The sequence below is a fragment of the Humulus lupulus genome, chromosome 1 (genome assembly GCF_963169125.1).
Source record: "Humulus lupulus chromosome 1, drHumLupu1.1, whole genome shotgun sequence".
Taxonomy (NCBI): domain Eukaryota; kingdom Viridiplantae; phylum Streptophyta; class Magnoliopsida; order Rosales; family Cannabaceae; genus Humulus; species Humulus lupulus.
The window spans coordinates 143,854,624-143,926,712 of record NC_084793.1 but is presented as its reverse complement, the minus strand read 5'-3'; the positions used below and the strand labels follow the sequence as shown (position 1 = coordinate 143,926,712).

At 42.2% G+C, this 72,089-nt stretch overlaps 2 protein-coding genes across 3 annotated transcripts; one reads left to right on the top strand and one right to left on the bottom strand.

The window, feature by feature from the left end:
• Window positions 1-29,497: 29,497 nt before the first annotated feature.
• LOC133798607 (arabinosyltransferase RRA3-like) lies at window positions 29,498-32,125 on the top strand. Its single transcript, XM_062237005.1, has 2 exons — window positions 29,498-29,978; window positions 30,756-32,125. The coding sequence occupies exons 1-2, from the start codon at window positions 29,784-29,786 to the stop codon at window positions 31,872-31,874; spliced, it is 1,314 nt and encodes a 437-aa protein (XP_062092989.1). The 5' UTR covers window positions 29,498-29,783; the 3' UTR covers window positions 31,875-32,125.
• Window positions 32,126-32,382: 257 nt separating this feature from the next.
• Window positions 32,383-35,923, bottom strand: LOC133798617 (G-box-binding factor 1-like). 2 transcript variants are annotated; one of them, XM_062237018.1, is made up of 9 exons: window positions 35,814-35,923; window positions 35,220-35,301; window positions 34,840-34,991; window positions 34,691-34,742; window positions 34,348-34,381; window positions 34,120-34,262; window positions 33,960-34,037; window positions 32,810-32,935; window positions 32,383-32,707 (listed from the first exon to the last, which is right to left on the bottom strand). In XM_062237018.1, exons 2-9 carry the CDS (start codon window positions 35,283-35,285, stop codon window positions 32,552-32,554), a joined length of 807 nt encoding a protein of 268 aa, XP_062093002.1. In that variant the 5' UTR covers window positions 35,286-35,301; window positions 35,814-35,923; the 3' UTR covers window positions 32,383-32,551. The 2 variants fall into 2 exon arrangements, with proteins under 2 accessions (XP_062093002.1, XP_062093009.1); XM_062237025.1 differs by lacking the exon at window positions 35,814-35,923 and adding an exon at window positions 35,391-35,787.
• Between the last annotated feature and the right edge of the window lie 36,166 nt (window positions 35,924-72,089).

Sequence of the window (72,089 nt, the reverse complement as noted above, 5' to 3'; positions counted from 1 at the left end):
TCTTGTGGCTTCTTGGTTCTTTAGAATTAGCCACTGCTCCATTGTTGTCACAGTAAAGAACAAGTGGTTTCTCCACTTCTGGAACCACTTCCAGATTCGTGTAGAACTTTTGCAGCCAAACTGCTTCTTTAGGTACTTCACAAGTTGCTATGTATTCAACTTCCATGGTTGAATAAGCTATATTGGATTGCTTAATGTTTCTCCAGATAACTGCTCCACCACCAAGAGTGAATACTGACCAAGAAGTAGATTTTCTACTATCTTTGTCTGATTGAAAATCTGCGTCAGTGTATCCAGTAGGTTCAAGGTCACTACCCGAATATACTAGCATATATTTTCTCGTTCTCCTGAGATACTTGAGAATATGTTTCACCACAATCCAGTGTTCCAAACCTGGATTTGACTGATAACGACTAACAATCCCTGCTGCAGAACATATGTCAGGTCTAGTACATAACATTGCATACATTAGGCTCCCAACAGCTAATGCATAGGGTTACTTTCTCATGTCCTCTTGCTCTTATGGTGTCTTTGGACACTGAGCTTTGCAAAGAGCAATTCCATGTCTGGTCGGGAATTGGCTTTTTGGAATTTTCCATAGAGAATCTTTCAAGCACTTTATCAATATAATTTGCTTGTGAAAGTGCAAAGAGCTTATTCTTTCTATCTCTTAGAATTTGAATGCCTAGAACATAGCTCGCTTCTCCCAAATCTTTCACTTGGAATTTGTCAGCCAACCATTTCTTTACATTTGATAATGTCTCTACATCATTCCTAATGAGTAGGATAACATCAACGTAAAGAACTAAGAAAACCACAACTTTCCCTTTGATGTATTTATAAACACATGCTTCGTCAACATTTTGTTCGAAGCCATATGTTTTGATAGTTTCATCAAAAGTTAAGTTCCAAGATCTTGATACTTGTTTCAATCCATATATGGATTTCAACAACTTGCATACCTTTTGATCTTGATCCTTCTTAATAAACCCTTCTGGTTGTTCCATATATATGGTTTCATCAAGTTGGTCATTTAGAAAGGTTGTCTTGACATCCATTTTCCAGATCTCGTAATCATAGATGGAAACTATGGATAAAAGTATGCGAATGGACTTAAGCATGGCTACAGGAGAAAATGTTTCTTCATAATCTACACCCTCTCCCTGTGTGTAGCCCTTGGCCACAAGCCTTGCTTTATAAGTCTCTACCTTTCCATCTGCACCCTTTTTCTTCTTGTAGATCCATTTACATCCAATGGCTTTAACATTGTCAGGCAGATCTACAAGTTCCCAGACAGAATTGGAATACATTGATTCCATTTCTTGATTCATGGAAGCTTGCCACTTATCAACATCAGGGTCTTCCATTGCTTCTTTAAAAGTCAATGGATAGTCCTTTTCAGTATCTGATACAAGAACGTGTGCCTCATGTTCGTAGTGAATAAGTTGTCTCACAATCCTCCCACTACAACGTTGCACTGGTTTTTCCTTTTCAGGAATTGTAGTTTCTTTGGTTGTTTTATCATTAACTGATGAAGAAGGTGGAGATGAAATTTTATCTGTCATTAGTTCCTGTAAAACTACTTTGCTCTGGGGTTAAAATCATTCATATAGTCGTGTTCTAAAAAGGTTGCATTCGTCGAAATAAATACCTTTTGATCACTTGGACTATAGAAATATCCGCCTCTTGTTTCTGGAGCATAGCCCACAAATATACACACTTCAGACCTTGAATCCAGTCTTCTAGATTTAGGTCTTAGCACATGATCAGGACAACCCCAAATATAGAAATATCGTAAACTAGGTTTATTTCCATTCCATAATTCTAGTGGTGTCTTTGTCGCAGCTTTGGATGGAACTACATTCAAAATTTAATTAGTTGTTTGAAGTGCATATCCCCAAAACGATAAGAGAAGTGAAGAGTAGCTTAACATAGACCTAACCATGTCCAACAAGGTTTGGTTTCTTCTATCTAAAACTCTGTTTTGTTGTGGTGTTCCAGGTGCTGTGAGTTGGGATAGAATACCATGCTCCAGCAAGAAATCTTTGAATTTAGAATCCAAATATTCACCACCACGGTCAGATCGGAGTGTCTTTAAAGATTATGTGGATAGGATGGGACTAAGTGTTCCCTATATTTGGAATGTATTGTTATGTGATTGCGAAACACCATGTGAATATGTTGGGACTAAGGGTTCCCTTATAATGGTATGAATGTCATAAGGTGGTATTATGCCACAGGGACATGTGGTAATGGCCTAAGGGTGCCGAAATCCACACTTACGCACAGGGCGCGGCTCGGACACTGGTATCCGAGGACAGCTTATTATGCACTGAGCTCGGTTTAAGTGGGCCGGAGTCAGTGGGTTAAACAGAGGGTGCGGCCTAAGTCGTCGGCCCTGAATATTATGTGATAAGAGTGTATTATGTGATTGATTGTATCTTGAATCTGAATGTACGTGCTGAATATCTGTTGTAGATTATTGTTTATGACTCAATGAGTATCTGGAGTTAGGTTATTGGTTATTGACCAGTGTGTTGGCTTGAAGGAACTGAGTAATGCTCTGTGATTATTGGATTATGCTCTGTGAACTGTTTAGCTGTTAATACTGTTATGATATGATATTATGTTTTCTTGTTGGGCTTTGGCTCACGGGTGCTACATGGTGCAGGTAAGGCAAGTTGGTCATGGGTTGGAGAGCTCTGGGGGCGAGGTGTACATTGTCAGCTGCTCGGCCACCACGATCGAGGATTTGTACAGGAACGGGAACCTAAAACGTATATTTTTCCATTAGAGTGGCTTGGTCAATTATTTGTAATTAAGAATTTTGTATTTACGTTATTTAAACCCTGATTTGGGATCCCATATAATAAACGTCTGTTTTCAATTAAGTTTAACCGTTTATAATCAAATTCTGTTTAACCTAACCTTTTGTGTCTTTAGATACACAGTTCAAACTAAATGACTTGATTAGCAAGTCTTGCACTATTTCAAACACACAGTGTAACAGTCTTGGTTATCCAGGACGTTACAACTTGGTATCAGAGCGTCCTAGGTTTAAGGGTTCCTGGAGATAGGCTGGACATGTACACCTGCCGCCGAAGACAAGCTCGACTCAGGGTTCTTTGATTGAATATTTGAGACTATATGCTTAAGCTGTTGATTAAAAGATGAATGTATTATGTTGTTTGACTATAGAGAGCATGAGAACTGATAGGGCCTGGCCCTTGATTATTGCATGATGTGGTGGAGGCGTGCTGATTAGCATTGCTGTTGCATGTGAATGAATATTGGGACGATGGATTGCATCTTGTTTGCTTGTGGGTGACTGCCCAAGCTGAATTTATATGTTATGCTTGTCTATTGATTTGTAGGAAGCATGAAGAAGTGTGAATGAACATGGTAGCAATAAATTGGATGGCTAAATGCATAGAAATGTGAATTAATGTTTATTATGTTCTATGTGTGTATGAATATTGTGATTACTTGGACCTGGATATGGTTTGGTTCAAAGTGTGAACATCAGGGTTGAAGAGTTTAGTCAGCAGTGGCAGATGAACTCAGATTGTTTGCATACAGGATGGTTTCGTAGACTTGGTATCGTAATACAGGAGGGTTGCAGATGATAACTGGGGTTGGTAACCTCCATCTATCATGAAAGTTGCAGAGTCGTTTGTCAGCATATGGGTAAATGGTGTTGGTTCGTTATAAGGACACAGACAAATAAAACATATTGAATGGAAAGCCTAAAAGGAATTATCTCCTGGTTTGAAGAGGAAAGTTTGGGTTGGCTTAAGAATTTTTTAGTGGATGGGCAAAGCCGATTCCATTTTTGGCGATATAGTGATGAGAGGTCATAACCAAGGGATTGTGTTGAGTACATAAAAGAAGTTACAAGGACACAGTTTGAGCTGCGGAGATTAATGAATTTATGAGCTTGATTTGGAATGATAGGACAGCGACAACATGTGTTAATGAGTGTTAGGAGTTGGATACTTCACTTTGCGAAAGAAATATACAAGTGGTGGTAATTGGGAATGATGACCCATGTAAAGGTTAAGTTTTTGGAATGGTCCAGGGTGACAGGGTTGCTCCAGTGTATTGGATCTTCGGTTGTATTTGAGCGGTAGAAAGAGCCATGTGGCTTGAGATCTATGGAATGAGGTATTAAAAGTGAATGCTGTAGGGCAAGGGATGCAAAAGATAGTACTTCTATTGGTAGAACTCAGTAAGGGTAGATTCTCAATTATTGAGGTAGAAGGACCCCAGATAGTGCTTGGGCACCTAGTTTGTGATAGAAAAGGAGGTTCTGATTGTAAAGGCAGTTGTCAGACTGGAGACGAGAACCAGTGAGGTAATTTGATATGCACCCAAGGCAGAGGACGCCACCTGAGAGGATGTCAGGTGAGGGCATGACCTCTACACGAAATAATTTAATATGTTGGGATGGATTTTCCATGGTGAGGGAAACGGGAGACTGGAATGTCTGGTTACATCTGAAGCTCAAGGCTAGCTCCTCAGAATCGATTAGTTGGTTAGATATTTTGTGATTTTGGTCACATAACAAGTTGGAAGAGTTCAGTGTTGAGTATCTTTCAAGAAAGACTCAGACATGGAGAGAGTATGCCTCAAGGGTACAGTGCGAGAGGTTGAAGGAAACAGTAATTACTGGGGAGGAACTAGAAACTTCTGGCGGAGGATTTGGGTTACAAGTAATCAAGGGATTTGTAGTGAGAACAATAGAACATGTTGTATGGAAGCTTCAATATGAGTCAGGGTGAGAGAGAGTTAATTTTTTAAGAGGTAACCATGGATTGTAGGGAATATCACTTGGAAAATATTAATTTGATTGAATGGAAACTAAGCCGATCAGTAGGCATTCAGATGGGTACAAAGAAGGAATGGGAACACTTCAGGACTGGACTACGAACAAGTTTGATGTTGGAAACATTATGGAAGGTGGTAATAACTTGACCGGAAGAATTACTTAAGCAGTCAAAGAGGTTTGATCTGGAATCAGATGGAGCATTGTATTGCGAGACTTGTTGGTATCGTCGGTTAAGAATGAAAAATTTTAATGTTGGGTACAAGACGGGACAATATCTCCTGGAATTGATCTATGATCTAGTTATTACCAGCTAGTGATCAAGGAAGGAGACATTTAAGGAATTGCTACTTGTACTGAGTAGGGTGTGAGGAAATTGGTAAAAAGGGTTCTAAACCGGTTCAAGCTTCAGCAGCACAGGTAAGTTTTTCAAGCAGAGAGTACAAGAACGGTGTGGACAAGCCTCCTTTAAGTCTACGAGTGGTATGTTGGACTACCTCCAGACAGAAGAGGGAAGCGAACGACTACTATGCCGAAGACGTTAACATCAAGGAAGCAGGGTCACAGGTAGGATTCTATGACATGTCAGATTGGGTTTCGCCAGGGGTACTCAGAGTGAAGCTGGAAGAGGAAGGGATAGGTATGAAAAGAGTTGGTTTGAAGCCACGAAGAAGCTAATGAAGAACGTCTGAGGAATAGAAGGCATAACAAGACTGGCAAGCGCGTCATCTATCATATAAGTGTCTCCGTGGACAACTACACCAGAGATGGGAGGAACAGTAAGGAAACTTAAAGATAGACCGAATGGGTAGTGTCAAATCAAAGTTCAGAAGACAAGGTAAGAATTGGTTATTACTTGGTGATGCAAAGATATGTGCATTATGGTTAAGTAAAGAGGGATAGCATCAAGGACCTAACCTATGGTAAGGATATGAAACTGTGAGGATACATAACAGGTTGGGCACGCTCAGGCTCAGACTGGCGCAGGGATGGGTTGAGCCTCGCGAGAGGTAAAAGAATGAAAACATGGTTGATATGCACGGAACGTTAGGTTGACAGTTTGTGCATGGCATAGGGTACTTAAGTGTTGGTTATTAGTAAGAAAGATAATCTTGAGATTGGAATTTAATGGAATGCAGTAAATGGATGGTTGATGTTAGAAGACCTCGACTGTACGAGGAGGAGATTTAATTAGAGACGGATCTCTTACCTGAAAGGTATGTGTCAGTTAAAGAAAAGAAATGCCACAGTTTATCACGGAACGGATAAGGTAACGATTGAGATGGGTAAAGTAATATGGTGTGGTGGTGATCGTATATGTTTTCTTTGGATAGCGGAATCCAGAGTGATGGTTCTGTAGAAACGGGGAAGAACCCTATGAGTATAATACAATATAAGATTCAAGGGCCAAATGAATGGTCCACAAAGAATTTGGTGTGGAGATGGGAACTATAGGTGGATGTCATTTCATCTCCTAGGGTTTGTTGTACCGGGAGGTTTAGCTGACAGTAGAATCTGGGATGCATGAATATTGAAAAGTAAAATGATATGATGGCAGGCCATAGGAATGGACCACATTGGACTGTAAATAAGGTGATTGAATAGAGAAGAAGTTGTAACCCAGCTGAATGAGATGGCATAATTTGATTTGTTTAACTGGTGATGCGGTGGAGCATTGATAGCGTTAAATTGAGACTCCATAACTTTCTGGGTTTTGGAAAGGGACCAGAGAACGAAGGAAATAAAGTGGGAATCTGGAATCGCAGATTAATTGTAGATAAGATAGCAACCTAAGGGCTTAACAATTATGTTAAGGGATTAGGCATTGAATGTGCAACATTTGGGATATCAAGAAAAGTCTATTCATTGATGAGACAGTCATGGTATTGGGTGCTGAAATACAACTAAGGTGACATGGCATAGAACCTAGTAAGATAAAAGCAAGGAACACCATGCGAAGTAAAGGATTGAGAGATTTGTATCTCTCCAAGTTAGACAGCAAGAAAGAGTGTGATAGCTGGGGAAAGAAAAGGGAGTTTTAACTCCCGATTCGACAAGAGTTTTAAGATCATAACAAGGGTTTGGCCAAGGGATTATAAGCTGATCTCACTCTGGTAAGGGTGATGATTTATAGGTATTTCTGGCATTGAGAATAGATCAATGAAGGGATCGTTGGGAATTATCAAACTCTGGAAGTATAGCGGGTCTGGTATGCAAGTAAAGGTTAAAGAAAGTAAAGTTATTAGTTGAGACCATAAGGAATAAAATGGTTACTCATGTTTGAGTATTACCGAAGCTTAAGAATAGAGAAGTTGGTTCTTAGGAATTTTGGTCAGAGGTATGAGGTTTACTGTCTGACATGTTCAAGTAAATTTCGAGGACGAAATTATTATAAGGAGGGGATAGTTGTAACGACCCAAAATTACTAATAAGGCTTAAGAACCTTGATTAGTGTGCCAGGAAGACATAATTGGAGGTTAAGAGAATTAATGGTAAGAAAGTGTGAAATGGGTATTGAATAAGTATGCGGGCCCTGTTTGGCTGGTAAGGGTATAATGGTAATCTTGGCCCGTTAGGGCATAAATGTGAATGTGTGTGATAAATTGTTGAGACCACATTATTATGTGGGTGGATTGATATATATATATGTGTGTGTACAGGTGTGTGCATTTGTAAATATCGGCACGAGGCGATCCTAGGGAGCAGGTAGCGGGAAAAGTCACAACGGGGCTTAATAGTTGGCTTTGGATAAGTCAGGGATATTATAGGTATCGGGTAGATAATTAGACTATCGGGTTATGAAAATAAATATATGGAGATATATTTGAGGTCAGGGTGTCTAGGTGGGAATAATGGGAGATTTTACCATTTTGGTCTCGAGGACGGTTCCGGCACCCCGAGCCTTGGGCTTTACCTAAATGATAAGGTTAGACTTACTAAGAATAGAAAACAGTAGAACTACAATAAACCGACCTTTTCTTTTCTCAGCTCTCTTCTCTCTCTCAAGGGAAACACAAGGGAAATAAACAGAGAAAATCAAGTGGGATTTTGAGGGGATTGAGCTAAGGATTTCTGGGAATTGAAGAGGGGATTTTTTGGTTTAACTCAAGGGTTATCCAAGGAACTGAATCAGCACTAAGGTAAGCAGTAAACTCCTTTCTTTTGGTTAGAAAATTTTGAGTTTTAGCTAGGTGTTGAGATAATTGTAACTTTGATATTTAAGGTTGAATTTGAGCTGAAAGCTTGGGAACTAGCTGGGGTTTGGCTTAGAGAAGGTGCTCAATGGAAGAGGTAAACTCTAATTCATGATTTAAAAGTTTAAATTTAGGTTTTGACTGGTTGGTTTTGGGTGTTTGTGTTCTTGGGTTTCAGAAATTGAAGATGGGATTTCTATAAGTTTTAAGCTTAGTTTTCTGTTGAATTGAGATGTTAAAGTTGTCTTAAAAGTGTTTGGAATGATTGATATGGAAATAGGGAGCTTTGGGGTGGGTAAGGTTTGGAGGTTGAAAATGGTGGAAATTCTGGGTTCGACGGGAAGGGTCGTGGCTCTGTTCTAGAGCGCTGCGGCCCTAGCTTGCAAAGGAGCCAAGAAGGCTCGGCCAAAGGCAAGCGTCGCGGCGCCCAAAGCAAGGGCCGCGGCGCATGTCCCCTTCAGGTGTGGTGTTGGCTCTATTTTGGTGAAGGGCCGCGGCTATGCTTCAAGGGCCGCAGCCCTTGGTTGCACACATGAGTTTTTGAGGGTTTTAAGCACGGGAAGGTAGCCTAGTGTGCTCGGGATTGGTTTCACCACCGTGCTTGGTGAGATTCGTTTTCCCGGGAGTTAGTTTTATAATCAGAAACCTATATCCGAGTTTTAATGGAATTCATTATCTTGGTTGTGACTAGGTGATAAGCTAGAGCTCGGGAATGGATCGTGCTCGGGGGTCGTCCTTTCTAATTAAAGCATTTGACCTTAAGGTAAGAAAACTACACCTGATTATGTGGATAGGATGGGACTAAGTGTTCCCTATATTTGGAATGTATTGTTATGTGATTGCGAAACACCATGTGAATATGTTGGGACTAAGGGTTCCCTTATAATGGTATGAATGTCATAAGGTGGTATTATGCCACAGGGACATGTGGTAATGGCCTAAGGGTGCCGAAATCCACACTTACGCACAAGGCGCGGCTCGGACACTGGTATCCGAGGACAGCTTATTATGCACTGAGCTCGGTTTAAGCGGGCCGGTGTCAGTGGGTTAAACAGAGGGTGCGGCCTAAGTCGTCGGCCCTGAATATTATGTGATAAGAGTGTATTATGTGATTAATTGTATCTTGAATCTGAATGTACGTGCTGAATATCTGTTGTAGATTATTGTTTATGACTCAATGAGTATCTGGAGTTAGGTTATTGGTTGTTGACCAGTGTGTTGGCTTGAAGGAACTGAGTAATGCTCTGTGATTATTGGATTATGCTCTGTGAACTGTTTAGCTGTTAATACTGTTATGATATGATATTATGTTTTCTTGCTGGGATTCGGCTCACGGGTGCTACATGGTGCAGGTAAGGCAAGTTGGCCATGGGTTGGAGAGCTCTGGGGGCGAGGTGTACATTGTCAGCGGCTCGGCCACCACAATCGAGGATTTGTACAGGAACAGGAACCTAAAACGTATATTTTTCCATTAAAGTGGCTTGGTCAATTATTTGTAATTAAGAATTTTGTATTTACGTTATTTAAACCATGATTTGGGATCCCATATAATAAACGTCTGTTTTCAATTAAGTTTAACCGTTTATAATCAAATTCTGTTTAACCTAACCTTTTGTGTGTTTAGATACACAGTTCAAACTAAATGACTTAATTAGCAAGTCTTGCACTATTTCAAACACACAGTGTAACGGTCTTGGTTATCCAGGACGTTACATGAATAGTTCTAACATCCCAAATAACTCCAAAATCTCCATTTTAATTCCATAAACATCCAATTAAACATTGATAACAGCCAAGGGGGTTGGTGGAATTTGAAATTCAAAGGGTATCTTAAACTCTACAAAAAGGAAGTTAATGCTCACTTGTAAGGCACACAATTTTTCCATCCACAAAACACTTGGCTGGAAAATACACCATAGAGGCTTGATAATTCCAGATAGCTATTTCCTAGAGAGATCCCTTAGTGCTTAGAGAATAGGGGGAAATAAGCTTTTGGACAAAGGTTTTGAACCTTGTTCAAGTTGGTGATCCCCACTACTCTACACTTTGGTTGTGTGAAAGTTTGTTTTTTCATTGATCTTTTCATTCTGTTGTTCTTCTTGTATTATTATTGTATTGAGTTTGTAATCCCCTTCTTTTATTTCTATTTACATATTTATTGGTATCTTTTGTTTTAAAGTTTTAGTTCTTGTAATTCTCTTCTTTCCCTTATTTCTATTTACTTGTAATTTGAGCAATTGAGTTGTAATATTTCTTTAATCAATATTATCTTGTCTATTGTATTTTGGTTTTTCCATATTTCCATTGAGTATAAAAATATATTCTCTAACATTAATTGTATAGTGTTGACGCGATTCTTCGCCAACAGGAAATTAAGAAAAGAAGAGAAAGGGATTAGTGCTTATGTTGAACCGAAACAGATTAATGATCTTAGAAATGAGTTGGTGACACAAAATACATTTTTGAGTGGTTCAAAGGTTAAAATCCTTCTACTCCACTAGTCAGTATTATTGCTGTATACTGGATATTTGATTACAGGGTATTTCTTACAATAAAGAATCCAACCTCTATTAACTCCCAGGGTCTCCATATTTATAGGAGAAGGCACCTGGGAGTTGGTGAGAAGGTCATCCCGTGACCTTCTTACCTATCGTGTCAACTCTGTGACATTCATGATTAATTCCTAAACTTGACACATAAGTGTGGTCAATTCAATAGGTAAGGAGATAATGGGCCGCACGGCCCAACCCAGTCGTGGGTGTCTGAATACGCACGTTCACGCTGCGTGTCCGAGAAGTCAGGGATATATCAGACACGTGATGTCTGATATATGCACGTTTACCTTGCGTGGTTGACTTTATAAGGGGTCATAGCCTCCAACTCTAGCTCATACCGCGAGCTGGATACTTAACTCGACCTGTGGTCTTCAGAGTCCAGGATAAGTACTTAAGTACATCTTGTCGAACCCTTAGTTTACCTCGAGCTAAGGAGGTAGGACCTTTTATGGCAGCTTCGGTTTTTGGGATGTCCACGAGGTAGTTAGGATTAGGCGTAGCTCAGTTCGCTAATCAGCTCGTGGGAAAATCAGGGCATACATCTGCCCCCCAAGCCCCTGCTCGTGGTATACGACGTCGTATAAGGCCACAGTAGGGACTTTTTGGCTTCCCCATGAACTCTTCACATTCCACACTTTACGCAGGCGCCTAATACGTGGAACATCGTGGTTGGAGACGGTACGTCTTCTGAGAACCGCATTTAATGGCCTAGCCTATGCCCAGCTGTCGTTTTGTATTTCGAGTGGAGGGCCTTGGATCCCACATCAGGGCCATCCAACGGCCCTCTTTACGTGACCCTTCACGTATATAAAAGGGGTGGCCACCTACGCATGGGCCACCCTTTCATTTGAAATTTCTCAGAAATTCTCTCCTTCTTCTCTCTTCATCTCAGAAAGAAAAAACCCTCTTCTTGCCGACTGCCATCCTCAGTGTTCAAGAAGCTCAGGCGTAAGGATTCCTTCGAAGCTTTGGAAACAAATACTCCAACGAAGCCCCGACCTAGGCGATACCTTCATCCACTTCTCAGCCAAACATTCTGTTAGTCTCCTGACTGTGCATGTTTTGAAAATATTTTTCACTGTAGCTTAGGTAAATATTTACTGTAGCTGCATGCAAGGGTTTACTGGTTCTTGTGGGTATGAAGGGTGAAAGTCTTTTAGGTTAGGGTATTTTTGTTGTAGGAAATCGTTTAGGAGTATGGTTTACAGGATGCATTTTCTAGGGAAAATTTCTGGGTAGGAGTTTTGGTATTTTGGGCGCAAAACCGGGTAGCTTAAGGGACACGCTTCACAAGCGGTTTTGCCCTCCTTGCCTACTGAAACTTTCCTTCCAAGGAAAACTCCATCCTGACCCTCCTGACACACGAATTCTGAGTAATCTGGGATCTGTTGCGAGCACAGGCGCGTGTTCATAGAACCGCGTGGTCTCACTCTCCACGGGCTGGGCTTACCTCAGCTCATGCAAAGAACACTTCTTTTGATTCTTCCTTATCAGGTCGCCTTTTTATAAAAAAAATTCTTTCTGTTCGCCAGGCGACCAGATGGCACCGAAGAAGAATGCTTCACAAAGGACCGCTGGCAGCTCGGCCTCCCAACAAGACAAAGGGAAGGCGGTGATGGCAGAATCCTCTATCCCCAACTTCGGGCCCGCGGTGGAGCAGGAGGTCGAGGTGGCCCCTGACGCTTTCTTTGAGGCGGAGAGGATCGTCTCAAAGATTACCGACCAGGCGAAGGTCAACAAAATTTTCCTCTCCCACAACATCGGGCTGGGGAGAGCATCAGTGATTGCCCGACCTCCCGCGGAAGGCGAGCGGAGCTGCGCGCCGCTCGACGAGGAATTCGCGGCCTGGAGCGGCGAGCATTTCAAGGCGGGGGCCTTCCTTCCGTTGGATCAGTATTTCGCTGACTTCCTTAATTTCGTGAGGTTGGCCCCATTTCAGCTCCCCCCCAACTCCTACCGTTTTTTGGCAGGGTTGAGATACTTGTTTCAAAAACAGGAGTGGGAGGTCCCCACTCTTGCGGACATTCTCTATTTCTTCTGCCTCAAAGCCAGCCCGGACCAGCGGGGGTGAGGTGACGGGTTTTATTACTTAACCCGATTCCCCAACATGGCTGCGGTCATCGAGCTGCCCAGCCACCCCAATGACTTCAAAGATCAATTCTTTATGTCGATGGGGTTCAGGAACTGCGAGCTCCATTACTTCAATCGTCCGCGTAAGTGTTTTTCAACCTTAGCTCATAAGTTAAGCATCATATAGCTCCTCCTGTATCCCTTTCTGATTCAGACTAATCCTGCAGCTATCTTCGCGAGGACAGAGAAATCTGTGACCCTCGGGGCCCAGTACGAAACACTGGCGGGCTTGCCCCCCAGCGAAAAGGACTACCGCATGCTCGTGACAGACGAGACGATGGTGGCCTGCAAACTGATCTTCCCAAATCAGACTCTGAACCTGAGGAGGCCCCGGGCGCTCCCCCTAGCTCGCGACACCAGGCCCATCATCGTGGAGGAGGTCGGGGGAGATGAAGATAAGGAGGACAAGGAGCCCCTCGTGAGGAACAGGAAGCGGGCGTTGGAGGTCGCCCAGACATCGGGCAAGGAGCGGATTCTGTCCGGCGCAGCCGTGGGTCCTTCTGGCCAAGGTAACCCTTACTTGTTTAGGAGTTTAGATAGGTCCACAGCAGACCCCTGGCTAGCTATGTTCAATCCTAGGCAGCTCGTCCATCATCACCGAAGTGATCCGGACCTGAACACAACCCTGCTCCACTGTGTCGACCGACTTGTGTTGGACTACCAAGACAGCCGGCCTAGGGGTACCGTAGTAGTAGATAACACCCTAGCCTTTAGGTCGATCCTATTCGAGGAGTATGGGACCAATCTTCGGTCATGGCCATCACTCCAGAGGGGTGCCGTAGCTCCGGGGCTTAGGCAATATGTAGAAGAATCTAGCTATGAATCAGCCTCGGACCCAGAACCTGCGCCAGCTCGGGAAGTAATTGACTTAGATTCTTCTTCTAGCTCGGGGGGTAGGATTCCCTTTAGTATGCATATACTTGAATTTCTCTTTTTTTCCCCCTTTGTTTTTGTTTCTGTATGATTGCCAACTCTTGTACTAACCATGTTTTTGTTTTGACAGAAGAGATGTCTCAGCCCGAGGAGAGCCTGCGAGGTGCGTTCACCGGGGGGAACCCCTCAGCTGGGGCCGCTGGGCCAAGAATGAAGAGGCTTTAGACGTCTAGGCACACTGCTGAGACCCCCGCCAAGTCTCCTGCAAAGGAGAAAGAGCAGCCCTCAGCTGCCCAGGTCGTGGGAACGGTTCCTCCTACTGCAGGGGGGAGCAACATGCCCCCGCCTCCTCCGCGAGCTCCAGCCCTCGTCCAGGACGCCGGGGCGAAGCCCGGGGCTTTGGCGATTGTACCTTCTGAGGTACGCATCCCAGTCAATCCCCAGGACCTGAAGAAGATTCCAAAGGCCTTCCGGGAAACGGTGTATGAGTCGGCGAACTACGCTGTCAGCCACATATACAAGTTCAATGAGAAGGAGCTCAGGGCCATCGAGACAATGAGCCTGGTGGGCGTGATGGAGTCTTCAATGGGCATGACCCTAACGGTAAGCTGACTTTACCCTTTTATGGCTTTTTGTTATCATGCCTTGCCCTGTGTTTCTTTTCTCCCTTCTCTTTTTTTTTTAAGGCAATTGTCCCTCATCTCTCGCAGGGCGTCGTTGCCCTTCACCAGAGCATCGCCAGGGCCAAGGTTCAGCTCTAGGAGATGAAGAGCGAGCACCAGACTTCTCTGCAGGCGGCTAAGGATGCCTTGGCGACCTCGCAGGCCGAGTTGGAGAAAACCCACCCAAAGGTTCAAGAGCTCGAGGCCGCCCTCGCCACCCCGCGGACAGACCTAGATGCCGCGAAGGCTGAGGCCAAGGTCGCCCTGGAGGCCGAGCGGACAACTTCGGAAAAGTCCTTGGAAGACCTGTTCTACCATTGCTGGGCCTACAATCCAGACGCTGACTTCTCCTTCATGTCAGCGAGCCTCTGGGAGCGCTTGCTGGTGAAGTTCCAAGCTCGCCTTGATAAAGAAGCGCCCTCCAAGGCCGGGGAAGGCTCTGGCGCAGCTGAGCAAGGCGAGACGGCGACCTCCAAGGGGCCACCTGGCGAAGCTTAGGGCTTTCTTCGCTTGTGCCCTTTCCTTCAATGTTTTTAATATTTTTTTGTGTAACCTTTGCATGAGGTTCTTCCACCTCGAGACAATTTAACTCAATTTTATTTTTAACTGATTCTATTTCTTGCCCCTACGCATTTTGGTTACAATTTTTGAAAAACTTAGTTCGTGTTAATCTTTATCCATATCTCGAGCTCTTTAGGAAGAACAACGATCAACAGATTTAAATCAACCTCTAAGTTTTATGACCCGGTTATATCCAGGAACTTAATTTGAAAACTTAGTACGTGTTAACTTTTATCCATATCTCGAGCTCTTTAGGAAGAACAACGATCAATAGATTTAAATCAACTTCTAAGTTTTATGACCCGGTTATATCCAGGAACTTAATTTGAAAACTTAGTTCGTGTTAACTTTTATCCATATCTCGAGCTCTTTAGGAAGAACAACGATCAATAGATTTAAATCAACTTCTAAGTTTTATGACGCGGTTATATCCAAGAACTTAATTTGAAAACTTAGTTCGCGTTAATCTTTATCCATATCTCGAGCTCTTTAGGAAGAACAACGATCAATAGATTTAAATCAACTTCTAAGTTTTATGACCCGGTTATATCCAGGAACTTAATTTGAAAACTTAGTTCGCGTTAATCTTTATCCATATCTCGAGCTCTTTAGGAAGAACAACGATCAATAGATTTAAATCAACTTCTAAGTTTTTTGACCTGGTTATATCCAGGATAGGACTTAGTTAGCGTTAATCCTTATCAATTTCTCACGTTTTTTAAGAAAAACAACGGTCAATCGATATGAATCAACTTCTAAGTCATTAAGGAGACCTGGTTATATCCAGGTACCATATGCCCCCCAAGTAACTGGGAAAGGGTCTTTCGTGGTTACTTTAGATTACACTTGAAAACATGTACAAATATAAACAACAAGCTAATTCTTATTGCTTAATACATAAAAATGGCCTTCCAGGCCTTACAAGTGAATCATTGATAATATTTCTTTAAATGGATGGCGTTCTAAGTCTGCGGGACTGCCCCTCCATCAAGCCGAGCTAACTTATAAGTTCCCTCCTTAATGACGTCGATGACTTGATATGGTCCTTCCCAGTTCGGTCCCAAGACTCCATCTTTGGGGTCTTTACCGGCTAAGAAGACTCTCCTTAGGACCAGGTCGCCAATGCTAAAGGCGCGCTTTTTGACTTTGGAGTTGAAATAAAGAGTGATTTTCTACTAATAACGGGCGAGCTGGAGTTGCGAATCTTCTCGCCTTTCATCAACTAGGTCAAGGGAATTGCACAGTAGCTCGTGGTTGTGGTCCTGGTCGTAAGACTGAACCCTATGCGAAAGCACCTTAATTTCCACGGGGAGGACTGCCTCACTTCCAAAGGTCAAGGAAAAAGGAGTATGACCCGTAGGAGTCCGATGCGAGGTCCGGTATGCCCATAGGACCTGGGGGAGCTGTTCTGGCCAGACCCCCTTCGCTTCATCTAATCTCTTCTTGAGGCTTGCCTTTAGAGTCTTGTTGACAGCTTTGACCTGGCCATTCGCCTGAGGATAGGCCACGGAGGAGAAACTTTTCACAATTCCGTACCTTTCACAAAACTCGGTGAACAGGTCGCTGTCGAACTGAGTGCCATTATCAGAAACGATCTTCTTGGGCAGGCCGAATCGACAGATAATGCTTTTAACCACGAAGTCAAGCATTTTTTTGGATGTTATCGTCGCCAAAGGTTCTGCCTCAGCCCACTTCGTAAAGTAGTCGATGGCTACCACGGCGTAACGGACCCCGCCCTTTCCAGTAGGGAGGGCACCCACCAAGTCGATCCCCCAAACTGCGAACGGCCATGGGAACGAAATCATCTTCAACTCGATTGGAGGAGCTTGGGCAACTGCGGCGAATCGCTGGCACTTGTCGCATTTCTTTACGTATGAAATCGAGTCTTTGGACAGAGTTGGCCAGTAATATCCTTGCCTCAGGACCTTTAAGGCCAGGCTCTGCCCCCCAGTGTGGTCTCCGCAAAAACCCTCATGCACCTCCTGCAGGATGGCCTTTGCTTCGCCTGGAAGAACGCATCGCAGGAGAGGTAGGGAATGCCCACATCGGTATAACACTCCATCTACCATCGTATACCTGGGAACTTGATAGAGCATTCGCCGTGCATCATTACGTCCTTCGGGCAGCTTTCCGTCGACGAGATACTCAAGGATGGGGGTCATCCAGGTCGGCCTGGCGTCGACCATCTCGACCTCCGTCCTGACTTCTTCTATACTTGGTTTCTCCAAGAATTCTATTGGCACTAACCCCAAGGTCTCCGTCTCCCCAGAGGTGGCGAGCTTGGCAAGAGCATCTGCGTTAACGTTCTGCTCCCGAGGTATCTGTTCGATCGAGCCTCGCTCAAACGCGAATAGCTCAACTCTTACCTTCGCTAGGTAAGCAGCCATTTTGGGTCCCCGTGCTTGATATTCGCCCAGAACCTGGTTTACCACGAGCTCGGAGTCATTGAAGCATTGTACAGAGCTCGCCTTCAACTCCTGGGCTATCCTCAGTCCAGCCAGCAAAGCTTCGTATTCGACCTCGTTGTTGGAGGCTTTGAATCCAAATCTCAACGCCGAGTGGAATCTATGTCCTTCGAGGGATATCAAAATGATTCCAGCTCCGGAGCCATTCTCGTTGGATGAACCATCAACAAAGATCCTCCACGACGCCCGGGGCGAGGTGACTTGGGGTGAGTCTTCTGCGGGATCCTCCTAGAATCCCGTGCATTCTGCTACGAAATCGGCCAGGGCCTGACTTTTTATAGTAGTTCGCGGAGTGTACAATATCTCGAACTGACTGAGTTCGATTGCCCACTTTAACAAACGTCCCGATGCTTCAGGTTTTTGCAAAACCTGCCTTAAAGGCTGATCGGTCATGACGTGTATCGAGTGGGACTGGAAGTACGGCCTGAGCTTTCGCGAGGCCATGATGAGGCAAAATGCCAATTTCTCCATCAACGGGTACCGGGATTCAGCTCTGAGAAGTCTCTTGCTAATGTAGTAGACTGGTCTCTGGACTCAATCTTCTTCCCATACTAATACGGCGCTAGCTGCATCCTCCGTGACAGCTAGGTAGAGAAAAAGAGGCTCTCTTGCCTTTGGTTTGGATAATACGGGTGGCTCGGCCAGATGTGCCTTCAGGTCGAGGAAGCGCTTTCGCACTCTTCTGTCCATTCGAACTTCTTGTTTCCTCGGAGCAGGTTGTAGAATGGCAAGCATTTATCGATGGATTTCGAAATAAACCGATTGAGGGCTGCCACTCTCCCTGTCAGGCCTTGGACATCCTTGCGCGACCTGGGCGAGGGAAGCTCGAGCAACGATCTGATCTTGTCGGGGTTTGCCTCGATTCCTCGGGTATTGACTATGAAGCCCAGGAACTTCCCTGATGCAACTCCAAAAGTGCACTTCTGTGGATTAAGCCTCATGCCATACTCCCGTAGTATCCTAAAACATTCTTCCAGGTTGGAAACATGGTCATTGGCAGTCTTTGACTTGACTAGCATGTCATCAACGTACACTTCCATGTTTTTTCTGATCTAGTCTGCGAACATTCTATTTACTAACCTTTGGTAGGTAGCTCCGGCGTTCTTCAGCCCGAACGACATGACCTTGTAACAATAAACGTTAGTCGGGGTCATGAAGCTGGTGTGTTCCTGGTCCGTCGGATTCATGGCGATCTGATTGTAGCCTGAGTACGCGTCCATAAAGGACATGAGCTCGTGCCCCGCTGTGGCGTCCACCAACTGGTCAATTCTTGGCAATGGAAAGCAATCCTTGGGGCAGGCTTTATTCAGGTCGGAGAAGTCGATGCAGGTCCGCCACTTCCCGTTGGGCTTTGGAACTAGCACGGGGTTGGCGACCCAGATCGGAAACTTGGCTTCACGGATAAAGCCGCATTTCTTGAGCCGGGCTACTTCTTCTTCTAGGGATTCAGCCTGGGTTGTTCTTAAACGTCTCTGCTTCTGGGACTTGGCGGGAATGCTTTTATCCAGATGAAGTGTGTGCATGATGACACTCGGGCTAATCCCCACCATATCCTCGTGTGACCATGCAAATACGCCCAGGTTGTCCTGCAGAAACCTAGTCAGCTCCGCCTTCCTCTTGCTACAGAGGTTTTTCCTGAGATTGACCTTCCGAGAAGGGTTCTGCGGATCGATGCTCACTTCCTCGAGCTCCTCAATAGCCTGGAGCTCGGATCTGTCTTCGCCTATTCGGGGGTCAATATCCTCACTTAAGACGATATTTTCCCCTTCGGGGCTTTGAGGTTTTTCAATCTCAGGACCAGGCAAGGGTTCCTAGGATTCCTCTTCACCACCTTGAATGGCCATTGCCAGCTGCCCGGGTTTAGACTTTCCCTTCGTGGAAATGTTGTAGCATTCCCTGGCAGCGATCTGATCGCCATGGATAGTGCATATTCCCGTGGAAGTAGGGAATTTCATTTCGAGGTGGCGGATGGAAGTGACGGCCTCGAAAGCTATGAGCGTGGGTCGTCCCAAAATTGCGTTGTACGTAGTGGTGCAGTCAATGACCACGAGCTCGAGGAGTTTGGAGACTGTCCGAGATCCTTCTCCTAGGGTGATCACCAGCTCGATCGTCCCTATTGCTGCTAATCCTTCTCCCGAAAAACCATACAACATCATGGAGGTCGCCTTCAGCTCGGCGACGGTCAAACCCATCTTCTCTAACATGGATCGGAATCGGAGGTTCACAGAGCTTCCATTGTCGATCAGCACCCTCCTCACTCTCCGATTGGCGAGCTGAACTGCCACGACCAAAGGGTCATTGTGAGGGAGCTGGACATGGCCCGCATCTTCCTCTGTAAAAATGATTGGTTGCCTCTCCAATCGCTGCTGCTTTGGCAGGCGCTGCTCCGGGACGAACTCTACTCCGTTATGAGCCTTTAGTTCGTTCACGTATCTCTTCTGGGCACCCCTGCTCGTGCTGGCCATATGCGGACCTCCAGAGATGGTGGATATCTCTCCTCCTACCACGGGAGGAGGTACATCCTGATCTATCCGAGACTCGGGCTGACTGGCTGGGACCTCTGGAGCAGGTCGACTTGCTGGAACCCTGTTCCGTGCGTATTGAGCCAAGGGGCCGGCTCGGATGAGAGTCTCGATCTCATCTTTTAAATGCCTACAATCGTCGGTATTGTGGCCAACATCGTTATGAAAACGACAAAACTTGGAGGTGTCTCTCTTCCCCTTGTGGTGCTTTAATGGCTCCGGCCTCTTCCAGGGGACTCGAGTAGAGTTGGCTAGGAAGATATTCTCCCTGGACTGGGTGAGCTCTGCATAAGTCGCGAAGACGGGCTTGAACTTGTCCACGGACTTATTCTTCTTTTGGCTGTGCTGGCTGCCTTCACCATTCCCCTTTCTTTTGCCTCCACCGAGCTGGTTGTTCTGTGTGACATTTTGGGTCGCTGCCACGACCTCCGTCCCCACTCCAGCGGGCTGATCAGGGACCTGGCTGGTTCCTGCGGCTTCGGCTTCGGCTTCTTCCAAGTTGATCCATTCCTGGGCCCTGTTAAGGAATTCGTTAACCGAGCTGACTCCTTTTCTTTGTATGTCTTTCCAGAGATCCCCTCCGACGAGGATTCCAGTTTTCATGGCCATGAGTTTGGAGCTGTCATCCGCGTCTCTGGCCCGAGCAGCGACGTTCGCAAATCTGCTCAAGTAGGCCTTCAGAGTTTCGCCGGGCTGCTGCCTCACGTTAGCCAGGGAGTCGGCCTGAACGCGCGCAGCCTGGGAGGCTCGGAATGCCCTTTTGAAATCTACCGAGAAAGTCTTCCAGGAGCTGATTGACTATTTTTTACCTTGCTTGAACCACTGCCTGGCAGGTCCAGTCAGGGTGGAAGGAAAGATTAGACACCTCAGCTCGGGGCCGATGTTGTGGGCCATCATCAGGGTGTTGAACATCCCCAGATGGTCTGACGGATCTCCGTCTCCATTGAACTTGGATAGGTGCGACATACGGAAACCTGGTGGGTACGCCGTTGCTGCTATGCTGGGGGCGAAGAGCTCCATCTCGTCCCCAAAATCATATTCATCTTTTTCTTTCTCCGATAGGAGCTTCCTCATCAGCTCCTCCATCTGAGCCAGGCGCTCGAGGGTTTGGTCCTGATGTCCTTGGTTATTCCAGGGCTGTTCAACAACTCCGGATCCATTGTACATATTTGGTGGGTTATTGCCCCTCCTATCTTGAGATAGGTTATCTGGGGCATTCCCTCCGTTACGTACTTCGGACAGGGCCCCCCCTGAGCGAGCATGGTTGTCTCCTCCTACCTGCTCCCCTCTGTGAGAGTTAAGGCGGTCTCTCAGGTCGCCCCCCTGAGTGGCATGTGGGCTTTGCGTCGAACTTAGGCGCTGACGCAGGTCCTTGCCAGAAAGGTCGCTCCGACGACTACCGGTCCAATAGGTCCTGCTAGAGAGGCTTGGAGCTTGCCTTTGGTGCGGAGGATCTGGACTTTCCCTTGGCTCCTTGCTACGCTGGGAAGGTCCAGCTGATGGCGGGTTTCTCCTGCTACTCCCATAGGTTGGGATATCTCGGACGGGCCGAGGAGGAGATGGATATCTGATTGGAGACAGAGGATGCCTGACTGGAGAGGCGATCCTAGTTCCATCAGGACGGATCAAGTTCGGTGGTGGCCTTTCGGTCCTGCCAACCTGCTGGTTCCGCGCCTGGCGGTCTGGACGAGGCGCAAGACGGTTGTTAGGGTCGGGCTGATGCTGCGAGCCCTCCCCGGATCTTCTTCGGGAATTTCCTCGAGCTCCCCTGGGCGCTCTCGAGGATGGTTGGGAGCTAGGAGTCGACGTCCTGACCGACCGGCTGTACTGCTGTTGTCCGGCTCTAGGCACTTCTTCGAAGTTTGCCTCTCGATGGTGTGATGAAGGGGTAGAGTTGGCTGTCGGAACTCTGCCCGAGCGGCTATGCCTGGACCGGTTACCCCGGCGAGACTTAGGAGCCTCGCCTTGCCTCTCTCCGACGTTAGTGTCGGTTGTGAGAGGGGGTAGTCGGGCCAGCACATCCTTGATCTGTTGGTTAGCTATTGCTAGCTGGCTCCTCAGCTGAGCGTTCTCCATCTCCACCGCAGCGTAATAACACGGGTTTGGATTAGGTGGCCGGGGTGCCGAACTTCCGGTGTCATCTTGGCCCGCCGGCTGCTTTCCTGGCTGCTGCTGGGCTTTAGGAACTTGTTCACCAAGGGTGGCAGTATGATGAGCCTCCTGCCCATCATGTTGTTCTGCCTCGTTACCGTGCCTGGATCGAGTAGTCACCATAGTTGGATGTTTGCCACAGCACTAATCGAACTTTCTCTCAATGAAAGCACCAAACTGTTGATGCGGTTCTTCGCCAACAGGAAATTAAGAAAAAAAGAGAAAGGGATTAGTGCTTATCTTGAACCGAAACAGATTAATGATCTTAGAAATGAGTTGGTGACACAAAATACGTTTTTGAGTGGTTCAAAGGTTAAAATCCTTCTACTCCACTAGTCAGTATTATTGCTGTATACTGGATATTTGATTACAGGGTATTTCTTACAATAAAGAATCTAACCTCTATTAACTCCCAGGGTCTCCATATTTATAGGAGAAGGCACCTGGGAGTTGGTGAGAAGGTCATCCTGTGACCTTCTTACCTATCGTGTCAACTCTGTGACATTCATGATTAATTCCTAAACCTGACACATAAGTGTGGTCAAATCAATAGGTAAGGGGATAATGGGCCGCACGGCCCAACCCAGTCGTGGGTGTCTGAATACGCACATTCATGCTGCGTGTTCGAGAAGTCAGGGATATATCAGACACGTGATGTCTGATATATGCACGTTTACCTTGCGTGGTTGACTTTATAAGGGGTCATAGCCTCCAACTCTAGCTCGTACCGCGAGCTGGATACTTAACTCGACCTGTGGTCTTCAGAGTCCAAGAAAAGTACTTAAGTACATCTTGGCGAACCCTTAGGTTACCTCGAGCTAAGGAGGTAGGACCTTTTATGGCAGCTCCGGTTTTGGGGATGTCCACGAGGTAGTCAGGATTAGGCGTAGCTCAATTCGCTAATCAGCCTTAGGCTCCACATTCTCCTTGGTTATTACCATGGCTTGTTTCCCGGGTTATGATTTTCCCTTCATGGCAATGCTATAGCTTTCCCTGGCAGCGAGTTATTCTACCTCACGGTGCATATCCATGAGGACAAGTGGAATTTCAATGCCAAATGGTGAACTGAAGTTATATCTTCAAACGTCATCAGCACATGTATCCCCAATATTGCATTGTAGGCGGTCAGACAATCAATTACTACAAACTCGAGCATCTTGGATATAACTCGTATATCCTCACCCAATGTTACTACAAGCTAGATTGTTCCTATGGCTGCCATCCTCTCTCCTGAAAATTCATAGTGGGTCATAGAGGTCGCCTTGAGATCGGCTACAGATAGCCCCATCTTTTCAAGGGTGGACCTGAATAGCACATTCATGGAGCTTCCATTGTCAATTAGTATTGGATGCACCCTCTGATTAGCAAGTTGAATAGTTATCACCAGCGGATCATTATGAGAGAATTGGACATGGCTAACGTCTTCTTCTGTAAAAATGATTGGTTGTTTATCCAATTGTTGTTGTTTAGATAACCTTTGCTCTTGGATGAACTTGGTGTCATCATGTGTTTTTAACTCCTGAGTATATCTCTTCTGGGCCCTATTGCTCGTTCCTGCCAGATGAGGTCTGCTTGCAATGGTGGCTATGTCCTTTCCTTCAACAGGGGGATGGATGATCTGATTTCTCTGAGGTAATTGTGATGGATTGACCTTGTTATCCGAAGCAGGTTAAGGGTTCTGCCCCGTTTGTTGATTAGGAGATTCCCTATTCCGAGCATATTAGGCTAACGGTCCAACCCGAATGAGAGTCTCGATCTCATCTTTCAATTGACAGCAATCGTCAATGTTATGGTCGATGTCATTGTGATACCGGCAGAACTTAGCTGGATCTTTCTTCACCCATTGATGTTTCCTGGGCTCGGGCTTCTTCCATGGAAAGTGAGTAGAATTAGCTAAATAAATACGTTCTTGCGTATCTGTTAAATCAGAATAAGCGGTGTAGATGGAAGTATATTTATCCCTATGCTTATCTTCCTTGGACCCGTTCTAGTCGCCCTCACCATTCCCTTTTTCTTTATTACTCCCCGCCTGGTTATTTTGGGTAGTGGGATGAGTCGTAGCTGCAGCATCCGCTGCCAGTCCAGCAGGCTAAATGAGGGTTCGGCTGGTTTCTGCGATAGCAGATTCTGCCTCTTCTAGGTTTACCACTCTTGAGCTAGAGACAAGAATTCATCTATACTTTTCACTCCTTTCCTTTGGAGCTCCTTCCATAAATCTCCTCCTACAGTGATTCTTATTCTCATGGCCATGAGCTTGGCACTATCATCAGCATCTCTAGCTCAGGCTGCTACATTAATAAACCGGTTGAGGTATGCCTTTAGGGACTCACCGGGTTGTTGCTTAATGTTGGCCAGTGAGTCAGCCTCCACTTGAACCTCTTTGGTTGCTCGGAACTGTCTCTTGAACTCAGAGGACAGCTTTTTCCAGGAGGTGATTGAGTGTTTTTTATACTTTTGAACCACAGCTTGGCTGGTCCGATTAATGTAGCTAGGAATAGAACACATCGCAGGTCGAGGCTCACGCTGTGGGCCATCAACAGAGTGTTGAAGGTCTCAATGTGGTTGGACGGATCAGCGGCTCTGTTATATGCGGGCATAGTTGGTATCCTGAAACCAATGGGATACAAAGTTGCTGCAATATGAGGAGCAAAAGGCTCGAGCTCCTCATCGAAATCGAAATCATCTATGTTTTTTCCAAACAAGAGCCTCTTCATTTGCTCCTCCATTAGATCCAGTCATTCAAGGGTTGGATCCTTTGTCTCTAGGTTATTTGGGAGCTAATTACCAGCTCCCATCCTATTGTGCGTGTTCGATGGGTTATTGTCCCTCCAAGCTTGAGCTTGGTTAGGCGGGACGTTCCCATTTTCACGCACGATAGACGAATCTCCCTCGTTCTGGGTATAGCTCAGATCGCCATAATGAGTTGACTATGCTCTCTACATCTTTAGATGATCACGCAGGTCGAACGGTGGATTTGAGCATAAGCTTTGAGCTGAGCTCAACTGATTTCTCAGATCACTTTCATGCCTGTGGGAATTCGGGCTACAGGCATTCCTGGTCCTGCCCCCATGATGGCTCTCCGCCCAATAACTACCATCCACAAAGCTTATTACTCGTGGTTGAGATCGAGGATTGGATTATTAGCCCAAGATCGCAGGGCATATGTGTCTTCTGCAGGTATAGAATGTCTCCTTTCAATTCCGCACCCTAGAGCATCCCTTAGTGGGTGTGGTGGTGTTTGATGACGAATAGGAGAGAGAGGATGCCTTATTGGTGAGGCAATCTGTGTCCAATCTGGACGGACCAGATTGGCACACCAATTGTCTACTCCAATTTCCCAACTTGGCGGCAACACGGAGTTATTACGTGATACCTGAGCAGCTAGCTGATGCGCTGGTGGATTCACAGGGACCTCCACCCTTCTCAATGTGGTCTCAGCTCACCCTGCATGACTAGTTTGATTTCTGTGAGTATGAGTTGTTTGTCCATTCCTATGGTTATTAGTAGGAGGGTTGTTCTTAGGAGTCTGTTCTGAAGGCACATATATTGGTGTTGCTGTTCTAAAGGAATGATTTATATTAGGTCGATTATTTCGGTGGGACCGAGATCTGTGGGACCCACATTGTCTCCTTCCGACATTCTCGTCGGTTGTAGGAGGAGGTAGTCGAGCCATGATCTCATCTATTCGCTTGTTAGCCTAGGAAAAGTGGCTCCTCACTTGAGCATTCTCCTTTTCAATGGCGGTCAGGTACCCAGGATTGGGATTCGGTTGGCGTGAGGTCGACCTTCCAGCATCTTCCTGGTCCACATGTTGTTTTCCATGGCGATGTTGCGTGGATGTATCTTCTCCAGTGGGGATGGCTATACGGTGACCTCCCTTGTCATCAAGTTGCTCTGTTTCATTGTCACACAAGGAACGAGTGACCACCATGATGATTTTTGGGTTAGATATCTTGCAAAATTTCAAGCTTAATCTTCTCTCAATGAAAGCACCAATCTGTTGGCGTAGTTTTTTGTCAACAAAGGATTTAGAAATCTGAGGCAGAGAGATTAAGCTTTTTGTAAATCAAATGTATAAGAAATAACAAAAAACAAGAACACAAAGCACCCACGCAATTTTACAAGGTTAAAATCTACCTAGTCCACGAGTCACTCTTATTGATCTGATTTGGACTCTTGATGAAATTTTTTATGACAATTTCAGCTGAGTTTTTGCATAAAAAAAGTTGATCCTTTTTATAGTTCATTCCCTTTATATTTATAGGGAAAAAATGGTGGACAGTATTGGGTAACCGTACATTAATATGGAAACTGACAAATTTGGGTAACTTCCCATATACATAAATACATGATTTCCTATTAGTTTTGTATCTGTTATACCGAGTAATAAATACATAATAAAATCTGGGCATTTATTAGGCATATAAGGAATCTCCGAGTCTTTTGGGATCCTTCATTGTGCGTCATAGTCAGGCTTCCGCGAGCTGAACACACTCCTCGAGCTGGATGTTGTAAGACCAATGTGAATTGATACGAGTCATGTTCGAAGTTTCATGAGGGTGATCCAGACGTTATGTACCTCAAACTAAGTTGTTGGCGTAAGAGGAGATCTAGAAATTCGAGTTGTCACAGGATGTCAAGTAAGCTCGAGCTACTTACTCTAGAGTTAACAAAATACTTTATGTGTATATTTTCTTCATGCGCTTGTCTGCCAGTTGTACCTCATGCTGAGTAATTTAGCTTGTATTTTTTGGGGTACAACATTTATCATTTATTATTATCATATACTTGATTCAGTGTCGTTCACCAAATCGGTGGTCAACAAGCATAAAAATAATGATGCATTAAGCCTTATGTTTATAGGCTTAGGGAACTTACAAAATAGGCTATGGGCCTTACAAAGCTTGATAGTCACGCAATAATTAAATAATTAATAAATAATACATTTCAAAATAGTAAATATCTATTTAAGCTAATCATTATAAGCATTTTTGTTGAGACATTTGACCAGTTTGTTTGAGCATACCACCAAGCCGACTAAGGTCATCTTTTGGACATGTAGCTTTGACTTCGTTTCATCTAAACAATGTTTGGTATATTCATGTGTGACTTAATTACTCTACATGGCTTGATCATGACTTGACCAACATCTATGATGTCATTTAATATTCCTTCATTGCTACCTGTTGATATTCTGTGCCATGTCATCACACTTGTTTTTTTTAGGAAAAATAGGTTTTTCTCCCCTTGAATTATGGAAACTGTAGAGTCTTGTCCCCCAATATTTTTTGCATGAGAGAAACCCCCTTTGAACTATAGCAACCATTGAAAGCGTGCCCCTTCTGCTTCCGTTCATTTTTTAAACGATCTGCTGATGTGGCTTGGCCACAAACATAGTTGTAGTATGAAGATCTATTTAACAACTAAAGCTAGTTGAAATCGAGTTTATTAGTGCTAAAATACAATCATTAACTCTAAGAATGAATATACATATTCTTTAAATTTCTCATTAGACCACTATCTATGCATGCATTTTTCACCTAGTGTTGACGGTGAAAACTCGTCAACGAATTAAGGTCGGAAAACTCATAGACTTAACAAGGAACTTATAAATTTAGAAGAACTTGTAGAAACTTAGTGAAAAATTGCAGAGGAACAATGGAAGAAAACTTGTATACTGCTCTTAGAATAGTGTGGTGTTACAAGAATTTTCCAATCCCTTTCATAGGTGAAGGAATGTCTTACTTATAGGTGAGTACATGGTGGTCCCAAAAGGACAGTAGGATGTATCAGCAGGCTGCAGGCACTCATGAAGCAAGTGGTAGTGGTGCTAGAGGAGTGGTGGTCGGTCTTAGTACGTGTCAGGGGTTTGCAAAAGTGCTTCTGCCATGGTACCATGTCATACCTCCACTACTGGTTGGGTACATACCTCATAGGCATGATGGGGGAGTCTTTACCACGTAACATTCTTGTACAACCACTAATTGTCTGGCGTGGATGTTGTCTTTGTACTCAGACTCCCCTTGATTGGGACGTACATTTTCGTACCTACACGTGTATCACCTACTTGATAGACGTTCTTACCTTCCCTAGCCATGCTTATGCCTCAAGCATCTTTGCCAACTTCTGGCCTTGAGTGTGGCACGTAATGGGGGGGGGGGGGGGGGGGGGGGGGGAGTTGGTGACACCTACCTAAGAACATACGGCAGGGCGTCGTTAGCGAGGCGCATGTTTCAAAAAGGCTTGTGAAACAATGACCTTCCAGGTTGGATTATAGGGGCTAGATGTGAGAGGTCTTGCAGGGTGCTCAGGCGCGAGGCCATCCAAGGCGCGCCCCTCTTGGGCGCAAGGCACGAGAGCGAGACGTGTGCTTCACAAGGCGCACCCCTCTTGGGCGCGAGACGTAGGCCCGAGGCAAGCGCGCAAGACGTAGGCACAAGGCACGAGCATGAAGTGCGAGCTTCGCGAGGCGCACCCCTCTTGGGCACGAGCGCGAGGCGCGAAGTAAGAGCACGAGGCGCAAGGCACAGGCATGAAGTGTGTGCTTCGTGAGGTGCGTCCCTCCTGGGCGCAAGTTGTAGACGCAAGGCATGGGCACAAGGCGCACCCGAGGTGCTTCTGTTGGTGCGAGACACAAGCTTTGCGAGTGCGCCCCCACAAGACCCTTTGCGCGAAACCACATTTTTTTGTTTCCATGTCAATTTTATATTGTGAGAGACATGTGGTGGGGGATTTGTAAGCACGGATTTTTGCCATCTACACTAAGCGACCCTTAGCCATTTATTTTAACAAGGGACCAGACCCTTTTTTCCTTGACGGATTTTTGGCATCCACACCTAGACCTCAAATCATGCCATATTAGCCCCACACTAGTGTTACATCATCAAACTGTTTAAGAAATGAATCAAATGCAATAGAAGAGATAAATTTTCAATAGTTGCTATTATTCATAAGGGAATTTTGCAATCCAAAAAAATTGGAGAGACAACTCTAGAAAAGCCATTGTTGTTGGTGGAAAAATCCTATTTTCTAATTATTAGCTATGTTGATATTGTTAGAGGATAATTCTACAGTAGGGGCATAGAAAATGTCGCTATCGTACGATCATTTTCTATTTCTGGTATTTGGAAAAATTATAACCTACTTATTTTTTTATGACATTGTATATTGTAGTTATAGTAGACATCCCACCAATTTTCAGGAAAATTCTGAATAATTACAGTGCACAAATCAGAGTTCATCCAATCTGTTTTGCACTTATATAAAAAAAAATTAGTCACGCGCGTAATTGATTCTTTGAACTCTGATTTTTGCACCATAAATTATTTCAAATTTCCAAAAAATTGGTTAGATGTCTACTATAACTGTAATATATATTATGATCAAAAATATTTTTGCTATAATTTTTTCAAGTGCACCACCGTAGGGCCATAAGAATTATCCATTGTTATAATAATAAATATTTTTCATAAATCATTTGAAAATATTTTATTGTATTATTTTTGTCCTGTTAGTAGAAATTGGAAATGGTACGATTACACCCTTTTTCTATTACCAACTTGCTCCATTCAACTCTGAATCGGCCAACTTTCCATCTATTAGTTTGAAATATTATACCAAACTCTCCTCGCAGAAGCAAAGAATCATTGCCCCGATCATATACATATACTCATACATATTACACATCCAATACATCCCTAAATAACTTTAATAATTCTCCATTTTTACCTCCTCTGCCTAAATCCCAATGCTTTAATTGCAATATATCTACACCTATATACAGACTGCGTTTTTCTGGGTCTGCATTGAATGAGAAGCAAAGGAAAGGAGTGAAGAATAAGAACCATGGCAGGTCGTAGAGATGGACCCTTAATGAGGGACAGTTCCCATTCTCTCTGCAAATCAAAGATCACAATCGCCATAGCCATCGGAGTCCTTTTCGGCTGCCTTTTCGCATTCTTTTTCCCCAATGACCTCTTCATTACCTACTCCAATTCCAATCCCGCTTTCAATCGCCGCCTCGCCAATTCTAATACCCAGGTTCCAATCTTCTCCAACATCAGCTTTTTTTCCTTCTTTTTTTTTATTTATTTTTTGTTATTTTTTTTAATTATGTTCGGGGTACTATGATGAATTTAGGCACTTCACAATTCTTTAATATCATTTCTGGTTCTTTATTAAAATGTATACATATACACAAATTTGATGCAAAATTGAGGGTGTTAGACTTTTAGTTTTGGTGCATTGACTCCGAATCTAAAATTTAGTTTTGGATCAAACTCAGCCGATTATCTGTGACATTTGTCCATGGCTCTTGTTTGAAAACAGATATGATTTTTCTTAAATATTATTATAGGATGTCTAATAACAATGTAGCATATGGTGTCATCTTTCTTGAGTGTGCATTTATTTATTTATTTCAAATGCGTTAGAGATGAAACAAAGTTCTACATGATGCAAACATTGAAACATTAAGCACTTCAAATCCCACTTAGGCAAAGGTGAGTTTGTGTTATGAGATGAAGATCTTCTTTATTTCTTGCAAATTTGCATTATTTGCGGTTGTGGTAACTTGCCATTGCAATGGTTATGCATTCTAATGGCTTATAGAGAATATCTAAGAGGTAGCTCAAATGGTCAGTCTCCACAAGGTCTGACGTTAAGTCCCTTCTGGGCACTTACATAGCCTTGCTATAGTTTTCTGGCCCCTAAATATTGTAGGGGTAAAAAAAATCCTGTAGTAAATAATTTTTAGATTTAAGATACTGAAAAGATTTACATAAACATAATACTTATTTCTTGTGATTTGTACTATAGGTTAGTTCGACCAAATGCGAATCATCTGATAGGATCAACATGTTGAAGACAGAGTACATGTTAGCATCTGATAAAAACAATGAGTTGAAAAAGCAGGTTAGAGAATTGACTGAAAAGCTTCGTTTGGCTGACCAAGGGAAGGATCAAGTTCAGAAGCAGGTGCAAATGTCTGGTCATCAGCAGAAATCTGGGCCTTTTGGTACTGTTAAAGGATTAAGAACCAACCCAACTGTTGTTCCTGATGAATCTGTGAACCCAAGATTAGCAAAGATCTTGGAAAAGGTTGCAGTTAAAAGAGAGCTTATTGTTGCACTTGCAAACACAAATGTGAAGGAGATGTTGGCGGTTTGGTTTGCCAATATTAAGAAAGTGGGAATACCCAATTATCTGGTTGTTGCATTGGATGAAGAGATTGCTAAGTTCTGTGAATCCGAGAATGTTCCTGTTTATAAGAGAGATCCTGATGATGGCATTGATTCAGTGGCGAGGACAGGAGGAAACCATGCTGTATCCGCATTGAAATTTCGCATTTTGAGAGAGTTTTTGCAGCTAGGATATAGTGTTCTTTTGTCAGATGTTGATATTGTTTACTTGCAGAACCCATTTGAACACCTTTATCGTGATTCAGATGTAGAGTCCATGACTGATGGTCATGATAACATGACTGCTTATGGGTTTGACGATGTCTTTGACGAGCCTGCAATGGGGTGGGCTCGATATGCTCATACAATGCGGATGTGGGTTTACAACTCTGGTTTTTTCTACATTCGACCAACAATTCCTGCAATCGAACTTTTGGATCGTGTAGCTGGACGGCTTTCGAGGGAACCAAACTCTTGGGACCAGGCAGTATTCAACGAGGAGCTGTTTTTCCCTTCACATCCTGGTTATGAAGGGCTTCATGCTTCCAGGAGAACCATGGATTTCTACCTATTCATGAATAGCAAGGTGCTCTTCAAATATGTGAGAGATGATGCTAAACTGAGCAAGCTTAAGCCAGTAATCGTGCATGTGAATTATCACCCTGATAAGTTTCCAAGAATGAAAGCAGTTGTGGATTTCTATGTTAATGGGAACCAGGATGCACTGAAAGCCTTTCCGGTTGGTTCAGCTTGGTAAGCCTTCTTGTTTGTTCTGCTCACAAATTTTCTTGGCATTTTAGATGCTTTTTGGATTACTCAAAAGAAACGTAAAGTAAAAACATTTCAAGGCATACATGTAGGTTACGTGATCTGATGAACTAATTTTGTCCTTTATGAATGCTGGATTATTTTACTCCAACACAAAATGCTTGGTGATTTTGTTATTTCTACTAATCTTTTACATGTTAACGTGGGAAATGATATGATTCATTTCATCCTTTTCCTATACCTCTCACTTGTATTGGCGCAAGCTGTAAAACTTTGTTTTATGTTTTCTTTACTGTGTTTTACGGTATAATTCTCGCGCATAAGCTTAAAAATTTGGAAATTTGGCACTGTGGTTCGCACTTAAGAACCATTAAACATCGATCTTCGTATTACTTTGTCCCCCAGCTACTCTATCCCTCATAAAGTTGTTATTCAAGGTAAAGACTCGTAGTTATAAGAAATATTTGTTTAAAAGATCAGAAACAGACAGCTAAACCGGTATCAAATGATGCTAAAGCTCATTATTGTAATATCATTTCTAAAAAATCGAGAGTATGCAAAAGAGGAATCTTGCTAAAAGAATATAACCCAAAAAGATTACAAATGAATAAGTTAAAGCTATTTGAAAGTGGTGTTATCATGGATCCTCTATTGGACTTGAACATTTCAGTCAGAGTGACTTGTTGATTCCCTAATCTGATCATCATCCGTTGAGTCAGAATCACTGCTTGAACTTCTTTTTCTGTGATTTACTAAGGCATGGAACCTTGCTTTTAATTCAGAAATTGCATCATTTGGACAAGACGCCTTCTCTAAATCATCCTGTTCAAACTCGGAGATTTTAGCTTCTTCCCAAAACAAAAGCAAAAACATGAAGCAGAGATCACAAAACAACGAGATAAGTAACAGGAAGTGAAGTTAAACCAGTAAGGATATGTTTTCTTCGGTTAGTTGGTGACACTTCTCAGCAATCAAAACTACGCCATCCCTGAGCTCGGATACCTCGTGTTGCAGCTTCATGGCACGTTCTTGCAGCATCTTATTTTCTTGCTGGCAAGACAAGAAGACATATAATGATAAAATGTGAATAGAACCAATAATATAAAATCAAAAGTTATCAATTTATGAGCAAAAATATCAAAAGTTAACAAAATAATATTCATGTATATATAACAACTTCAAAAATGACTGAAATGACCGATATGGTAATTAATTGTCACTATATTAGGGGAATAAATTGGCGTAATCAGTGTGGCTCTACAAATGAGGAGCTGAAATTTTAAAATAACATTTATTTTAATTTTCTAAAAAAATAAAATATAAAAAGAAATATAGGTGCGAGCAATTGGAAATGAAATTGAAGATAGCACAGTAACAATCAAAACAGTAACGAACTGATAAACAAATGCTAACTAATAAAAACAACTAAATTTGGAGGTAGACCTGAGAGTAGGAAACTGTAACCATATTGGCTTTAATATTGGTGAGTATGAAATTGTAACCAGTTGACATCAGATGGAGTGATATTAATCATGTTACACTATAGCAATGTGTAATAATTTAGGTACTAAGAGGAAAAGCAGAAAAACTACTATGAAGTATACAACAGTTACATATTTGATGGTAAAAAGGAAAAAATTGTAAGGTGAAAGATTGTGAGAAGAATCTGAAAATCTTGCTAGAAATTATCGGAATTGAAATCCCCTATATTTAAATTCCTTGTTCCCAATATGCCCCTTAAAGAGAAGTGATGAGCCTATTTTCTTTCTTATGCTCTTTTAGACCATCCTATCTAATTATTTGACAAATTTGATCAATTATTTAAACTATTTGAATAATGTCCATCTATCAAGTAGATTGACAAAAAAGTACAAGAGTGAGTCTACTTAGATTTATGAAATAACAAATCTCCTCATTTATATTTATATACAAATAATAAATCTCATATTTGCCTCTCTCGCATCATTTTTTTTAAATAAATACAACATTGGAATAAAATTATGAAACAAAATGAATATAAGATATTTCAAGAAATAGAAACAAAAGTTGAACCTTAAAAGAGCTTTGAACTTACCTGTTTGCGCAATCTTGATCTTTTAGCTGATTCTCTATTCGAGAGCTTTCTTCTTTCTTTTCTCTCGTCAAGTTGCTCCTGTCAAAGAAAAATGATGTCGTCCGGTGACATTAGAAGACATTATAATTATAGAAAGCTACACAGGTGAAGTCTCAGTTACCTTTGTAAGTAAGGATTGAGTTCCATCTTGACCCGGAATCAACCCAAGATTCTTGGTTTCAACCATGTTGGCCATAGAATCTTGTAATGACAACACTGTCACACTCCGATCGTGTAAAGTATCACCGTTCTGTACCACAGCACCTGATCAAGGATCAAGCACTAAAATTTAGCTCATAAATTGGACAAGTTCAACTTCAAATAACTAGATAAGACACTCCGAACTCACCATCACAAAGTCGCTGCCTTTTAGCATAAAGGTTCTGTAAAATAGACTTGGTCAGCTAGATGGTGTATTAAACAAGCGGCACGTATAACCGAATTCTTTTTTCTGTAACTACAAAATATATGATTCCATAAATAAATTTTATTCCCTATTTGTTCTACTCCTAGTCTGGCTGCTTTGCATATGTTATGATATGAATATACTACACCAATTGATTATATACGGATGATGAGATTCCATTGATACAGAGCCAATTCCAATAGAAATATTTGAGGGTTGCATTGGCCTGCAGAGTACGAACGAAAATATGTTTTGGTCCAACATAATAATAATTGAAATTACATACATGATTTGTGTTATTAGTTTCAGTATGTGAGTCCTCAATTCCCCAGGAAGCACTGTTGAAGAAATTAACACTAATGGTTAGCAAAATAAACAAAAGAATGCACAAATATATATAAATACAGGGAAAAATAAAATATAATAAACAAATACCTTGGTGAAGCAACACCACCTTCTTTTCTCAATCCATTATCTCCATAAACAGCCAAACTCACTGCGTTTTCCTCGAATGTTTTGGCCAATACTATCTTCTCTTCTTCGAAAATTTGCTCTTCCTTTTTCGCAGCATTGTCCATAAAAGTTTGCTGCCCATTAATAAAAAAGTTAAAATAAAATATGTACGCATCAATCTACATGGAATGACATCACTCAATGAGAATAATATAAATATATATTTTTTTACTTGATTAGTTCAAAATAGTCTCAAATAATTACTTGATAACCTTTTATTATTGGAGCAATGAGATTAACACCTAGTTTCCATATGAAGATTTAAAAAGGATCAAAGATTTGTAGCCAATAAGTTGTATTACCAGACCAACATTAAAATATTCTTCAAACTCTTTGTGGTGACATCGTTCTGGATAATCAATCTTCATTGTATGCTCCAACTAACTGAAAAAAAAAATTATTCAAAATTAAATTGTCATTATTATATAATGCAACAAAATCAATGGATGTTTACCATAATAAATATAAATAACCTATCCAATTACTCGTATCCAATTTCTTTCTTTCTTTCTTTCCTTTTCTTTTTCTTTTTTTTTTGTTTATTTTTGAAGAAAAAGTAGCAGCAGAAGTAAAAGAGGGGACTTCAGTAGCCCAACAATATTTTAAATTCTATTTCATACAACCCCCAGTAAACACAATATCTAAACCCGTAGATTCCAGACTTGCGAGAAAAGAAATCCACAAATAGCACCAAACAATCGCCCATACACCGGAAGAATATCACTAAACTATTTGGGGGAATACTCATCAAAAGGAAGTGAAAAAAGAAAAATCTGTGTTAATATTGGGATTATACAATTAATGAGTACAAATATATATAATATATATTTCAAGGAACAAACTAAAAAAGAGTTTTCGCCATGACTAGGAGAAAAAAGTAGAGGAGAGAGAGAGACCTGTGTTTGTGGCGCCAAAAGAAGTCAAAGGTCGGCTGTACAGTAGCGGTAAGGAGTGGTTAGTCCAAATAGAATTAGGTTTGGTTGAACTGACGTCAAAGGCATATCACCACTACTATATATATAAGCCTAGAAGAGGTTGAATGTGATTTGTTTTATATGATTCTTCTTAACTTTTTACTTTTTTCTTTTAAAAAATGAATATCTATCTTTTTTTCTCTCTTTTTTAGTTTTATTTTATACATTTTTTTTATGTTTATTTTACATTTTTACTACGTGTGATTTTTTTTCTTCAATTTTACTGACTTAGTTATCAAAAATACAATTTTAAAATTTCATAATTGCAATAATACAGTTTTAACTAGATACCAACCCCACAACAAATAGTATTAGAAAACCAACATAAAATCAACAAATAGTATTTTTGTCATTATGAAACTTTGAAAATCGTATTTTTGAAAACTTGAGTGTGTATTTTTTGAAAAAAAAAATGTATTTAAGAAAAACTCAATGTGTTTATACATTTTTGGACCATATATTTTGTCTCATTACTTGTTTGAACTTGTGTTTTGGCAAATTATTTTTTGGACATGTGTTTTGTAAAATAGTTCAAATAAACCCCCAAATTTGATTTTGGTCAAACATTTTTGAACTAAAATCATAAATAATTACCCAACTAACATTATATAATGAAACCACACTCATTCTACCTAATAATTGTATTGTCATATTCAATTTTTTTAATCAAAATTGAGTTTAAAGGTCTATTTGAACTATATTACAAAACACAAGCTGAAAAAAATAATTTTTCAAAACACATAATCATAACAGGTTATAAGACAAAACACAAGATCATTTAATATTTATTGAAAATATAAAAACAATAATATTCTTTTTTATTTTATGATGCCAATAATAAATAAGATACCAAAAATAATAATTAATGTCAAAAAAGTAAATAAAATAATAAATTGAGATATATATTTTCTTTAGAATATATTTTTTCATTGTTAGTGACAATTTTTTACAATATAATAAAAAGTATTTACAACTAAAATTGAATACATTATCAAAAAGTTACATGTGCAAATTATCTTTATTTTCTCATCTAAGTTACTTTATCAATTTTTTTATTTTATTTCATAATTAAACTACTAAGTTGTATAATTTATTTATTATTTTAAATTTATAAATTTTATACCAATTAAATAAGATTTTACGTGTATTTAGTTTGCAATTTTCAAGTCTAAAACTAAGACACTTAAATAAAATCTAAAATAAATATTAAAAGAAGACAATTTATAGCATTAATATTTATTGTTATCCCCATTTCCTGTCGTGGGCCCGGGACCGCGATCCAGGCCCACTGGCTGCCTAATTAAGGTAGGGCCCAGTCCGAGCCCATGGCAAGGAGTATGATGGATATCGACAGCCCAATTCTGGGTTGGGCCTGGAAGGCTTCCGGGGGAGTATTGTCCGGGACGGTCATCCGGGAGACGGTACAACTGGCTGGGGGTAACAGTCGGGATCGTGCGAACGGTCCCGAAGCCTGGTAAATGATCCAGGCTCCTGGTGGATGATCCGGGCTTGCGGTAAACGGAGAGGGACATAGGTAAACGAACTCGGGTCGGGTCCCCAAGGTTGGCAGGGAAAAGCATCTGTGACCCTGACTTCGCCCCATGAAGCGTGGGAATTGTCCCCACGTTTCACCTGCGGAAAAGCCCACCTCGGGATTGTATGCCGCTAGTTCAGACCTGTGCCGCCACTGCTCTGACCGATCTTGTCCCCTGAATCTGTCTCATAACTCGAGATGCCCAGACCAAAAGCTTCAATTTGTCGGATGATAGATACGGTTTAGGCTGGCCCAATGGGCTTAAGTTAATGTTTTTCTTGTGTTTTAATTCTTCTGTATTGGGCTTCCGGTAGAGAAGCCAACAGTATTTATACCTTTATTGGGCCCGGGTCAGCCCGACCCACACCCAGTGCACCTGTGAACCTATAAATACATGTAACAGAGCACTGGAGAAGGGACTTTTGAGAGCATGTATACAGTTACTCTGCTAAAACTAAGAGAAAACTCCATTATTATAGATTCTCTAAGCTCTAATACAACGGTCTCGTGGACTAAGGCTCATTAACGCCCCAACCACATAAAAATCTTGCTTACAACTTCTAAACCCTTTCTCTTTAATCTCTCTTATCTTTTATTATTATAGTTTCCGAAAAACTCGGTAAACATTTTGGTGCTTTCATTGAGAGCCTGAGAAAGCTAGTGTTAACATCAAACCTCTACAACGATGGTGAATAAAAGACACACCACTTTCGACCCTACTAACCCAGAACAGGGCAATGGAGAGCCACTGCCCACCCAACCTCTTCCTCAAAGTCCACCTGAGGACACTCCTCATCAGACGTCCCACCCTGACGAGTCACAGGACCACGAAGGTGGAACGGAGTATGAGGAGAACTATTACGAGGAAGAGGAGGGGAATGAGGAGGAGTACCACGACGAAGCTGAGGATCCTGAGATCCCAGGAGTGGACCCCAACCAGGAGGATCTGGAGGTGACTAGACTGAGGCAGCAAGTCCTGGACCAAGAAGCCAGGATTGCTGAGCAGGCGGAGGCATCTCGGCGGATGCAAGAGTCCCTCTAAGCCTTGCAGGCTTTCATAGCCGCGCAGGGCCCGGCATCCAATCCCCCAGCTGGTCCGCCTTCGGGAGCGTAACAGCCCGCTCCACAGGCCAGAACCGGAGCCCCTGAAGGTGTGAGGCCGACCCCTCCTCCAGGGCAGGCTCCTGAGCCAGGCCCAGGAAACCCGGACCGAGAGAAAAAGAAGGTTGGGGCAAACACCCAAGGGAAAAATCCCCCCGTCCAGAGAGTCGGGCCTCGTCCCCGGCCGCTCCCTAGGAAAGAGAATGTGCGCCACGTCCCAGGACAAGACGACCCGACCAATCCACAGGGGATGCGGCCGCTGGGTACTAGGCCCCGGTATGCCTTAGGGCAAGCCGGACGGGAGAGGTCTTTGCATCCCAGCGGTTCGGTGAACAAAAATCACCAGGAACGTCCGCACAACGAGGAGCACCACGCCCTTAGTTCTGGGGACGACACGTCTCGGGTGGACCTGCGCGATGGGCTGAATGCTCGAAAAGAGCGGGCTCGTAAGGAAAAGATCCGCCCCCGAGGTGGCGACCTCAGGAACAACATCAACGACAGGTGGAACAAGAGAGTTCCCCTAGAGGATGGCGTGGCCAGGCAGCTCATGGAGCAGCTGGCCGCCTTGAAAAAAGTCACGGATCGCTTGTTCCGCAAACAGGAAGGAGCGGACATGGACTCCGATGAGGAGGAAAAAGAGCCCTGTGTGAGGCACATTCCGGATGCTGTGCTTCCCAAGGGGTTCAAGATGCCAAGTCTCACTGCCTATACCGGGAACACCGACCCCAGGGATCATATGTCCCGGTACAACCGACTTATGATTGTGGCCCACGTTAGTGATGACGGCAAGTGCCTCTGTTTTTCGATCACTCTAAACGGTCCCCCCGAGGAGTGGTGGAAGAGACTCAAGCCAGGATCCATCCAATCCTGGTCAGGCCTACAGTTGGCGTTTCGCAAGCAGTTCGTGGCCTCCATGAGAATGGACATGCAAATCAGTGCCCTCGCTAACCTTAAACAGCTCCCTGCGGAGACACTGAGGGCCTACATCCAACGTTTCACCGAAGAGGCCTCCAAGACCAAGGTGGACGATGGGCAACGCCTGGTGGCATTGCAATCCAGGATCCGGGCTGGGTCCCCCCTCTGGGATGACATGCAGCGTAGCAAGGCGGCTACCTTAGAGGAATTCATAAGGAGGGCCCAAGGGTTCATCAATTGGGAGGAGGCTCAGATCCAGGCGTTCGGGTAGCCGCTGGTGCCTCAGCCCAATGCCCAGGCGTTCCCGGGGTACGGGGTACAGTTCCCGGCACAGCCCTAAGTCACTCCCCCGATTGCCCCAGGTTCGGCGGCTCCGCCCGGGGTTACCTACACCACGCCTACAATGTACGACCCTGCCTCTTCAGTTTACATCCCGGTCCAGTCCGCCCCTTTTTCCGGATATGGAGCCGCACAAGTCAGGTACAACGCCGCCCACGTCATGGCTCAGCAGTCCCAAGCAAGGGGAACCGAGGCAAGTGCAACCCTCTCCCGGGGGAAGAGGTTCGGCAAAGGCCAAAATCGGTCTGGGCCGGCTAAGAAAGGCAAGAGGGGCTACGAGCCCCAGTATTCAGAATACACTAATTTGGTGGACACCAGGGAGAACATCTTCCTAGCCACAGAAAGGGCGGTTCACTACCGGAAGCCTACCCCCATGTTCAAAGGAGGGAGGAATCTCAGAGATACCAACAAACGGTGCACCTACCATAAGGATGTGGGCCACATGACTGAAGAGTGCCGGCAGCTCAAGTATGAGATCGAGAATCTGATAAAGCTGGGGCATCTCCACCAGTGGGTCAGGGTGCTCGTGCGAGTCCCGGGCCTGTCAGCAATTCTCGGACAACCTGCGACCCTGGGTGCGCCCGGAGCATATCTGCCTCAGGGAGGATATGCACAGGGCCCGACGGCACAGACCCCTCAGGGGGTCCCCATTGTGCAAACACCCGAACTGGGAATGCCTTATCCATCCGGGACTGCAACCCCTGCGTGGACGGACATGTGGCCACCATTGCGAGCAGGCCTCACCTGGGAGGCCCGTCCAGGAATGATAAAAAATGCTACCTTATCGAGCTCGACCATGATCAGGAGGTGTGCGCTCTGGTCCAGGCCCTGGCTCAGCGCCCGAAGTTGATGAACCTCCTTATCACCTTCACGGAGGATGATGCCCGTAATGTCCATTTCCCGCACCATGACCCTCTGGTCATAGACACCAAGATCGCCAATAAGCTGGTATCCCAGGTGCTGGTGGATGACGGAAGCTCTGTCAACATCTCGTTCAAGCCCGCCTTTTCCGCGATTGGCTTGACCGAAGCAGACCTGGGATCGTGCCCAACCCAGATCTACGGCTTCAACGGGGATGCGATACTCCCCATGGGAAAAATCCAGTTTCCCGTAACATTGGGGAACGAGTTGCAGCGGTCGTTCAAGTTCTGCACGTTTGTAGTAGTGGATTTACCCATTACTTACAATGTCATTTGCGGCCGGCCCGCACTAGTCGAGTTCGGGGCGGTCACACCATCCGTCATATTTGCATGAAATTCCCTTGCGACAACGGAGGAGTGGGAACAGTCCAGGGAGATCAGAAGAGCACCCGAAAATGTTACCACGTGTCTGCCCGACCAATCTACATGGTCCGGGAGGAACCTTTCAAGGAAGTCATCGGCTCGGTTCCTCCTCTCCCAGCTGGAAGAGTGGTTCGGGAGGAGGGCGAGCTTGACCCGAGGATAGGAGACGACCACGTCCTGGAGCCCATGGACGAGATTAAGGAGGTGTGCATTAGTGACACCGATCCAACCAGGATAATCCAAATCGGGAAAAACTTGCCGGCAGAGGTCCGAGCCGCCATAATCGCCCAAGTAAAGGAGAACCAGGATATTCTAGCCTGGTCTCATTAAGATATGACGGGGATCGACCATAACATCATCTGCCATGCATTGAATATCGACCCAGAAGCGACCTCGGTCCGGCAGAAACGAAGGCCCTTGGGAACGGAGAGGGCCGAGGCCCTCAAGCTGGAAGTAGAGAAGCTGTCGTCGATCAACTTCATCCGCGAAGTTATATACCCCGTGTGGTTGGCCAATCCCGTTCTGGTACCGAAGCCAAACGGGACATGGAGGACATGCATTGATTTCACGGATCTCAACAAGGCTTGCCCTAAGGATTGCTTCCCGCTTCCCCGGATTGATCAGATGGTGGATGCGACATCCGGGTACGAGATCTTAAGCTTCATGGATGCTTATTCCAGCTACAATCAAATTTCTATGCATGTAGTAGACCAGGAGCATACCAGTTTCCAAACCGACAAGGGGATATACTGCTACATTGTCATGCCCTTCGGGCTCAAAAATGTCGGGGCCACCTATCAGAGGCTCGTCAACCGGATGTTCCGGGCCCATCTGGGGCAAAACATGGAAGTCTACATTGACAACATGTTGGTCAAATCCAAGAACTCCGGGAAACATTCGGACGACTTGGCCGAGGCCTTCGCGGTCATTCGAAAGTATGGGATGAAGTTGAATCCTAAGAAATGCACTTTTGGTGGGGCCTCCGGGAAGTTCTTGGGGTTCATAGTGAGCTTTCGGGGGACAGAAGCCAATCCAGACAAGATCAAGGCATTGATTGATATGCCCTCTCCCTAGAACCATAAAGACGTGCAAAGTCTGACCGGGCGGATAGCCGCCCTAAGCCGTTTTATCTCTAAGGCCACAGACAAGTGCATCCCGTTCTTCAATGTTCTTCGGGGAAGCCAACGTTTCGAAGGGTCAGTCAATTGCGAAGAGGCTTTTCAAAAGCTGAAAGAGCACCTGGCCCGAGCGCCGATACTGGCGAAACCGGTGGACGGAGAGCCTCTATATCTCTATTTGGCAGTGATCGAGCACGCGACCTGCGCCGCACTAGTGCGAGAGGAGGAAAAAGCCCAGCTCCCGGTATACTACATGAGTAAAAGGTTGTTGGGGGCTGAGTCACGGTATCCGCTTATTGGAAAGTTGACATTTTGTCTGCTGATGGCGTCCTGGAAACTCCGGCCTTACTTCCAGGCCCACACCATAAAAGTTCTGACCAACAACCCCTTGTGGCAAGTGTTGTAGAAGCCCGAGTCGTTAGGGAGACTCTTAAAGTGGGCCATGGAACTAAGTCAGTTCGATATAGCCTACGTTCCTAGAGTCTCAATCAAGGGGCAAGCCCTAGCCGACTTCATCGTGGAATGTTCCAGGATCACCCCGGGGGACGATCCCGTGGACCCCGCGGCGCTTGTATGGAAGGTGTTCGTGGACGGGGCCTCGAATGAGAATGGAGCAGGGGCCAGAATCATCCTAGTGTTGCCGCAAGGACACCAGTTGCAAAATGCCCCGCGTTTCCATTTCAAGGCATCGAACAACGAGGCCGAGCACGAACCCATACTAGCCAGGTTGTGTCTGGCCCGGGAAGTAGGGGCCACGAACCTGAAGATCTACAAAGATTCCCAACTGGTTGTCAGGCAAGTCTCGGGAGAATATCAAACCAAAGGGGAGAGAATGGCGGCTTATGTCACTCAGACGAGAGAAATGCTGCAAGCATTCAAGAGGCACTCCATCCGCCAGATCCCCAGAGAGAAAAATGTATTCGCAGACACACTAGCAAAATTAGCCACTGATGCCGAGGCGGAGCTGTCTGGACTGGTCTCCATTAACCATCTCCCCATGCCAAGCATTCGAGTCTCCACGATCAACGCCATTGACCACTCCACGTCCTGGATAGGACCCCTTGTTCACTATCTGACAACCAGTGGGGTACCAGTGGACAGGGCCGCAGTCAGGAAGCTTCAGTACTAGGTCCACAGATATGTCATGATGGACGAAAAACTCTACCGCTGGGGGTTGTCCATGCCATACCTCAGATGCGTGTCCGGGACAAAACTGAGCGCGATCATGCATGAAGTGCACGAAGGCTTCTGCGGAGACCACACAGCCAGACTCAGTCTATCCAAAAAGATCCTGCGCCAAGGATATTTCTGGCCAACCATGAAGAAAGACTGTATTGACTACGTCCGCAAGTGCGAGCAGTGCCAAAGATACGCGAAGGTCCCGCGAGCCCCTCCAACAGAAATAACCCTGATGACTAGCCCCTGGCCTTTCGCGGTGTGGGGAATCGATCTGGTAGGATCGCTCCCGACCAGGAAGGGAGGGGTGAAATACGCCATCATGGTCGTCGACTACAATACCAAGTGGGTTGAGGCAGAGCCCATGAATACAATCACCTCAAAGAAGGCCCTGGATTTCATCATCAACAATATCATGTGTCGGTACGGACTCCCCAATAAGATTGTATCCGATAACGGGAAACAGTACGACAACATCCACTTCACAGATTTATGTGAAAGACATTGTATCGTCAAAAGCTTCTCCGCGGTTGCCAGGCCCCAAGCAAACGGGCAGGCAGAGGACGCCAACAAAATCTTAAAAGGGACGTTAAAGAAAAAACTCCAAGCCTGCAAAAGCAAGTGGCCCGAAGAGTTGCCCTGCGTGTTGTGGGCTTACCGGACCACCGAAAGGACATCTACCGGGCACACTCCTTACTCCATGGTCTACGGATGCGAAGCCATCATCCCTGCCTAGATGACTATCCCGTCCCACCGAGAAGACACATACGATCCCGCCCAGAACCACGCCTTACTCCAGGAGTCCTTAGATCTCATCAAGGAGATCTGGGAAGAGTCACAAGTGCAGCTAAAGATGTACCAAGGCAAGATCGCCCGACATTTTAACTCTAAAGTAAAAAGCCGAAGGTTCGAAATCGGCGATCTGGTCCTGAGAAGAGTTTTCCCCGCTATCCAAGATTCGAGAGTAGGGGTTCTGGGCCCAAATTGGGAAGGACCGTATGAAGTCCAGCATGAAGTGTGCCCTGGAACGTTCCGTTTAAAGCGGCTCGATGGCACGAAAGTCCCAAGAGCCTGGAACGCGGAACATCTCTGTAAATACTATCAGTAGTTAGGAGAACATGTTCCGTTTTTATATTTTCGTTGTGAATAATGTACGCCTCAGGGCTATCCCTTGAATAATAAAAATGGCATGTACAAAATGCCATAATGAAATGTTATCAGACAATGAAAAATCTACTCAAGTGACCCCAGACAAGTCTCCGCTCACTTGGGGGGTGTCCCCGGTATGAAAAAATACCAGGTGGGGCGCAAGGCTCAGGCCTAGACCCGACTCAGACCGACAGGGTCTGGGGGGTACAAACCCTGAAGGACCAAGCCTCAGGCTGGTCCCGCCCCGGACGAACGATGTCCGGGGGTATAATAAAAAAGACCAAGCCTCAGGCTGGTCCCGCCCCAGACGAACGATGTCCGGGGGTATAATAAAAAGGACCAAGCCTCAGGCTGGTCCCGCCCCCGGACGAATGATGTCAGGGGGTATAATGAAAAGGACCAAGCCTCAGGCTGGTCCCGCCCCGGACGAATGCTGTTCGGAGGATAGAAATATCTGGTATGCCCCAGGGCAAGAACATAGCTCGCGACTGTTAGAGTACGGGTCCCAGGTGTGTGCAAAAGTAGTGCGGCCCAGGCCGTGGGAACCTAGTTTAGGTTTCAAAATAAGCCAATCGAATAACCTCGATGGCCCAGGCCGTCAGATTTTCGAATTGAGGACTGGACGGGTAGAGTCAGTAATGACTATCAACTCCCTAATGGCCCAGGCCGTTGGGTCCTGGATAACAGGATTATAGTGAATTGATAAGTTAGTCAGGAATAGTCTAGTCCAGGCCGTTGGAACCGAGACCAAACGCTCAAATCATTCATGCACGATGGTAAAAAAGAGAGCAACAAAAAAAATAAATTGGATAAAACACTGGAAACCGTCTTGAACGCGTACGCGTCCGTAAAAATATTACAAAATAAAAGGAGCAAAAAATGATGAAGATCTGGGTCTAGGCTTCGTCGGGTCCTGATCACCCCAGGACCTCTCCGTCCGCTTCTTCGTCATTCAGGAGCTCCGCGTCAGCTTTCTCCTTGGCCTCAAACTCGGCTCTTTTTGAATCAGGGTCAGGATAAAGCAGGAGGTTCATGCTCTTGTCCTTGTACCAAGCCATGTAGATGGCCTCCTCGAAGGTGACGTGCAGCAGGTCATCCGCCTGCTCTTTTCCGCGGCGGGTCCCCTCATGCGCCTCCACCTCCTTGTGAAGCAAGCCGTCCAGCTCGTGGATCCGGGCCTCTAAACCTTCGACCCTCTCCCGGTCCCGGATGGAATGAGTCGTGACTGCCTCCTGTGTGGCCTTTACCCGGAGAAGCTCCGCCTCCAGAAGGGCTATATTCTCATCGGCCTCGGCTTTTACATGGCCTCTTCGAGCCGGAGAGTGACCCGGTCGAACTCCGCGCGGTCTGCTTCAGCCTGAGCAACTGCTTTTGCCAGGGACTCCCTTGCCTGGATTATCTCCCTGGCCAAGGCTTCCTTGGCGGCTTCTCTTTGGTTCACGGCCGCCTCCAGCTCCAGCTGGAGCGTCTCCATCTTCATGGCCGCCTCGGCCACCAAGTCGGCATTCCGATGGGATAATAGAGCATCCTGGAACAAAGCAAAGTTAGAAGAATCCTTACTGAACAAGGAAAAGTAGAATGAGAAGATGCAAAACAAACTTACAGCGGTGGCTTGGTGGCGGAGAGCTTGGGAAATGAACAGCATGTCCGGGTTGGCGATGGTGGCATATCACTTCAGTTGGAGATTGGACATGGTGTTCCCCACCTGATCTAGCAGATCCACCATGAATGGGGCCGTATCCTGCCCCAGCTTGGGGCGGAAACCCGTCTCAGCAGCTGGCAGATCCACGATCGGCTGAAGGGCACTGAAAGCTGCTGGACGATCACGGAATTCAACCTGTCGACGAATCGTCAGGGCCTTGTAGACCCCGTCCCTCCTTTCACAGCCACTCTCCCATGTCCGGGAAATAAGTTTGGACAGCTCGTCCCAAAAGATGGCTTCCCCCTCCTCAGGTAAGGCTGGATAGACGGGAAGGACTGGTGTTGTCGGAAGGTCCTTCGCGGCAAGGCGACTTTCCCCGAAAGACTCTCCAGCCGAACCAGCCCGACTCGTCCGGGCCCTCTTGTTCCCATTTTTCGCCTCCGCCACGCCTATCTCCGCGGCACTTTTCCCGAAACTCTGGCTTACCGTGGGTTCCAGCTCCAGATCGATCACTGGGGGTGAACGAGAAGGTTGGGGGCAGTGGCCGGGTCCACGGTCGTAATCGGAACTGCGGCAAGTGCAACCTGGCTGGGTCAAGGATTCGACCCTAGCGTCTCCTTGCTATGGTGAAGCTCCAGGCCCGACGCCTCAGATGTTTTCTTCGCAGCTTTCCTTGTCGCGGCCTTGGCAGCTCGGACCTCGAGGAGCTGCCTCATCTCGTCCACGGGGTCAGACATGTCGGAATCTTCCGAAACAAACACAAATAAAAAAGAGTCAGTACAATTAACAAGCAAACAGAGAAATCAAGACTAAGAGTGACCCAGGACGAACCCTTATTTAGGCCCTGGACATGACTCAATTCATCTAACGTGAAAGAGTAGACTCAGTCCCCCATGTCATCCGGGTGTAGAAAATTCCCATACTGGAGGAACCCGGACAGGTACATGAGAATTTCCGAGCCTACGGGAACGGGAGACGAAGGTCTCATTTCCCCGTCAGCCCCGAACGTGGGGCCTTGTTGTGCTAGCCTAGCCCTAGCTAAGTCCCCAACTTGGGGAGCATAAGACAAAATCATAGGTGAGTTACCTCGCCCAGACACACTAGCCCCAGGAGCCCCCATGTTCAGCAGTGCCTCGTCGAAGAGGGCTTCCAACTCCTCGGAGGTGGCCGCCTCCTTCGACTGAGATAGGTCCCTCTTTCGCTTGGTCGCGTCCGCGAGCGCCGTGGCCTCTACGGCCCTGATGTGATCCAAGGCCAGCTGATCCCTCAAAGCAGGATCTTTCTCGTACTGTATTCCCCGGAGGCTCGGGGCGTTGATCTTTTGGCGGGCCGCAAGTTGTTCGATCACTCGGAGGTTTTCGGTGGTGACGTAAGCCCCTATGTCCAGATCCTCTGCGCTCAGCTCGGAGTAGATTTTCTTCCGGTCCAAGATGAACTGGGTGAGGGGAGTCTAGGCAAAAGGTCCTGCCACCCGAAGTGATATAGTGAGAATAAAAGAAAAAGAAGACAAAGACAATGTAAAGGATTGGGAAACCACTTACCCACTCGCTGGAAGTCCAGCATCAGTGTTGGGTTCTTCTCTACGAGAAACCCAGACGTCATGAACCAGTAGTGTCAGACGTCCGAGGGATGCTTCCAGGCGCTAGTAGGAGCGGGGTAGTTCCCCCGCGGTTTGAGCCTGTAAAAGCCGTCCAGGGTCTTGTCCTTGGCGTTGACCTAGGGCTCCATCTTGTAGAAGTACAAGATCTCTGCGGGGGTCGGCTCCGTGATCTCCTTCGCGGTGTAGAAGATGCGCCATCCCATAAGCAATTGGTAAGCTTGGGGCAGAAGCTGGAAAGGCGCGATCCCCACGAACGTTAGGAACCACACGAAATAATCATGCGCTCCCGCACTGATGTGGTCTACGCTCCAGGCCCCGAACCCGTTCATGGAGGTGTGGGCCCTCTCCTCTTTCCTTGCTAGACGGTTGTGGAAGAGTCTGGGAGTTGACTCCACGCCCAAGCACTTTTCCAAGGCATACAACATCCTGTAGTTCTGGAACAAGTTTGGTACCATCTCCCATTTGTTGTCTTTGGGGGTCCCGGACTCGGGAAGAAGGACAGGGGCCTTGTTAACTTCCTCCTCCGAATGAAGGGTGACGCTCGATGTCATGGCTTGTGATCTGGGAGCAAAGCAAAAACAAACCAAGCAGTCAATACCAAAACCCAAGAAAGTTGGTTAAGGTACTGGGGGTCTCCTACGAACTGCTTGGAGTCCCCTCCGAATCAGGCTCGGGGTCACCAGGGAACCGCAAGACCCTGATCAGGAACGAAAAGTAGGCTACTCCTAAGTCAATCCATCACCACTTGTCCAGGAAGCATCCGGACCCGGAAGGGCCCAGAGCGGCCCGGACCAGGCAATCTTTCCCTAGAACTAATTCTAAGCACATACAAGTTCTAGCAGCCTAAGTAGATAAGCAAAATGACAGGTTTGTATATCTATATAGGCAAAAGGCAGAGGAACTTACTATGAGTTGCTGGTCGCGAAAAATGGTGGTTGTCTGGTGATAAGGACGACAGAATCTCAGTCTTGAACTGATGAAGACGGTTCAGCAACTCGTCGAGAGGACAGGCTAATGACGTAGGCTCGGGCAAGGGTACAGATGCCGGAACCATTGGAAAAAGGCGATGGCGTAGAATAAGCAGACGGTGGAAGATCTCGTCGACAAGCTCGGACATAAACAAATCCTTCGGGTTCTTAGACTGGCTCGAGAGTGTAAAGGTTTCAAATGAATGCCTGAGGGGTATTTATAAGGACCCAAATGCTGATAGGATCGATCCCCCATCGGACAGTCCAGGATCATGCAGAGGCATTAATGAATCCATTCGAGTGTTGGATCCACTCCCTTTCGATCCAACGTCCCAAAAAAGGAGACGTTTCAAAGTCGCCCCCACTTCACCGCAGAAGCATTAATGGAAAGCCCCCATGCAGATGGGACGCTTCGAAATCTGAGCCGACGCAATAGCCTAGGCCTAGCGACCCTTGAGGTGGTTGATGACCTTTCAAGGTCAAGTGCCATCGGTGCAGTGGTTGTTAGGTGACACGTATACCCCTCGTCCCGAACTAGGACATCGGTAAACGAACCCGGACCTTGGTAAATGGTTCTGGCCCCGCAGTCGCCTGACACGCGAGGCCCCTTGACACAGGCCAATTGTTCTAAGAAGGAACCGGGGAGATAGCCGGGAGTATCCGGGACCAAGGCAAGCCTCCACCGCGCAAGGCCAGATGAAGGTTTGGGGGGTAAATGTTATCCCCGTTTCTTGCCGTGGGCCCGAGACCGCGATCCAGGCCCACTGGCTGGCCAATTAAGGTTGGGCCCAGTCCGGGCCCATGGAAAGGAGTATGATGGATATCGAAAGCCCAATTATGGGTTAGGCCCGGAAGGCATCCGGGGGAGTATTGTCCGAGACGGTCATCCGGGAGACGGTACAACTGGCTGGGGGTAACAGTTGGGATCGTGTGAACGGTCCCGAAGCCTGGTAAACGATCCGGGCTCCTGGTGGATGATCCAGGCTTGTGGTAAACGGAGAGGGACATAGGTAAACGAACTCGGGTTGGGTCCCCAAGGTTGGCAGGGAAAAGCATCCGTGACCCTGACTTCGCCCCATGAAGCGTGGGAATTGTCCACACGTTTCACCTGTGGAAAAGGCCACCTCGGGATTGTACGCCGCTGGTTCAGACCTGTGCCGCCACTGCTCTGACCGATCTTTTCCCTTGAATCTGTCTCGTAACTCGAGATGCCTAGACCAAAAGCTCCAATTTGTCGGATGATAGATACGGTTTAGGTTGGCCCAATGGGCTCGAGTTAACGTTTTTCTTGTGTTTTAATTCTTAAGTATTGGGCTTCCGGTAGAGAAACCAGCAGTATTTATACCTTTATTGGACCCGGGTCAGCCCGGCCCACGCCCAGTGCACCTGTGAACCTATAAATACATGTAACAGAGCACTGGAGAAGGAACTTTTGAGAGCATGTATACAGTTACTCTGCTAAAACTAAGAGAAAACTCCATTATTATAGATTCTCTAAGCTCTAATACAACGGTCTCGTGGACTAAGGCTCATTAACTCCCCAACCACGTAAAAATCTTTCTTACAACTTCTACACCCTTTCTCTTTAATCTCTCTTATCTTTTATTATTATAGTTTCCGAAAAACTCGGTAAACATTTATAAAGTCATTTGTGTGTGTGTGTGTTTTGTTTTGCAAATTATGTATATTTTAGGTTATTTGTGTGTGCTTACAAAATAAATTATTATTTAATGTTGTTTATTAGTTTAAAATTTAGTGTTGTATTTTTTTTATGTTTTGATTTATATATTAGATATGGTGAATTCTAGTTTTAAAATTAAATATTTTTTTTCTAATTTTCTTTTAGAAAAAATAGCTATGAATTTCAATATAATAAAATATTAAAAAATTATAAATTAAAACTATGAATTTAAAAAGTTTATTTGATCAAATTTTAATTAATTAAAATATATTTAAAGCCAACAAAAAGTTTTTGTATAAATATATATTATTTAATTAATAACTAGAAAAATTAAATTAAGTAATTTCTCATTAAAAAAAAACTACACAAAAAAGATAAGAAAAATATATGTATTTATGTCTTATTTCACTATTACATATATGTTTGAATAAACAAAATATGTTAAATGACAAATGAAGATTTCCTCAAAAGACAGATCTAATATCTTCTTTTCAAGATGGATGCTCTACAAAGGGACTCATCCTTGAGAGAAGACATCCCAACACCTCCTCTCTCTACCACATTAGAGGTGATGCCCGAATCTGAACTTCAACAACAATTGGACGATATCAATGTAGCGTCCCAATTTTTTTTAAAATACTTGGAGGAATATTTTTCATTCTGAATATTATATGATATAATATTATTGGGAAACCAATCTAGAGTCATCTTGTCTTAGCCGTATTTATGGAAAAACTCAGTTTACGTAAAACAGAAAACACTAGTCGGTTAAGATCTATAAATGATGAAATTATAATGAATAATTAATTAAGGAAATTTATTTTGGGCATAGGATTATTGATAAATATTAAGAGTATTTAATTCAATGAAATTCTTGGAAGAAAATTCTAATTTGCATTTTTGAGAGAAAATTCTTAATAAGCTTAATTATGGAAATTATTTGGTAAATATATTCTAAAAATAATCTATGGGGTAATTAATATACATGTAATACAATTAAATAAAGTTTAGTGTTCAACCTAAGGTTCTTTTAATTATTTAGAAAAACAAAAGGAGTGGTTGGTTGTGTTAGCTTAAAACCATTTAGACTACGGTTTGTGTTTCTTTCAAGTTGTAACAAAAAAATAACCAAGGAAGATAAAACCACTTAAGGATGGTTGAATAGTACCCAATGGAGAGCAGATATAATTGAGGTTTGGATCAATGAAGGTGCATATTTACTCAAGTGTGACTTGACAAGTGTCAAAGCCACATTTCCCTCTCTCTCTCTTCTACTCTCTTGCACACCTCCTTCTCTCCCCTTTTCATTTTATTTCTAATTAAAAGAAAAAAATCATAACATCTCTCTCCTCTTGCTCTCTCCATTTCATGCTCCTCTCTTTCTCTCTCTCTCTAGAAAGAGAGCTTTAATTGAAGCTCATTTGAAGCTCTTAAGCTCAATCTCCACCATTTATGGGTAAGTGCTTGCACGTTATGGTTCTTTTTCCTTATCTTCTACTCCACACTAATCCTTGGCTCTTGATCTCTTCCATTTTCTGAGTTTGATCCTCGCCCCAATCTACTTGCATGCAAGATTCAAAGGCTACTGAATCACATGAAAGCATAGGAGATTCAAGATCTTGGTGGAAACAAGAGTTTGAAGATCAAAAGTTAAGGTGAGTTATTGTAAAGACCCGACTAACTAATAGACCTCGGACCTTTAAAAACTACTAAGATATACCACTATCTTTTGGATATAAACATAAATAATAAACTTTATTATAAAAAAATCCAAAATATGGGATCCCATTGTTATTACATAAAATCATAAAGAAAACAAAACATTTATTTTAATTGTTCAAATACTAAATGCGAAAATCATAAATACATAAATAAAAAGGCTCAAAGGTCACCATCATCCTCGATCGATTCCATTGGTCCATTTCTTTAGTCCTCTCTCAATACACATGCCAAAGCCACCTAGAATCCGTCCCGCCTTCCATGTTCATTTACCTGCACCATCTAAATAAAAAGGAATGAGCCTAATGCCTAGTAACGAAAAACTACTAAAGCATAACATAAAATATAAGATGTAAAAACATAAAACATAAGACTACAAATTAATGTCCATTAACTCATTACCGTAGTATGTGATAGAAACCATATAGGTGCTCTTGCGACTATTTAGAGGTTGGTTCAATCACAACTATAGTCTATGATAATGATAAAAATCTCAAGATTTGCTTATTTGCTATCTAAGCAATCATGTTTCCCAAGCGACTACAAACATAAAAATAACATACATACATACATACATACATACATACATACATACATACACATAGCATATAAACATAATCATAACACATAAAATCTAACTTATTTTCCTTATCAAAATTGGAGTATTGGAGACAAGTGCAGGATTGGAAATTCCTAAATCCAAACTGTAAAATCATAAGTTTCCTAAAGAAAAGAATATGAAAAGAAGATCTAAACCATCAAGATAAGAACTTAGCAAAATCCTTAAGTTTCAAGGAAAATCAAACACCTAACCAAAAGTCATTATAACAAGTTAGGATTTGAAGAAAAAGAAAAGAATGAGAGGAATATCAATGAACTAAACCTGAGGATAAAGAGTACCTTAGATAGCTTATAACTTTGATCTACATCTCAATACCGAAATCACACTCTAGCTTACTTCCCAAGTGTTTAGAAAAGCTTAGATTTGAAAGCTTTTAACCCCAAAACCCTAGTGTTTCTCTCTAGAACGAATTTAGCAGCTTGGAGGCTCTGAGAAGTGTTTTGAAAGATGATGCAGATGGCTGAGTGAAGGGTCCTATTTATAGAGTTCAATGAGTGAAACTAACTTCCATTAAAATGAATAAATAAATAAATGAAAATGGAGTTTTCTGCTCAACAAATGCCTAGAACTCGGTCAAAATCATTCAAGAGCAAGTCCAAGTTGTTAAGGGCTGTTTCTAGCTCGGATTCCACAGAGTTTCAAAAATGGCTGAGGGAGCTGATATATCTCCCCCTATAGGCGATATATCGCCTGCCCCATATTCCCAAGCCTCCTTGATTTCGTTCGTGCGAAGTTGACATGTTTTCCGTATCAATCATAAGAGATACATCGACCCTTATAGCTGCGATATATCGGCTTACGCTAATATATCAAACACGTTTTTCCACACTTTCAACACACTTGAATTTGGTTAAAACCACCTTGACTTAGTAATACGAGATCCTAACATCTGAGGGATGGTTCTAGACTTCCTAGGCTTATCGTTGATTAATTTATTCATATAAAATAATCAAATCCTTAATAAACATAAATGTGACAAATGTCACATCCTTAATTATTCTATCTAAACCTTAGATTATAATAAATAATATTTCTAGGACCAACTATATTAATCAATCCTTATGATAAAATTAATATTTCTAAACTATATGTTAAACTTATAAAATCCATAAATATCTCTATGAGTTTCCAAATAAATCCTGGCTTGAACCAATAATCGCGAAAACTAAAATACTATAGCATAAGCTACTACTATCTAACTAAGTAAAATTCTGAGACGCTACAATTCTCCCCCACTTAAAAGAAATCCATCCTTGAAATTTACTTACCAAACAATTTCGGATATTGTGCTCGGATGTCATCCTCCAATTCCCACGTTGCCTCCCATTCTGTACTATTACTCCATAAGACCTTGACTATTGGAATACTCTTAGATCGTAATTCCTTCACCCCATTCTCTAGGATGCTAACCGGTCGTTCCTCATAACTTAGGTCTTTCTGAAGTGCTAACGTATCATACTTGAGAACGTGGGATGGGTCTGACACATATCTACGGAGCATCGAGATGTGAAACACATTGTGGCTATCTACTAGTGCTGGCAGTAAGGCTAATCTATATGCTACTGGTCCCACCTTGTCCAATATCTCAAAAGGACCTATAAACCAGAGACTAAGTTTGTCTTTCTTCCCAAACTGTTTCACTCCTTTTATCAGAGATAATCTTAAGAAGACTTGATCTGCGACCTTGAATTCCATAACTCCTCGCTTGACATCCGCATAACTCTTTTTTCGACTCTGAGAAGTGAGCATACACTTTCTAATTAGTTCCACTGCATCTTGAGCCTCTCTAATAGCCTCGGGTCCAAGAAGTTATCTTTCTTCTACTTCGTCCCAATGTAACGGCGACCATCATTTCGTTCCATAATGTAGCTCATAGGGTGCCATACCGATAGTTGCTTGGTAGCTATTATTGTAGGAGAATTCTATTAGTGGCAAATACTTACTCCATGATCCTCCAAAGTATAGTACACAAGCGCAAAACATATCTTCTAAAATCTGTATGGTACGCTTGGACTGTCCGTCGGTCTGAGGATGAAAGGTCATACTGAGACTTAGCTTGGTACCCATGGCTTGCTGCAAGCTTTCCCAAAATCTTGATGTGAACACTGATCCTATATCAGATACTATAGTCTTAGGGATTCCATGCAGTCATACAATTTCTCAAACATAAATGTCTGCGTACTGGTCTGCAGTATACGTAGTCTTGACAAGTAGGAAGTGAGCTGACTCGGTGAGTCTATCTACCACAACACAAGCCGAGTCGTGTTGCTTATTTGTTCGTGGTAATCTTGTCACGAAGTCCATGGCTATGTCTTCCCACTTCCATTATGGAATACTAAGCGATTTCAATAAGCCTGCGGGTTGCTGATGTTCTGCCTTTACTTGCTAGCATATTAAGCATTTGGACACATACTCTGGTACGTCTTTCTTCATTCCCGGCCATCAATATAGTGCCTTAAGGTCGTGAGTCATCTTGGTAGGCCTCGGATGAACAGAGTATGGGGTAGTGTGTGCCTCTTCTAATATCTTCATCTTAATCCCATGGTCATTCGGCATGCATACCCGACCTTTATAATTTAAGAACCCCTATCTTGATATAGAGAAATTTGTAGTCTTGCCTTATTTGATTGCAGCCACATGTGATAATAGTGTGTCATCATGCCATCACCTGATCTGTATATCATCTAGTAAACTTGACTGGATTGACAAGTTAGCCAGTTGACCCATGACTACTTCTATCCCGACATTAATCAGCTCTTGCTGAAGCGGTTTTTCAATTCTGGATAATGCTGCCAGATTTCCGTAACTCTTCCGGCTTAACGCATCTGTAACTACATTTGCCTTTCCTGGGTGGTATAGGATTTCACAGTCATAGTCCTTTACTAGTTCCAACCACCTGCGATGCCTCATATTAAGCTCCTTTTTCATGAAGAAATATTTTAAGCTTTTGTGGTCCGTATAAATCTCACATCGTTCTCCATGAAGATAGTGGCGCCAGATTTTCAATGCGAAGACCACCACTGCTAACTCCATATCGTGTGTTGGATAGCATTGCTCGTATTCCTTCAACTGTCTTGAGGCGTAGGCTATCACCTTGTCATTTTTCATCAGCACATAACCTAAACCTTGCTTGGACGCATAACAGTATACTACAAACTTATCATTGGGTGTCGGTACGCAAAGTACTGGTCTTGAACACAATTTATCTTTGAGTAACTAGAAGCTTTCTTGACATTTATCCGTCTAGTTGAACTTTTTTTGCTTCTGGGTTAGGTTGGTAAGCGGAGTGGCTATCTTAGAAAAACCTTCTACAAATCTCTGCTAATAGCCTGCTAGCCCGAGAAAACTTCTAACGTCTAACGCATATTAGGTCTTGGCCAATCCTTCACAGCCTCTACCTTAGTTGGGTCTACTGCGACTCCATCCTTGGATACTATGAGCCCGAGGAACGCTACTTGTGATAGCCAAAATTTGCATTTCTTGAACTTGGCATAAAGTTGGTGCTCCTTTAGTCGCAGCAGGGTCAGTCTTAAATGTTCCTCATGCTCGACTTCGTCCTTGGAGTGCACCAATATATCGTCAATGAATACTAGATGAATTTGTCCATGTAATCCTTGAAGACCCTATTCATTAAGTCCATAAATGTGGTTGGAGCGTTGGAAAATACATAACTAAAAACTCGTAATGTCCGTATCAAGTCCTAAAAGCTGTCTTTGGTATATCCTCTTCCCTTACCTTGAGCTGGCGATAACCGGATCGTAGATCAATCTCAGTCGCTCCTCGGAGTTGATCAAATAAGTCGTTGATCCGGGGTAGTAGGTACTTGTTCTTAATTGTCACCTTGTTCAGCTCGTGGTGATTGATACACATCCGCATACTTCCATCCTTCTTCATCACAAATAGAACCGGTGCCTCCCATGGCGAATGGCTCGGTCTGATGAATCCCAAGTCTAAGGGCTCTTGTAACTGCGTTTTCAACTCCTTGAGATAGGCTCGGTTCCTGGTACTAGTTTGATTGTGAAGTCAATTTCCCGAGTAGGAGGTAACCTTGGTAAGTCATCATGAAATATATCTGGAAATTCCTTTATAATGCAGACATCTCCAACCTTTAATGGTGTTTCCTGTGCCACATCCATGACACTTGCTAAGAATGCGTGACATCCTTTCTCTATCATCCTCTGAGCTTTTAGAGATGAGATAAGTGGTGTGCATAGTCCTAAAACTTTTCCCATAAAACATAATTTCTAACCCCCAGGGGTTTCGAACATCACTTGCTTGCATTGACAGTCGATGGTTGCGCCATGTCTCGCTAACCAGTCCATGCCTAGTATTACGTCTAAATCCTTGATTTCTATCTCTATCAGGTCTCCTTCTAGCTCCGTGCCCTCGACTATGATCGGTACTCCTCGTACTATTTGTGATGATAGAACGAATTCGCTCGAAGGCAGTTCTGTAACAAACCTAGTTCTAAATCTTTCACGAGGTTTGTCTAATTTCTCTATCAGTACTAGCAAGATATACGAGTGTGTTGCTCCCAAATCAAACAATACTGAACATATATTATCGAGGATAGGAAGCTGGCCTGTGACCACCTTGTTACTAGTTTCGGCTTCTCCCTAGGTCAAACCGAAGACTCTGGCTGGAATCATCTTGTTGTCCTTCTTTCCTTTTGGTTTGAGTTGTGGACAATCTCTTTTCTGATGACTTTCCTGGCCACAATTGTAACAGTCCTTGCTATTTGCACGACACTCCCCAGTATGTCATTTCTGGCACTTGGAGCACTGAGGGTATTCCACATAACCCGTCATGTTATTACCATTACTAGTCCATAATCTTTTTTCAACGTCAGTCTGCTTATTATCAAGATGCTTTCTTTTCTGCCCATTATTGCTATGCTGGTTGTTGTTGCGGTTTCAACCATTCTGAGTCTGATTCTGCTGGTTGGGTTCAGACTTGCTTGCCTCCTCATTGCTAACATTTTATTGGAGCCTTTCCACCTCTATAGTTGTTTCTAGAACATCAGCGTAAGAAGTGGTTCCAAGGTTTGCAAGCTTGACCCCTAATTCAATCTTGGGTATGAGTCCCCTGGTGAACTTGGTAACCCTCAAGTAGTCGTTCGGGACCAACTCTGGTGCAAACTTGGCCAGTCGATCAAATTTTCGAGTGTACTCGACTACCGCCAAATTGCCTTGGTTTAGATTGGAAAACTCTTCCACCCTCATAGCGATGAGTGTCGAGTTGTAGTACTTTTTGTGAAACAGCTCAACAAATCTAGCCCAAGTCATGGTGGTGACATCATGAGTCTGCTGTACCAAATCCCACCAGATTCTGACATCCTTTTTCAGTAGAGAAGAAATGCAGGATATGCGATCTGCATTGCCGAGGTTCGTGTGTACCAAAATTAGCTCTACATTCCTGAGCCATTCTTCAACCTCAAAGGGGTCGGTTGTCCCTTCAAAATTTGGAGCGTGCTGCTTACAAAAACGCTCATAGATTGGCTCTACATACTGAGCTGAATAAGGTGCATAATTTCCATTGGCCATCTCCCATATGGATATCCTACATTTTGCTCTTGCTGGAGTGCTTGAGCCACTGGCTGAGGCTACAGTTGAGGCTGCGGCTATGGTTGCCATTGTTGCTGCAGTAATTCTTCTACTTGTTGCCGTAACTGATGATCTCAACGTTGTTGTCAATCGGAGGTGGAGCATTTCTATTAGTAGCAGTAGTGGCAGTGCGTTTTCCCCTTCTTCGGACTGGAGGGGCTTTATGAGTCTCATTGGCGGTGTTGGGGGCATTGTCGTTCGTGCGTGCAGACCTTCATAGCGACATCTTCAGCAAAATCTAACAGTTGAGAAAACACATTAGAACTTACCCTAATAGTTTTTAAGGCAAAACTTAGTCTAAGCAAACATAACTCGGACCTATCAGATATGATTTCTTATGAAAATTTATGTAAGCCATCTTTATAATTTAGGGTGTGTTTCTATACTTAGACTATTAGCCATTTTTATTATTTTCTAATTCTGTTTCTAACCACCCTATATGACTAAATTCTCAGGCTTGGAACTTGTTGCTGTTCCAAAGTTAACCATATTGAAGGAGGGTTGGGATCAGTAAAATCGTTCCTAGTACTATGGCCCCCTAAACTCTCAATACAGAACTTGATCCATTGATTTGTATCCACCCTCACTAAATTCAGTCATTATTTATTGAATTTATTCTAAGTTAATTATGATTTAATAAAATAAATTCAAAACAAAATTCATACATTCCATTAAAAAATAACAACTTTATTCATTTGGAATTTTTTTTTCACTTATTACAATAATAATTCAAAATAAATAAAGAAACAATACTAATAATAACTAAGGTAAAATTTCTAAAAATCAGGATCATCTACATCTGACCCTTCATCTAGCATATCATTAGTTATTTCCTCATAATTATCAATATCATACGCCTCGAAACTACCACGGGGAATATTCATTAGGATATTGTTCTTTTGTTCATTGGTAAATTGAATCTCAAACCTATAGGTGAACCTAAGTATAAGAAAATAATATTTCATGGCTACCGGTAAGTCATATTCATTATCTATATTTTCCCATAATTCTTCCAATTTTGAAAACACAGAAGGAAAATCTATAAAAATCTTAATTACAAGTACATATTGTTCCAAGGCTCTCATCATAATTTGCCTAGTGATTTGAAGGTGAACTATCTACTTGTGAAATTTGACCAATCTTTGAGTGATTCTTTCTAACACTCCTATTGTATCCCTTGACTCTCTAATCCTTTTCAATGCCTTAATGGCTCCGATATCTTGATAAGTCATGGCTCCATTCATTTTGACAGTAAACATAATGACTAGAACGTTAGATATAAACATAATATTCATAACATAAATACTTACATTGGCGGTAAGATCTGGAGCTTTTGCGTGTGTATCAAGGAGAACTCCATGCATATGAATCCTGGCCTTGATACCAACTGTAAAGACCTAACTAACTAAAGGACCTCGGGCCTTTAAAAAATACTAAGACATATCACTACCTTTTGGATATAAACATAAAATAATAGACTTTATTATAAAAATCCAAAATACATGATCCCATTATTATTACATAAAATCATTAAGAAAACAAAACATTTATTTTAATTGTTTAAATACTTAATGCAGAAATCATAAATACATAAATAAAAAGACTCAGAGGTCAACGTCATCCTCGATCGATTCCATCGGTCCATTCCTTTAGTCCTCTCCCAATACACATGCCAAAGCCACCTAGAATCCGTCCCGCCTTCCATGTTCATTTACATGCAGTATCTAAATAAAAAGGAATGAGTCTAATGCCTAGTAACGAAAAACTACTAAAGCATAGCATAAAACATAAGACGTAAAAATATAAAACATAAAACATAAGAAAAAAAATTAATGGCCATTAACTCATTACCGTAGTATGTAGGTCCTCTTGCTACTATTTAGAGGTAGGTTCAATCACAACTATAGTCTACGATAATGATAAAAATTTCGAGATTTGCTTATTTGCTATCTAAGCAACCATATTTCCCAAGCGACTACAAACATAAAAACAACATACATACATAACATAACATATAAACATAATCATAACACATAAAATCTAACTTATTTTCCTTACCAAAACCGGAGTATTGGAGACAAGTGCAGGATTGGAAACTCCTAAAACAAAACTATAAAACCATAAGTTTCCTAAAGAAAAGAAGATGAAAAGAAGATCTAAACCATCAAGATAAGAACTTAGCAAAAACCTTAAGTTTCAAGGAAAATCAAACACCTAACCAAAAGTCATTATAACAAGTTAGGATTTGAAGAAAAAGAAAAGAATGAGAGGAATATCAATGAACTAAACCTGAGGATAAAGAGTACCTTAGATAGCTTATAACTTCGATCTACACCTCAATACCGAAATCACACTCTAGCTTACTTCCCAAGTGTTTAGAAAAGCTTAGATTTGAAAGCTTTTAACCCCAAAACCCAAGTGTTTCTCTCTATAACTAATTTAGCAGCTTGGAGGCTCTGAGAAGTGTTTTGAAAGATGATGCAAATGGCTGAGTGAAGGGTCCTATTTATAGAGTTCAAGGAGTGAAACTGTAATGCCCCAAATTTCCTAATAAGGTTTAAGGACCTTGATTAGGAGGCCGGGAGGGCCATAATTGCTTTATTGTGTTATTAAATGATAATATGCATGTTTAGGTGTATTAAATATGCATGTGAACCCATTTCTGGGTAGTTGGGTGATTTTCATATTTTGGCCATTTCGGGCATTCTTAGCATATATGTGAAATGGGCGTGGTGCTTTGTTATTATTTGGTTATGCCAGGGTTACCCAGCACAAGACGATCCTAGGAGGTAAGCTAGTGGGAAAGTCGCAACGGGATTTAAGCTTGACTTGGAGTAAGTCAAGGGGTATTTAGAGCATTACCGGGTTATTGGGTAATGAGAATAAATATTTGGTGATAAATTGGGAGTTAGTAAGATCAGGGGGAAACTCTGGAAGTTTTGACTATAATATCCCCGGGGGTGTTTTCGGGACCTCGAGCACTAGGTTTTATTGGAAGCTACTTAAGCTTGAAGTAACCTTTTTAAGAAATAAAAAGAACGTTCTGTACGTTCTCTCTCTCAAAAAAAGTTCCCTTTTCGTCTCCCGATCGCATTTTCGAAGGTAACTTGAGTTCTAGGACTCGAATTCAAGCGAGGATCGAGGCATATCGATCCTAGGAAAGATTATAAGCTTATTAGCCGGAGGATTTAGTTGGAAACAACTCAATCGGAGGTAATTCAAGTTTTAAGTTTTAAGTTTTTAAAAGTTTTTAAGCTTGAATTGGATTTTGTGTTTTGATGTGTTTTTGGGTGATTTGAGACTTGGGTTTTATGGGTTTTGGATCATGGGAATGTTTGGGAACTTTGATTTTGGGATTTGGTGATGTTTGGATAGGTCTTTGGAAGGTTTTAAAAGTGGAAAACGAAGAAAAAATGGCTGGTTCGAGGTTGGGCCACGGCCCTGTTCTTGTGTGCCGCGGCCCTAGCTTGAAGAAGGTGGAGGAGGCTCTGCCAGGGGGGCGGGCCGCGGCATGGTCCATGTAGGGCCGTGGCCCTTAAGGGAAAAAAATAATAAATGGTGGTTTTTGTGATGGGAACTTAACTCTAAGGGCCTAGGATCGATCCTACTACCTAGTTGAGTGGGATTCGACGTCCCGGAGGCTTGGGTTGGGTTTGGAAGTATTTAATTACTCATTTTGATGAGGTTTTATATTTTGGTTGTGACTAGGTCATCACTAGAGGCTTGGAGTCGGGATTGTTCTTGTGGCTCGTTTGTTGGTAACCTGTGCTTGGACCCAAGGTAAGAAAACTGCACCCCATATGTGACATGCATGGCTATGATTGATGCATGTTGGATGTTGAATGTGAACATTGTTAGCATAATGAATGCTTGGCAGTTTTGCCCATTTGCATATGAATATTATTGAGGCATGCTGGTTGGTTAAGTGTGATGCATGTGGTGCATGAGAAACATGTGATTAGAGCATGCCGTGAATGATGTATATGAGATTGGTCAGAGCTTGAGTCTCTGGGTTTGTGCATGATTATAATTATGCCAGCAACTGTTTAGTAAGCATGCTGAATGCCCTATTCTTGGATAATTGGCATATGATACACATTGATAGCATTGCTTACCTGTGCATGGTACTGACTTATTAGTCAGGTTTGGCAAGGGTGCTAGTATCAACTGTGAAGCTGTGACTTATTAGTCAGGTTCCGCGGTGGTACTGGGCACTGATCACGTTGAGCTGACTCATTAGTCAGGACGGTCTTAGCGTGTATCACGCAAGCCATCAAAGATTAGGTCTAATCGACCATCAGCATTGAATGACTCAAAGAGCATTAATGCCAGACCGACCCCGAGGGTCGATGAATGAAATAAGCGCTTGGAGGCTAGTGGCTTACTTAGCAGCCACTCTCCCACTTGAAACAGTGACGTGCTTGTCAGTCACTCAGTATGGTTACCAGAACCTATTGAAGGCTAGAGGCTTACCCAACAACCATCCTTCCATTTGAATTAGTGACTCGCTTGTCGGTCACTCAGCGTGGTTTATTGGAACCTCAAGTGTTGCGACACTCATTTGATGAATATTATAAGCGCTTGAAGGCTAGTGGCTTACCTAGCAGCCACTCTTCCATTTGGTTAGTGACTTGTTTGGCAGTCACTCATCTGATTAGGATTGACTTGATAGTCCTCCAATCAGAAGGCCAGGATTTCTTATCCTGGATACCCCAGCATCTGTTTGAATACATTTGCATGCTGAATAGAGCTATGAATGCTAGGCATGCCAGATATGATTTGAAATCATGATATGACTGTTTATGAGCATATGAGTTTTCTTGCTGGGCTTCGGCTCACGGGTGCTTTGTGGTGCAGGTAAAGGAAAAAGGAAAGCTGGACCATCCTTGAGTTGGAGAGCTTAGGTGATGACGTGTACATATGCAGCTGCTCGACCAATACTTGGGCGAGGTTTAAAAGTGGAACTAGGGCTGAACCCTGTTTTGCCGCTTAGAACGGCCTGTTGTAAACACTTTCTTGTAATAAACTCTGAAATTATATTTTTGGGATCCCAATGTATACAGTAAACGTTCTAGTGAAACGTTACATCTTAACCAAAGTTTTTAATCCCTAAACCGCTAATCATACTTAGTTCACGATTTTGGCCAAATGACTCAGTTAGCGAGTTTAGCACTGTTTACAAGGCACACCGTAACGGTCCCTGGAGTTTGGGGCGTTACAGAAACTAACTTCCATTAAAATGAATAAATAAATAAATGAAAATGGAGTTTTATGCTCAACAGATGCCCAAAACTCGGTCAAAATCATTCAAGAGCAAGTCCAAGTTGTTGAGGGCTATTTCTAGCTCGGATTCCACGAAGTTTCAAAAATGGCCGAGGGAGCTGATATATTGCCCCCTATAGGCGATATATCGCCTGTCCCATATTCCCAAGACTCCGTGGTTTCGTTTGTGTGAAGTCGACGTATTTTCCGTATCAATCATAGGCGATATATCGACCCCTATAGCTGCGATATATCGGCTTACACTAATATATCAAACACGTTTTTGCACACTTTCAGTACACTTGAATTTGTTTAAAACCATCTTGACTTAGTAATATGAGATTCTAACATCTGAGGGACGATCTAGACTTCCTAGGTTTATCCTTGATTAATTTATTCATCTAAAATCCTTAAATTCTTAATAAACATAAATGTGAAAAATGTCACATCCTTAATTATTCTATCTAAACCTTAGGTTATAATAAATAATATATCTAGGACTAGCTATATTAATCAAACCTTATGATAAAATTAATATTTCTAAACTATAGGTTAAACTTATATAATCCATAACTATCTCTATGAGTTTCCAAATAAATCCTGGCTTGAACCAATAACCACGAAAACTAAAATACTACAACACAAGTTACTACTATCTAACTAAGGAAAATTCCGAGACGCTATAGTTATGTAGGGTTCAGGTATTGTTGTTTGATTGATCTTCTTCTAAGGAGTTATGACCTAATCTATTTTTCATGATTTATGTTTAGGGTATTGGAGTAGTAGCTAAGAGCTAGTGGACATCAAGGTCCAAGAGACAACCCACAAAAACCATACAACCCATTCAAAGGTGAGCTTGTGAATTTTGGGAATAGTTTTATATTGGTTAGATTTAAGTTGCATGTAAGGTTTTTATGGGATTGATCTCTAATATAACGTGTAAATAAGGATATTTATGAGTTTGATGATGCATGCATGGAAGTTAGAATACATCTAGACAAGAAATCCAAAGTTCCTTAAGGTTAGAGTAATTTTTGTGTTGTTGGCAGATTTGAGCTTAGACTTCCAGTGGATCTAGCTCTCTAAAATTGCTATATTTTATGTAATTTATTTTTACTATAATTTTTTTTGGAGTGTCGTGATGATTTTAAACTATAAAAACGTTTAAAAAGGTTGAGTTTTCATAGAATTATGGCTTCTGCAAGATGGAAGGGTAAAACTATTTTTATAATCAAGTAACTTGACCGGCGAATTTAAGAAAATTAATTCATTGGGCAAAACAAATAATTTGGACCTAAAATTTTGCAGTGATGTTCCTAACATATTAAAGTTATAATTTTTAAAGTCTTATATTAATAAAAATTTGTGGTTTATAAATTATAGCATCTCAAATTAGAGTGTTAAAATCTTAAAAGTTAAACAGTTTTAGTAATCATGATGTTAAAGATTTTTTGACACCTGATCTATTTTTACAAATTATATCACAAAATTTTATTTATGATATAATTATAAATAAACCTAAGAATGGTTCTTATACCTATGACTTACAAATAAAATTAACTATGGTAAATTTTCTTAACTAAAGTACAGATAGGGTCCTAAGCCAAATTTTTTTAAGAAAAATGAATTAAGCTGAAGATTGTATAAACAAGAGGAACTCTTATAATGGGATTTCAAGTAAAATTTAGTCACCTTAGAAACATTTTTCATAATTAAATCATTTTCTAAAGTTTTCATGAGTTAAAATTTTATTTTCAATTAATTAATTAATTAATTAATTAACAATCCTTAATTTTTTTCTCAAATACTAAGAATTTAGAAAGTACCTTGAGAATTATAGTTAAAGTATTTTGAAAAGGGTTTCTAACCTAAGCAATGATTAGTATAGAGTTAAATCTGATTTTCAATTATAGCTGGGGTTAAGTATTGAAAAACCAACGTTATGACACGTGCCTTAGGACCGAGACCGTAGAATAGGTACTTTCAAAACCTTAGTGGTATATATGAAAGATGATCTAAACAAAGAAGGGTTTATGATTTTTAGTTAATTGATTAGTTTGCCCAAGATAAATATAGTAATTATTATTGTCATAATTAATTCGAGTTTATATATGTTAATCATGATATCGGCTAAGAAGAACGGGTTCACTAACAAAAAGGGGAAAAATAGGAAAATGTGCTAAGGAATTTAAGTAAGCCAACCTTTAATTTACGTTGCTACAATGTAACGACCTAACATAGATGAATTAATTTACTAAATAATATATATTTAAGTAAGTTAATATATTATAAATTTCTTTCAAAAAACAAAATATTTATCGAAACTCATTTCAAAACAAACATGAATTAAATATATTTTACAAAACATGCAACTCGAGATCTCGTTATTAAACAATCATTTACATGCATATCGTAGGTAAAAATACAAGTTAATAAAACTCAACAAATAACCATGACTTGAAGACTTTTAAAACCATGCATAAGTAGCAACCCTTTCGACCTTTAGGTCAACTGATCACAACATGCACACATCTGACCAAGCTTGCTCTAACTCATCGCCTCATCAACTACGCTCATGCCTTTACCTGCAATACAAAGTACTCGTGAGCTAACGCCCAACAAGAAAAGTTATATAGGACACAAACCTCAAAGCCCAACAATATAAGACATGAAATATAAAACATAAAACATAGACACAAGCTAATTCTTATCATCACAACCTAGTCGATACCTAATCATACAAAGTTCCATAGTCAACCATATCTTATCGTAACATAATCATAGCATAATATAATCTATCCTATCCTAACCTAACCATAGTGTAATGTAAACATAACATAAAATAACCTATCCTAGCGTAACATGTTTAATCCATAACATGTATTACCGATGTCGTTTTGACCCTTTACTGGTGTCATTACGGCCAGTTGTGCAACCATGCACAAATTAACGTAAGCATGAATTTTCATAACGTAAGCATGCCACACAGACATACAACATATTAACACATATCTCAGTCACCCACAACATGCACCACTCAAAACATATCTCCTAATATTACTAATAACATAATTAATAATATAACTCATAACATAATTCATATCATAGTTCATAACATATTTCACAACATAATCCATAGCATAACTTATAACATAATTCCTAACATAATTCATAGCATAGCTTAAAACATAATTCCTAACACAATACACAATATATTTTATAGCATAGCTTATAACATAATAATAATAATATAACATACAAAGTTGACCAAATTTAAGTACGTCGAGCGTGCACCCTGCGTGCATGTGTCCACTCTTCTTACCTCAGGTTCAATAGGGTTCCAAAACACGTTTCTTGTTCCATTCAAGTATCATTTAGATAGTCCTAGCAATACCAATGCCACAATCCTCAAGTCCTTGCTCCCTTTTGGTAATTCCTAGTCTGTCAAATCAACAGTCAAACCCTCATCAAATTCCTTAAGCCTCAGAATGTGTTTGGACCAAGAGTGAGAGATAAGACTCTTGATCTGTTAACCTACTGAGTTCGTGAAAAGCATCGTCTGACAATCTCCAAAAGCCTAACCTTAATTTATCCTTTTATTAATTCTGATAAATAATCGTGCAATACATAATTATTGTGAAGTCCCTAAATCTAAGTCTCCTCATGCATTAACTTAAGTCAACTTTTATAATTTCCTCTTAAAATAATAGTTTTTACTTATGAAAATTACAATCTCAACTACAAGATTCATAATTATACTTTAACCCCTAATTTCCAATATCCTTGAGACTTAAGCCCTTAATACTTGAAGAAACTGTGTTTTGCTGCTATCATACATATGCATATAATAATCATGAAACAAATCATATATTATCATGAAATTTAAAAGAAAACAAATTCACATATGCATCAACATAAATTACCAAATTGCCCTCACATGCCAAATTACCAAAATACCCATAAAATGCAAAGGTGAATATTACAACTATCCCCCCTTAAAAATGATTTCTTCCTCGAAATTCCTATGCCATAACATCTCACATCTCAAGATTTTCTCATCCTCAAGAGTACCTAGCTACTTAACATTTCCTTGTCCCCTCAAAATTCCATAGAATCTTTCCATTATAACTGGTTTCCACTACTCAGGATCATCAAGATATATCTTGGCTAAGTATTGTAGCCACATGCAATTATAAACAAAAAACATCCAGATACATTGTCGGGTTTATTGTAGAGTCCCAGAATATTTACTTAGCTAGCTAGATAGTAGTAGTAGTAGTTAGTAGTATGTTAGTTACCATGGATTTTGGTTCAAGTCAGGACTTAGTTGGAAACTCATAGCAACAGTTGTGGAGTTTATAAGTTTAACCTATAGTTTAAGAATATTAATTATAACATAAGGTTTGATTGGTATTGCTGGTTATAGATATATATTTATTATAACCTATGGTTTAGATAGAGCTAATAAGAGTGTGACACTTGTCATAATTATGATTATTAAGGAATTAAGTATTTTTGATGGATAGTTTTAATAAAAGAAAGATCTAGAAGCTCTAGAACCTTCTAGAGGCTGTTAGGATCGTATTATGACTCAGTCAAAGCTATTTATTCAATTCAAAATTATACTGGAAAAGTGCAAATACGTGTTTAATATATCAATGTATGCCGATATATTGCAACATAGGGGCCGATATATCGCCTACGGAAGATACGGAAAACACGTCGACTTTGCACGACGATCGAACAAGCCTCGGGAATACAAGTGGAGGCGATATATCGCCTATGGGGGGCAATATATTGGCTCCATGTGTGTATTTTTGAAACTTTGGTTTTTCCATTTTAAAAATAGCCTTAACCACTTGGACCTGCCTTTGAACGATTTTTACTGAGTTCTGGGCATCTGTTGAACGAAAATTCAAATCTTTTTCATTTTATAATCATTTATTTTTTCAAATTAAAAGGGATTAGTTTCACTCCTTGAACTTTATAAATAGGACCTAGTGCTCATCCATTTTCTTCATTCTTCAAGCATTTGATCAGAGCCTCCAAGGTGCTAGTGTTACTATAGAGAGATACACTTGGGTTTTGGGTTAAAGTTTTACATTCTAAGCTTTTATAAATACTTGGGAAGTGAGAAATAGTGTGATTTCGGTATTGAGGTTTAGACCAATCCATAAGATCATTCAAGGTATTCTTATTCATAAGTTCAATTCTTTATGGTTCTATAGTTTTCTTTAGTTTTCTTTTATTCAAAACCTAACTCTTGTTTATGATTCTTGATTAGGTATTTAAGTTCTTGAAACTTAAGGTCCTTCTTGGTAAGTTTATTCTTGATGGTTTAGTTCTCATATTCATCTTTAATCTTAGAGATTCTCACCATTTCTATTGTTGGTTTATAGGAGTGTTCTAATCCCATTCTTGTTCCCAAATATCCCGGCTTTTGGTAAGGAAAATAGGATAGATTTTATGTGCTTATATGTTATGATATGTTTATGTTATGATATGTTTATTTTATGTTTGCATATGTTTATAATATGTTTTATAGTCCTTGGGCATATGACTTGTTTAGATAACAAGCCCCCAAAAATATGTCTTATAGTCCGTGGGCATATGACTTGTTTAGATAACATGCCCCAAGAGTATGTTTTATAGTCCTCAGGCATATGATTTGTTTAGATAACAAGCCCCACAAATTTATATGACTTGTTTAGATAACAAGCCCCACAAATTTATGGGCATATGATTTGCTTAGCTAGCAACCCCCATGAAGTGTGATGGCCATTGTAGTCCTATATGATATATGTTTTTGATAGTCATATGTTTTTATAGTATATGTTATAGTCTTATGCTTATAAATTATGATGTATGTTTTTAGTAGATTTTCCTTGTTGGGCATTAGGCTCACTCCTTTATTTTTAGTGTGATGCAAGAAAATAAATATGGAAGGCGGGAGGATTCTTGGCAGCTTGGCTTGTGTGTTAAGGATGAATGGATTCAATGGATTGTGTGTTGATTGAGGACGTCGTTATTTATTTTAGTCTTTTGAATTATATTTCTTTTGTAAGTCTGCATTTAGTTTTTGAACAATTGATTTAAAGTTATGTTTTATACCCATACCATATTTTACATCTTATTTTGAAATTTGTACAATATTTATATTTGAGTTTTAATAAAGTTATGATTATTTCTTATGTATGTTTTCTCCAAAAGTAGTAGTTATGTCTAGTAGTTTTAATGGTCCAAGGTCTTAGAAATAGTTGGGTCATTACAGTTATGCCACCCACAATCTGGTTTTGTTCACTATAACACTTATTCTTTACTTAATTTTCAACTTAATTGCCACTTTTATACCTGTTCTAGTAGTAACCCATCCATACTGGTTCTACGTCATACCTTTGAAACTATTTCCATATTTCCAATTTCATAATCGGTGAAGTTTTCTATACAGCTCCTTAGTATCCATAACATTTACGTATATACTTCATACTTGCCTCTTTGTCTAGAATCCTTATTGACTTGTAAGGTATATCATCTTAATTTCTCTTCCCATAACAATTAGATCATGCAACCATGCAACATACATTTGATACATATTTCCATAGATTCCATCGCAAATGCTTTCTAACGTTAGATGTTTAGTAATTCCTTTAAGCAACACTTAAGGCTCATAATGACCCTCTCATTTTTTCTTTCATATTATCCTTATAATAGTTTTCTTTAGAGGCACTTATAGAAGTACTTGTTGCATGTTCTCAATCTTTCAATCTATCAACTCAACTGTACTCTTCCAAGTACTTAGTCCTTGTATTTGGCTTTTCTACTAACCCTCAGAAGTAGTCATTCACTCCTGACCTTCTGAATTCCTTGCTTCTGATGTGTCCAATCCAATGAGTGGGTATCATCTTTCTTTATCCCAACACTTAAGGTTCTACTTGAAATTTATAACTTGTTAGCTACCACTGTAGCATAAAACTTGTTCATACATACGTTGTAACAAGGTACAATCCAATAACTGAATTTGCATCGTGTTCCTTAGAACGCGGGTCTATTATTCACTTATCCTTTCATATGATAATAAAGGTCTAAGCCACCCTTCATCTTTATATTAATGGATCTCTAAAATTTTATGCAATTCCTAAAGATAGTCTTAAATCTTATACAAATCCTATCCAAATCTTCAGTCTGTAAAACTTAAATCATTTTCCTATGTTTCCAATTATGAGAAAAATTCTTCATGATTGTCTCTTACAAAATAACCCACGTTATTCTATAAATCATTCCATTCTTATCACTAACGAATCTAGTTACCTTGAATCATTTGGAAAATCATTACACCTCCTTCATCTTGATCTTTCTCTAATACTTTCATGAGCTGTAACATTTCTACATGTTACTCACAATCAAGTTTTCCCCCACAGTGGGTTTCCATCCTTTAAAGTGATCTAGGATATCTTAATGCCTTGAAAACACCATCCATCAGATCCATAAATTACAGCATCTTTGTCTAATTAGTTCATCTTAAAAGTCCATACTATCCAAGTATAAACTGTTTCCAAAATATATTCATTCATATATAATGGTTTACTAACACCTTTGTCCTTTCTCGTAATCATAGTTTCTTTCACCTTATCATAGTTTGAGCATATTTCTATTGCCTTGAATTCTTCCAAAATAGTTGCAATAACTGCAGTCTTAATTCATAACTCGTCTCCCTTAAAATCATTGTCCATTGCTCCTACATCCATGAATTATGCTCCTCTATTCTTGTTTGGTCCTCCTGATTATGTGCTCCTCCTATCCTTGCCGTTTGAAGTGAAATCTTGATGATCTTGTGCAATCCTTCCATATGTTCGTGGCCTCCGTCATGCCATGTGAAAAAGTGATGCCTCCATTTCTTGAGAATCCTTTGTGTGGTCGTATCGATCGTGTTGTAAGCTTTTATGTTGTGCTTTATGTAGTTATTTCTCCTCTAGTGTCAATCCATTATTGTCCTCATCTAGTCTGCTTCATTTGGTTGTGGCTGTTCATTGTCTCCTTTGAAGTGAGTGTTTCACCCTTTCTTGTCATCCTTATCATTATTTCAAAATAGAGGTGCTCAATCCTCTTACATACTTAATTTCATTCTTTGTTGGTTGTTTGTCTCGCTTTTCACCGTGAGAACTCCTTTAATATGAAGAATTACAATCATTATGGGATTTTTTCTGTTCTTTGCTTGATCGCTAATGAACTTTCGGTCGTCTTTGTTCTCATAAATTCATGTTGTATTCCTTTAAAAGTGAATTCTCTTTCCATTCCATCCTTTCTTCAACATCCAAGTTTTCAGCTTCTTCTGCAGAGTCAAACTTAATTAATAACTTTGCTTCTTATCATTACCAAATCCTTTATGATTATTGGCTCGTTGCCTGTCCTGAGTCAACCGGCTCTAGCAGTCCAACTCGATGTGTATATCCAACTTCCTATCGGAAACCTTCCAACTAAAGGTCCAA

Coding starts and splice junctions, on each gene's coding strand:
- LOC133798607 (XM_062237005.1), top strand. CDS start 29,784: ATGGCAGGTCGTAGAGATGGACCCTTAATGAGGGACAGTTCCCATTCT. Junction 29,979..30,755: donor TCGCCAATTCTAATACCCAG/GTTCCAATCTTC, acceptor TTTGTACTATAG/GTTAGTTCGACCAAATGCGA.
- LOC133798617 (XM_062237018.1), bottom strand. CDS start 35,285: ATGAAGATTGATTATCCAGAACGATGTCACCACAAAGAGTTTGAAGAA. Junction 34,992..35,219: donor AATATTTTAATGTTGGTCTG/GTAATACAACTT, acceptor ATTAATGGGCAG/CAAACTTTTATGGACAATGC. Junction 34,038..34,119: donor CTCAATCCTTACTTACAAAG/GTAACTGAGACT, acceptor TTTCTTTGACAG/GAGCAACTTGACGAGAGAAA.